The sequence below is a fragment of the Trachemys scripta genome, chromosome 6 (assembly GCF_013100865.1).
Source record: "Trachemys scripta elegans isolate TJP31775 chromosome 6, CAS_Tse_1.0, whole genome shotgun sequence".
Classification (NCBI taxonomy): Eukaryota; Metazoa; Chordata; order Testudines; family Emydidae; genus Trachemys; species Trachemys scripta.
The window spans coordinates 32,828,818-32,879,289 of record NC_048303.1 but is presented as its reverse complement, the minus strand read 5'-3'; the positions used below and the strand labels follow the sequence as shown (position 1 = coordinate 32,879,289).

The 50,472-nt window shown below is 41.9% G+C and overlaps 2 protein-coding genes across 7 annotated transcripts in view; one reads left to right on the top strand and one right to left on the bottom strand.

Annotated features, from left to right (window-relative positions):
- The first annotated feature begins 12,565 nt into the window (after nt 1–12,565).
- On the top strand, nt 12,566–37,092 carry MIER3 (MIER family member 3). 4 transcript variants are annotated; one of them, XR_004646198.1, is made up of 14 exons: nt 12,566–12,633; nt 13,506–13,530; nt 16,345–16,490; nt 18,576–18,710; nt 20,099–20,219; nt 21,085–21,170; nt 21,385–21,457; nt 23,983–24,134; nt 24,624–24,705; nt 30,182–30,276; nt 31,538–31,665; nt 31,827–31,972; nt 32,081–32,921; nt 37,056–37,092. XR_004646198.1 is itself a non-coding variant. In XM_034774219.1 (13 exons), the coding sequence occupies exons 1-13, from the start codon at nt 12,625–12,627 to the stop codon at nt 32,536–32,538; spliced, it is 1,653 nt and encodes a 550-aa protein (XP_034630110.1). In that variant the 5' UTR covers nt 12,566–12,624; the 3' UTR covers nt 32,539–35,957. The 4 variants fall into 4 exon arrangements, 3 of the variants coding, with proteins under 3 accessions (XP_034630110.1, XP_034630109.1, XP_034630112.1); XM_034774219.1 differs by lacking the exon at nt 37,056–37,092 and having other exon boundaries at nt 30,185–30,276; nt 32,081–35,957; XM_034774218.1 differs by lacking the exon at nt 37,056–37,092 and having other exon boundaries at nt 32,081–35,957.
- Nucleotides 37,093–44,863: 7,771 nt separating this feature from the next.
- Nucleotides 44,864–50,472, bottom strand: part of SETD9 (SET domain containing 9) — an 18,384-nt gene continuing 12,775 nt past the window's right edge. For all 3 annotated transcript variants that reach the window (XM_034774347.1, XM_034774349.1, XM_034774348.1), the window contains exon 6: nt 44,864–45,221. In XM_034774347.1, coding sequence (XP_034630238.1) covers nt 45,134–45,221 — 88 coding nt within the window. In that variant the 3' untranslated portion in view covers nt 44,864–45,133. The remainder of the gene's footprint in view (nt 45,222–50,472) is intronic.

Here is a 50,472-nt window from a genome sequence, read left to right as displayed (position 1 = left end):
AGAAAGGTGCACGATGCACGCATCTTTCGGAACCCTGGCCTGTTCAGGAAGCTGCAGGCAGGGACATTCTTCCTGGACCAGAAGATCTTTGATGGGGAAGTCAAAATGCCCATTGTGATCGTGGGAGACCTCGCCGGCGCCTAACTCTGAATGCCGTGGCTTATGAAGCCATACATGGGGCACCTTGACAGCAGCAAGGAGCAGTTCAACAACAGGCTGAACAAGTGCAGAATGACTGTTGGGTGTGCTTTTGGCCATTTAAAAGCCCGCTGGCGCTGCCTCTATGGGAAGCTGGATCTGGCCCATGACAATATTCCTATGCTTATAGCCACGTGCAGTATGCCTCATAATATTTGTGAAGGGAAGGGTGAAAGCTTCACTCAGGGCTGGACCCCAGAGGCTCAGAGCCTGGGGGCTGAGTTCGAACAGCCAGAGACCAGGGCTATTAGAGGGGCACAGTATGGGGCCATAAGGATCAGGGATGGCTTGAGGCAGCAATTTGAAGCTGAAAGCCACTAATATTTGTTGCTATGCTCAGGAGTGCAGTGTTTGTAATGCTTGGAGGTGATTGGTGCAGAAGATGAAGTATGGGGGTTTAACATAATTGTCTGTTGCTTTGCAGGGCTCTTTTTGCTTTCAGTTAATAGAATAAAGATTGCTTTCAAACCAACACAATTATTTTATTAATAAACAAAAAACAAAAACAAAAACCCACCATCAGCAGTGAGGGAGGATGGGGGAAGGAAAGGTCCCAGGAGGAGGTGTGGTCCCCAGACAGCTAAAGATTTGTGTATGTCCAGAGATCATATCTAACCTTCTCCTTTGGAGTACAATGCAGTGGGTACTGTACTTCAGCAGGGCTAAATTGCAGAGGGATGGGTGTTGAGTGCAGTGGGTAGTGGGAGTCCACAGTGCTGGACTGTGAGTGGGGAGGAGTGGAATGCTGCGGATATAGACTGGAGCCAGGAAGTTAATAAGAGTGTGTTGGCGATGTCTGGGGGGAGCATGGGAAAAAGTTTTGTGACAGCGGCTGCAGGGGAGGGCAAGCATGGAGCTGCTCAGTTTACAGAGCTAGTATCACCTGGAGCGTGTCTGCTTGGTGCTCCATAACCTTTAAGAGCTTCTCCGTGGCTTCATTCTGGCATGCCACATTCTCCTTTCGGTCCCACTTCTTACTGTCCCACCATTCCTTCAATTCCCGTTTCTCAGCGGCGGAGTACATCATAACATCACGCAGAAAGTCCTCCTTAGTTCTAATTGGCCACTTTCTAATTCTGTGCAGTTGTTCAGCTGCTGATAAACAGGGAGGCTGGGCTCCCAAGGTCCTCTCTGTGAAGTTTAAACACAACATTTTACAGAAGCAGTATTGTTTGCAACACAGAGAACACTGATTCATTAATTTAAAAACACACCCATTACTCACACACCTATCACTAGCTGGCTGACCCCAGCTAAACACACAAGCCACAAGACCCCCAAAAATGATGAGTAGCCACAGGGGCAGGGGAAATCACTCTTCCCGGACCCTGCTGTACACTGGGCATGTGGCTTAGTCTTGTGGAGAGCCAGCACTATAGCAGGGCCTGATAATCATTCCTGTCCCCACATTTTCCACAGGCTGTGTTCATTATGGAAGATATCTCGCTGCTGAGGGTGAGCAAGGAATCAAGGGAGGGTCTTATCCATGACTGCAGCTTCCATCCTGGCCCCTATGTGGCTTGCCTGTGTGCAGCAATGTTTCCCCTCCTCACCCCCGTGAGGGCACAGTGGCGCAGGAAAGTTACCGTTAATGGGGCATGAAACAAAGCAGCTCTGCAGAAGAACCTGCGGCAGCGGATTACCCAGTATCTCCATGAGAGTTTCCTGGAGATCTCTGAGGGAGATTCCTGTGAAGTGAGGGAGTCAATCAACAGCCTGTTCTACCATTCAGACTAGGCATGCAGTGGGAGACACGCCTGCTTTCTGCAACTCTCCTGCCCCCAACAACTCGCTTCAGCAATTCCCAAAATCAAATCCACATACAAGGGGCCTCCTCTCCTGTTTGCACTTCGCCAACATCTGACAGCTGTGACTGGCTAGCCTCCTCCTGGCTGCATACATCTCTGACCTCCGAGTCATCATCTGCCTCTGGGTCCTCCTCCCCCTCCACATCCTTGTCCAAGATTTCCTCCTCCTGGCTCGGTCCACTCTCAACTGGCACACGACCCACCAAAGTATCCGCAGTGGCCTTTGCAGTGGAGGTGGGGTCGCCACCGAGTATCGTGTCCAGCTCTTTGTAGAACCAGCAGCTCGTGGGCGCAGCACCGGAGTGGTGGTTTGCCTCCCGCGCCTTGTGGTAGGCATTCCACAGCTCCTTCACTTTGACCCTGCACTGCAACGTGTCCCAATCATGGCCTCTTTCTATCATGCATCATGAAATCTGTCCATAGGTATCATAATTCCTATGGCTGGAGCACAGCTGGGACTGGATAGCCTCCTCTCCCCAAATGCTGATGAGGTCCAGCAGTTCGGCATTGCTCCAAGTAGGGGATCGCCTGTTGCGTGGAGCAGGCATGGCCACCTGGAAAGATGCGCTGGGATCACTGCACGCATCACCGAGCAAACAGGAAGGGGACTTTTAAAATTCCAAAGGAATTTATGGGGTGGAGATGACGGTTGGTCACCTGACAGCAGGGCAGTAGAGTTCAAACCGATGACCAGAGATGCGAGAACAGGCATTGTGGGACACCTCCTGGAGGCCAATTGCAGCGCTATAATCGAGCACTGTGTCTACACTGGCACCGCAGCACTGTAAACCTGGTGCAGAAAGCTGTACGCCGCTCGTTGGAGTAGTTTTTTTAAAGCACTACAACTGCGCAGTTTCTGCACACTAAGTGGCTTGGCACCTCATGAGTTACACTGCAGAAAGCTGCTTTACTGTGCAGAAATTTGCCAGTGTAGACAAGGCCTAAGATACAATAGTAGGGTAATACATATATGTTATTATTTCTTGGGCCAGGAAGAAAGGACTATGGGCCAAATCCTGCAACTCTTACATGAGTAGTTCCTTGATATCAAAGGATCTACTTACACAACTAGAGCAGGATTTGGCTCTGTTAAAAAATGACCAATGTCATTTAAATCAAAGGGAAAGTAGCCACTAATGGCTTGATTTCAAAGAGGCTGAGCACCTGTAATTCCCATAGGCGTCAGTACATATGTGAGTGCTTAGAAGAAAACAAAACAAAAACAGACCATAAGTATTGCACCTACAACAATTGCATGTCAATTGCACCTGCAGTTGAACTTGGGTATTTACACCTCCAACTACCTGGTTGCAAGTGCAAATTTTAAGAGGTGGAAATACCCGGACTTTCACCCACAATTCAACTAAAAATACACCACTAAGTACTAATTTTTCCTTTCCTATTAAAGTGGCCATTGTTAGGAGTAGGAGGCTCAGAAACACTAGCTTAGTTTAAAACAAACTTTATGTTGAAATACACTTAATTCATTTTGATTGAAAAGTGCTGCTTTCTATGCAAGCTATACGGCTAGGTGAAGTGGGTGCCCTATAAATGTACCATGAATGAGTGATGCCTAAATCATTTACTCTGCTGCAGGATAAGCTCATTTAGTGAACCTTCCCTAAGTTACTGTACATCAAAGATAAAAAAAACCCAAACAAACAAAAATAGGGCAAGTTCTGGAGCCCTTATTCTTGATGTTCCTATTAAAGGAAATGAGACTACTTATGTAAGCAAGATCATTGTGCTTAATTCCTGTGTTGTTGTTCCAATTAGGGAACTGCAATGACCATAATGAATAGGAGAAAAGGTGGGTGAGGTAATATCTTTTATTGGACCAACTTTTGTTGGTGAGAGAGACAAGCTTTTGAGCTTACACAACTCTTCTTCAGGTCTGGGACAAACACAAACACTGCCTAGAAAAATGAATATGCTATTTGAAATTTCAGGAAGAGAACCATCTTTTTTTTTTTAAAGTGTTCCTAATAACAAACAGTAATTTACTAGCTCATGATCTATTTGTGCCTATCCTACCCTAATTAAGCTCTACTTCCAATGTATAATGGAATTTTTGTATTTTCCATAAGTTAGAGAGAGAAACTGACTGGGTTGCTAACTCAGGGCACATGAAGTTTACAGTAAATTGTTTAGCTAGCTGATGGACTCTCATACATAAATGCTTTAACAAGAACTCCTCCTATACTAGCAAATGTTCATTTCATAATCTCTTTATTTATTCTTTAGCATTCATTTTAAATTTTGTTTACCTTATTTTACAACTAGGTACATTTTGAAACATTTTACATATAAGCAAGAAGCAAAACGTATCTTTGAAAAGTTTCAGGATATTCAGTATATCGTCAGTTTAGAAACTTCCAAGATTTTCTTTCATTTCTCGTATCTCTAGTTATTGTGGTGGCTTCCTTTGGGAAACCAGCTCAAATAAGTGTCATTATTAAACCAGTGACATTCATTTTTGTATCAGTGTTAGAACCCTTGGTATTATTGCACATATAGTATGCTTTGGAAAACACTCACAGTTCTGACAGTCTCTGAGCTTTGTTCTACAACCCTAAAAAGAACTGGACGGTTAAGGCTGATGCAATAGCCTAAACTCAGCATTTTCTTGATTTTATTGCCCCATATCTCACTTAGAAAGATGCTGTTTCATCACTTAGGGCCAGTATGACCCATCTAAAAATGTTTGCAAAGGGGTCCAAGAATACCTGCTTGTGTTGCAACTAGCTCCCTACTTAAACTCCAAACAAAGGATTAAATCCACTCTCCCCACATAAAGCTCAAGTGTTTAGGGGCTATGCGGGTGTAATGAAGAGACTGGAAGGAGTGAAATCATCCCAGCCTTCCCTTTTTCCGTGGCTGCTATTTTAATCTATGGACTGAAAGGGCAACCAGAGCCTCTCCACAGCTGTTGCTTGGGATGCTGTAATCCTGAATTCCACAATAAACACCAGAAGAAAACAAATCAATGGACACCAAAGGCAGAGGACAAAACCAGGAGTGAAAGAAGTATTATTTTCTCTTTATTTTCTCCCTGAGGCCTAGGCAACATCTAAACCGGCAGGCGATCTACCTATTTCACTCAGGGATGTCAGAGAGACATAGTTAAACCTTACCTAATCTCCAGTGTAGACTTCTTCCATCAGCCTAGCTACTGCCTCGCAAGGGGGTTGATTTGCTACAGTGACAGGAAAACCCCTTCCATCATTGTAGTGAATGTCTACACCAGGGGTCAGCAACCTTTCAGAAGTGGTGTGCTGAGTCTTCATTTATTCCCTCTAATTTAAAGTTTGGCGTGCCAGTAATACATTTTAACTTTTTTAGAAGGTCTCTTTCTATAAGTCTATAATATATAACTAAACTATTGTTGTATGTAAAGTAAATACAGTTTTTAAAATATTTAAGAAGCTTCATTTAAAATTAAATTAAAATGCAGAGCCCCCCAGACTGGTGGCCAGGACCCGGGCAGTGTGAGTGCCACTGAAAATCAGCTCATATGCCGCCTTCGGCATGCGTGCCATAGGTTGCCTACCCCTAGTCTACACTGAAGCTGGAGGGTAGACGTCTCCTGAGAGTCCTCTGTCAGAGCCTAATGAAGCCCTCTGGGCTTGTTCCCCAGTGCAGTAGCAGTCCCTTTGGTCAGAGAAGGCATGCCACAGAGCCTGCTCAGATCGGGGGGAGGGGTGGTATTAGCCCACCCTTCTTGTGTGAAGCCTATTCTGGAGGCAAGGACCTTAATTCCAGTCCCACTAGAGCACATGGACTTCCCCTTATGTTTGGCAGGGGTTACCTGGTCCTTGCCCTCAAGGGGTCTGGAACCCCCTTTGTCTGTTGAGGGATAGGTAGGGGAACCCAGGCCACCTACTCCCCTGGGTTCCAGCTCAGGGCCCATAAGCCAGGCAGGTAGAATCAGTCCTCAACAATTCTCCTGCTATACCCTGAGCTCCTTCTTGCCTCCGTTGGTTCTGCAGGCTTTTGCAGTCTGTAGTGCTGGTCTTTCCTGCTTTGGGCTGTTGTCACTCTAGGGCAGCATCTCACCAGCTTACAGGTAGGATCATTTTTCCCTAGCTTGCTTGCTCCTCTCGCAGTCATCCCACCACTCCGCTTCTGAGCTCTTTTATTTTCTCCCACCTGCTGTGGGGCTACCAATCAGTGCTGGCCAGCAATTGTTGCATTAATGCTTTGGTTGCCAGTTCTGCATGAGTTCTATATACTCCATGATAGGCCAAGTATCAGGGGATAGCCGTGTTAGTCTGTATCTACAAAAAACAACAAGGAGTCTGGTGGCACCTTAAAGACTAACAGATTTATTTGGGCATAAGTGAGGTTTTTACCCACGAAAGCTTATGCCCAAATAAATCTGTTAGTCTTTAAGGTGCCACCAGACTCCTTGTTGTTTTCATGATAGGCCAGTTATCCCCCACTTTACAAGCTCCCAAGCCTTTCCACTGCATGTTAGCCCAGAGGACATGGTGCAGGGCTAAAGCTGTGGTGGATCCCAATGGGAAACCAGCTCAACATAAGTGCCATTATAATATCAGCGATGCACTCTAAATAATAATGAACCAAATCCCAAAAGGAGAGGGTCACTGAGAAAACACTCACTGCAAAGTCTGATTCCCTGTGAGAGAGGAAACAGGTAGTTGATAAGTTGAAACGCAAATTGGATAACTCCTAGCTACAGCACCCAAATAAAAAGAAACCAATTAATTTTTTTGTTTACAGATTACTTCCGGTAATACAGTAGAACCTCATAGTTACAAAAGCCTCGGGAATGGAAGTGGTTTGTAACTCTTTCAAAAGTTTACAACTGAACATTGACTTAATACAGCTTTGAAACTTTACTATGCAGAAGAAAATGCTGCTTTTAACCAATTTAATTTAAATGAAACAAGCACAGAAACAGTTTCCTAACTTTGTCAATTTTTTAAAACTTTCCTTAAATGTAAACTGTTGGTTTTTTTTTAAACGCAGAATTGTACTATACTTGCTTCTGTTATTTATTTTGGTCTCTGCTGCTGCCTGAGTGCATACTTCTAGTTCCAAACATGGAAGATACAAGCCCCTTAAAGTTTACATCAAAGAGAAAAAAAGGACTCTCCACAAAACTTTGAAAAATGTGATATTTGTCAAGAAAAATCAGAAGAATGCAAAAAAAAATGGTCAAAAGTTATCAGCTCTGGACAGAATTCCATGATGCTGGCAGCAGAAGCAAGGAGAAATAAATTGTACTGGTAGCTACTGGATGAGTTTTCTAATTTAGATGATGTACCACCAATACTCTATCAGAGGGGTTGCTTTCAGAAATACACAAGCAAATCATATTTGGTACATGTCAGATTTGTATTGAACCCAGGAAAGAAAATGGACTCCGAATCTGATCAGAGAACATCACATTCACCTGCTTCTGTAGCTACCACAGCAAGCACAACCTCTAGTCCTGGTCCTGTTGCACTGTTTGCTTGAGAAAAAACACACAAGAAAGATAAGAAACTTCATATAATAGAAACATTTGAGAGAGCAACCAATCTAATGGAGGTAGCACTTCAAAGAGCAGATGATGACACATTGCATAGAATATCTGTGAAAGACTTGATTGCTAAGTATCAGAGGGGTAGCCATATTAGTCTGAATCTGTAAAAAGCAACAGAGGATCCTGTGGCACCTTTAAGACTAACAGAAGTATTGGGAGCATAAGCTTTCATGGGTAAGAACCTCACTTCTTCAGATGCAATCTGTTGATTGCTAAGGATACAGTTTATCACTCAACAAGCCTTTCTACTTGAGAAAAACAAATCTCTCAAACCAAAATCTTCTAGTTACACTGCAACAGTCACCTTAGGATACTGCATTTTATCAGCTGATTGAAGAGACAGACAATGTTATGTACAACAAGAAGGCTCTTCTGTCAAAACTGTGACAACGATATAAAGCCCTACTTCCCTGAGACATAGAAACTGCAAGCTATTCCATTAGTAAATTACAGGCAAGATCAGAAAAACACTATGGATCTGCAATTTCATTCCATGCATAGCATGGACTAAGCAAGTCTACCTTTGTTCTATGTAGTGCAATAAAAATAGTTGATACTATCTAAGCTGCTAGTTTCTGAAGCAGGAAGTTAAGTCATCCAAATGTTTTCTGGATGTTCTTCTCACGAATGAGCCGGATGAACAGCTTTCAAATAAATAAGTGGTTTTGTATAATGCTGCTTCAATACAGGTCTGAAATAGCCAAAATGAAAGCCTCAGAATGTTATCCAAAGCCAGGTGATCATAGTTTAAAGAGGTCAGCTATTTTTGTGCCCCATTGATGCAGGAGTTTGTCCTTTAATTGATAAAGAAGCATGTAATTCAGCCAGCAATGAGCATCATCTTTCAGGAGACATTCAGTGAAGGTGCCTCTGAGTTGCAGAGGGCATAGTATTTAACAATTCCAAAATTATCACACTACTGCACATAAGCCTTCCTGCACGCCTATGCCATGAATTTCGGTCTTGCAATTTAACTGACATACTACACCTTCATGGATTCTGCATCAATTATGATGAGCTGAGAGGGTTCATTACTAGTGCTGCAAAAACTGAAGTAGAAAGACTCCGGGGATGAGTGTTCATTCCAAATGGAATTATACTACTTCAAGCTCATAGAAATCCCATCCATGAAGGGGATGATAATATAGACATCAGTATATAGACCACTGGTGGAAAGAATACATTTAATTCAATGGCTAGAATAGTATTTCAAGAAAAGTCTGAAGATATTTCTTCTGATGGTGGACTATCACTGAAGCATGGGAAAGAAAGGTCATTTACTCACCCCAGGCAATCAGAGTCTCTTACTCAGTGTTCAGCATTTGAAAAACTTAGAACACATCTAGAACCAACTTGCCATGAAAAAGTACTTGAGAAAATAAACTCATCTACATATGAACGCTGTTTGAGATCTCCCCTGGTGTCTTTTAAGACTACTACAACATGAGGTATTACCAATACCAAATGATGTCCACACTCAGGTGATTCCATTTTGGTTGATTTCAACCACAAGCTTGCAACTAAGAACTCCTCCAAAGCAATTGCATATGCATCTATTTGGATGCCAAATCAGTTGACAGGGTCACAGTCTATGCTATAATCCTGAAATGTAAGGAAAAGTCAGCAGCTCTAGGACCCCAGCATGTGGTTCAGACCATGGATTGGCGGCTGTATGGGGTGGAGGTGATGTGTGGGGCATGTGGTGCCTCCCCCACCCAGATTGCTCAATCAAATGGTGTGGCTGGGTGTCCTCCCTGCAGAGCAGTTGAGCCGGGGAGCAGAGCTACAGGAGGGACCCCCGCTTTAACTCTTCCAGGAGAGGCAGCTAGGAGCTGCACAGAGGGGCTGCTGCTTTCCAGGAGGGGAGGGGTTGCAAGGCGGGGGGCATAACTTCAGCTGTTCCAGGGTTGTGCCTCCCCACTCTCAGCAGGCATGAGTTGTCTTTCGGTCACTGTACAGAGAGCTGCTCCCCCATCTGCCCAACCCTTGTGCATCCAGAACCCCCATATCCAGATGCCCCCAGTGAGCCTCAACCCCCCCGCACCCAAACTCCCCACCACATCAAGACTCACCTCCTGCATCCTGAGTCCCCTTGCATCCACCACCTCCCCCCTGCTGAGCCTCACCTCACCTCCTCCTGCATTGGGTCCCCCACCCTACACTCAGACCATCCCCATTGAGTCCCCCGCACTCAAATCCGCACCCCCAATGAGCCCCACACTCCCTGTCCCAGACCACCCTGACAAGCCCCCCCATACCCAGATCCCAATCCCACTGAGCCCCAACTAGCTTCACCTCCTACCCAACAAGCCCCACTCCCCCAGCACCCGAACCCCCTTACCAAGTCCTATCTCCCCCCTGCTAAGTCCAGATCCCCCTGCTAAGCCCCAACCACCTTCACCTGGACCCCTCTGCAGAGGCCCATTGCCCCTGCATCTGAAACACCCCAATGAACCCCTGTGCATCCAGATCCCTTCCACACCTGGATGCCCCACAGAGCTGCCCACACCCAGATTGCCCCACACAGAATCCTCTCACCCCACACCTGGATTCCCCCCATACTAAGCCCCTCCACAGTTGGATGTTGCCAGGCTACACCTGTTGGCCCACACCTGGTGCATCTGGCATGGAGGGACAGGGCCCCAGGGTGTTTCTGGGGCAGGCCTGGCCCTTGTGCTGTGTCATGGTCGGATGCAGCCTCACTACTGAGTCTGTGTCCCCGGAAAGGGGAGGGGAAGGCTGCAGGATGATCTCCCACCTCCATGCAGCCTGTGGCCTCTACTCCTCATTGCCATGCTGGAGCTGCCACATTTATTTATCGACAAAACTAGCAGAATTTTAAAATTGTGTGCAGAATTTTTATTTTTTTGGTGCAGAATCCCCCAGGAATAGAGCAGGGAGGAGGTACTCAGGTAATTCCAGCATTTGTCTGGAAAACATTGGCTGATACTCAAAAGGTGTTTGAGTTTGCAAACATCATTAAAGAGCTTAATGATGCTGTAACTCAGCATATGTTACCACTACTGGAGACATTTCAAATATGGGGGTAGGTTTCAGCGGGGTAGATGTGTTAGTCTGTATCAGTAAAAACAACGAGGAGTCTTTGTGGCACCTTAGAGACTAACAAATTTATTTGGGCATAATCTTATTTATAAGCTTATTTTATTTGTTGCATCTGATGAAGTGGGTTATATCCCACGAAAGCTTATGCCCAAATACATTTGTTAGTCTCTAAGGCTTGGTCTACACTAAACCCCCAAATCGAACTAAGGTACGCAACTTCAGCTACGTGAATAACGTAGCTGAAGTCGACATACCTTAGTTCGAACTTACCCCCGTCCAGACCCGGCAGGCAGGCTCCCCCGTCGACTCCGCGTACTCCTCGCGGCGAGCAGGATTACCGGAGTCGACGGGGAGCACTTCTGAGTTCGATTTATCGCGTCCAGACTAGACGCGATAAATCGAACCCAGAAGTTCGATTGCCTGCCGCCGAACCAGCGCGGTAAGTATAGACAAGCCCAAAGGTGCCACAAGGACTCCAAATATGGGGGTATGTCCCGTCTCCTACATTCAAGTTCTGGGATCATTTTCTCCAGGTTATGTAGATACTACTTCTAAATGTCTGTGCAAAGTGAGAGGATGATTGGAAACCACACACACATACACACTCTTCCTACTTCTTTACTACAAACAGGACCAACTAAACCATGTAGATACCAGTCTACATTCTTGACATGTTAAATCTCCCTGGAAAAGTACACAGTGCCTTTGAATCTGGGGAATTTGCTGATGATAATGATGTTGACTAAAAATGTCACCAGCGCTATTACATTTCAATGACACCTATATACATTTATTATTAGATTTCATTGTACTCTTTAGATTGTTGTTGTGATGCTTTGAGGTCACAAAAAATCCAATTTTATGTCTTGAAATGATGCATGGAGTCATTACGTTAATAGGAAGGAATACAAGTTGAAAGTGGTCATTTTAATGTGTTGATAGTGTCATTATTTCTTTTTCTATGGTAGTGGCATCACTTTACAGCTCCACATCATATCTCATCTTTAAGTAGACTTAATACACTTTCAAATGATGTATGACGTGCGTGTGTGTAGAGAGGGTACATTAAGTCGACCAAATTGGTGGTGTTTTCCACTCACCTATATGCATCTCCCCCCCCCCCCCCCCCCAAGCACATGAGCAGCACTCATTAGTGTTTGTGCTTTACCCAGGAAAAGTGTAAAGGAGACCTCTCTCAATGGATCACACAGTGGAAGACAGGAGGTCCGTTCTCTTCTCCTGATGGGAGAGGAGTGCCTGGGCAGCTTTCCTGCATATTGTGGATGGAAAATGCCTTTTCTGAATGGGCTATCAGGGGATCTGGACAGCCCTCTGTATTGTGGGGTGAAAAGCGTTCTCTCAGGAGGGTCCCCTGAGCAGCCCCCTTGTGGGATGGACAGCGCTCAGCACCCTCTCAGGATGAGATACAGGTTACTGTGCAGCGCTCCTGTATTGTGGAATGCACTCTTGGGATGGGGTAGAAGTCTGGACAGCCCTCTGTGTTGTGAGGTGGGCAGCACCCAGCACTCTCTGGGGATGGGGCAGGGGAGTCCCAGGACAGCCGCCTGGGTTGTGGGGTGGGGAGCACCCAGCACTCTCTGGGGATGGGGCAGGGGAGTCCCAGGACAGCCGCCTGGGTTGTGGGGTGGGGAGCACCCAGCACCCTCTGGGGATGGGGCAGGGGAGTCCCAGGACAGCCGCCTGGGTTGTGGGGTGGGGAGCACCCAGCACCCTCTGGGGATGGGACGGGGCGGTCCCGGGGCAGCTCCCTGTGTTGGGTTGTGTTGCGTTGTGGGGAGCGCCCAGCGCCCTCTGTGGCGGGGTGAGGGCAGACTCTGGAGAGGACAGGAGGAGGGTGCCTGGGGGCTGCCCTCGGCTCTGCGCCGCCTCCCCTCTCCCTCCCTGGCCGTCTGTGGCTCCAGCTCTGGCTCCGGCTGCCATTGGCTTAGCGGCCCCATCCGGGCACTTGGCGCAGCGCTACTGCTCAGCCCGAGCGGTCCCAATATGGCGGAGGTGAGCGGGGAAAGCGGGCAGGGGCGCTGGGGTCCGGCCGGCTCGCTGCGGGGCCTCGCTGTGGGGAGGCTGCTCGCGCTGGTCCTGCCGGCCCGGTAACCTTCCTCCGGAGAGTGGAGGCCGGCAGCGGGACTCCGGGGGCGGCATGGGGTCTGGCGGAGCCGTCCGCACCGGGGCAGCGGGAGCCTGCGCGACTAGGCCGCGGCCGCTCGCTCTGCGGAGCGGGGTGCCGGGTCCCAGCCCCGGGGCGGCGGACAGGCCCCGGGCACGGCCGGGGCGGGCTGGTTTCCTGGCCGGAGCCCTGGGGGGCGCGCAGAGGGGCCCAGCGGCTAGCGAGAGGCGTAGGGGGAATTGGCCGGTGGAAGGAGGAGAGAGACCCGGACTGGGGTGCGCGGAGGAGGCGGCGGCGGTCGGTCTGGCTCCCTCCGTCACTCCCTGCCCCTGTCACCTCCCGGCCGGGCCGGGAGAGCTGGGGTGGCTGGACGGGGCTCTGTCTCCGGGGCCTCTCAGGAGACCGGGCCGGGGAGAGGGAAGAGAGGCGATGTGGCGGAGGAGAGCCAGCAAGCGAGAGACTGGGGCAGCGGGGATTGGGATGGAGGGGCAGGACGGAGGGGACGGGAGAAAAGCGCTGAGAAGGAGAAATGAGGCGTCTACCCTAGGGGGATGGGGAGAGACAGGAGATAGAGGGGAGGAGGAAGAAGAAAACTGGGGGAAGGACAGAGAGACTCCTTCACAGAGAGTGATGCGGGGAGACAGGCAACTTGAAATGATTGAGAAACCTACCTGTTATTCTAGCTGTAGGATTCCTTCCCTGATTTCTAGTTGCAGCGCATCCATCTAACATCTCTTCCTCGTTCTCCTTTATGTTCCAGGCTTCCTTTGGAAGTTCGAGCCCAGGTTTGTCCTGTTTACTTAATTCTATGGTCCCAACGGCTGGGTAGCATTTGGTAGGGGCTGGGTTGCAGGTGCTTCTGTGAAAGACCCACCACAAACTTTTTCTACTTCTTTACAAAGTTCCCCCTCCTCCCCCCCCCAGTTAGTTCACTTTAAATGTTTTATTTCCATGTCTCCAGTTTGCTGCCTAATAACAGATGGAGTGTGCCCTAGAACAGTTCTCTCACCAAATTTGTAGTCTCAACTAATTGCCCAATAATTTATCCTTGTGTAACTGGATTTTTTTTCTTAACTTTTGGAAGTCAATTTCTTAATAAAAATATGTAGACTTAAGAGAATGACCACTTCACTGATAACCCTTAACTACAGGCTTCTAAAATTCTGATACTAGTTATTAACAAGTTTCAAACACTTTTCAGTTATTACTTAGTCTTTCTTCTTAACCTTAATATTAAGTATTATTATTTATCCCCCATTTAAGGCCTCAATCCTGAACAAGTGTATAAACATTTAACTTTACACATGCAGTTATTCCCACTGACTTTAATAGGACTGTTCATGTGTAAGATTAAGTTCATGCATAAGTGTTTTTAGGATTGGGACCTTATTTTGCTTTTGTTCCTGAGCAATCATCATTCTCCAGATGAGCTCAAATAGTAATTTATCTTTGATAACAAAAACTAGTCTTTACAATTTAATTGGCTACATTTTAACTACATTTGTTAAACTTATTAATTTAAAATAAAATGTTTACATATCTGAATAAAAATACTTTGTCAGATCATTGAATATTCCAAGTTAGTTAAGTAAATGGTATATTTTTGTTTAAAGACTGTAAATGGAATACACTTTCCACTTTAGTTATACAAACAAATGTAAAACAACGTAGTGCAGTAATTAGCAAGTGTAGTTTTCAGAATACATAATGTACAGCATCTTATATTTGAAATTATTATTTAACAATTATGTATCTGGATACTTCTTTAGAAGCTGTGGGAGCAGTGTCTAAATAATGTAACTAAAAAATTCAACATGTAAATGTAGTTATCATAATTAAAAGGATATTATCAACTAGTTTTAGGCTCTGTAGATTTTGAGAGTTCTACAAGACCTAATACAAATTGTCAAGTTTTAATGGATGCTTTTTTTTTTAAATATAAAAGGAACAACTTTTGGTTTGAAATGTTTCCCTGCAGTGTTGTGAACTCAAACAATATTGTTCTAGTGAGAACTGGAAAATGAAATTGAGTGTTTGTTTTATTTCTGGATAATGAAAATAATGTTGAAAAAGAAAGTAATGTTTAAATCTAGAAAGTGAACAAGAAATGAAATGCTTTAAAAATCTTAAGTGTTAGCAATAAAGGGAAGGATCTTTTAAAGATTAGTATTATGAGACTTTGCCTTTGAACCCAGAAGTATGGTGTGTGTTTTTTTTATGAAACCTAGGACCAATATGGATGTTTCAATGAAATTTAAAATCAAAACTGCATATGGAAATCAGTTCCTACCAAAAATATTTCTGGGCACTTTCTGCGATCTAAAAGTTACAACATAGTGCTAGTGCAAAAGAACCGGAAAGTGAAACTGAATGGAAAAGAAAGTGTATTTGGCTACTCTGTCTATCCTAGCTGAAAGAATGCAATAAGTAAATAGAATAGTGAACAGTTAAATTTTTAAGTTCTTTCTTTCTTTCTTTCTTTCTTTCAGTAATCTGTGATATTGAATGTAGTCTTGTGGTGTAGAATACTTATTTTTTAAAAAATGTTTTAAATCTAATGGCTTCCTTTCTAATATTGTCATAAAAATGTATTTAAATTAGAAAATGCAAGGCAACAGAATTGTGAAAAAAAAAAAGACTGTAGGTAGCCACTTAGATAATGTAGCAATTTCTGTTGGGCCAGATAGTTGCCACTTACATTATATTCCAAAGAAATTAATAAATGAATGTAGTCTGTTTCTTGTTCTGTATCTTTCGTGTATCTTATTTGAGAATTAGAACTCCAGTGGAGTTTGTTCCTCCATTCTGAATAAACTACATAGAATGCAATTGAATTTTAATGAAACATCTCATTCCTGGGACTAAATTCTTCTGACATAGGTGCTCAATTCTTATTTTGCTATTAGAAGAAAGTTGATTCATCAGAACAGCTTTGAAGCTAGGCTGGCTATTCTATTCAGTGAAAAGATATGCTAGTCTCTTGTCAAAGACAGGCTCCACAAGCGACATATTGCTTCTAGTTACAGCATCAAATCTAAGACCTTGTGTCAGAACTATATTTTACATTGTTATGCTCGTTTTGGACATGTTTTTTAAGAATCTCATGGTTCTTATCTTATACACAATAAAATGTGTAGATATGACTAGACTTTCTGAAAATGACCTAATTTGATCACTTTCAACGTAATCTCTTTAGATCACCAAGTGGCTCAAATTGCAGAGCACAAAATTGCACCTACAGTTTACAGGTACAAAAATGGAGGCCCAGTTAAAGCCACTTTAAAACTTGTTTCTTACTCTATACACTTCTACCCCGATATGACGCTGTCCCCGAGAGCCAAAAAAATCTTACCATGTTATAGGTGAAACCGCATTATATCGAACTTGCTTTGATCCGCCGGAGCGCGCAGCCCTGTCCCCCTGGAGTGCTGCTTTACCACGTTATATCCAAACTTGTGTTATATCGGGTCACGTTATATCGTGGTAAAGGTGTATCTAGAGAATATTGACCTTTCATTTAAAAGAATGCACACAATCTTATTTTGATTATAGTATGGCTTTGCATATTGGTAAAGTGTTTCATATTGTTTTTCTTGTAGTTGGTTCTTTATCTTCTGAGGATCATGATTTTGACCCTACTGCTGAAATGTTGGTACATGACTATGATGATGAGAGAACTCTTGAAGAGGAGGAAATGATGGAGGAGGGCAAAAACTTCAACTCTGAAATTGAAGATTTAGAAAAGGTAGGAGAAGGGCTTTTACCTTCTTTTCCTAATGATACAGCTACACTGTACTTACTTTAGTAAATACAAAGGACAGTCTACCTTCTCTTTCATTTATCTTGTTTAAGTAAATTCCATAGAAACAATAGTAAATGCCTTTGCAGCCAATATAAAATAGTCAGATTTAGCTATTGGATATATGTGGGTGGATCTTCAGTTGGAAGTTACCACAGAACTCAGTTGATCAGTTCCAAAGATTTCAGAGCTGTGTTAATTTAAAGTACTTCCCTTCTAATTAATATGACAATAGTACTTTTGCTTTGGAAGAGAAATTACTCACCCATGGAACACGTTTGTCTTGTGTTTATAGTATTTGATACCATTGTATCAGTTCTTGTTTTTATTAAGTGGGAAATATATTAAAATCATACACCACAAAAAGTATTTAATGAGGACTAGCTTCACTTCAAATCAGAATATTGATTAAGCACAGTATGAACTATTTTATCATGGCCATAATTTCATTCTTACCATCAATTGCTTTATTCCATAGCCTTGTTTAAGTATGATGGGCCAAATTAATGGTGGTTCTGAGGCAGAAAATGGGTGTAAGTGAGTTTAGCTTGCATCAATTTGCCATTCTGTAAATGTGCAAAATAACTTGGCCCCCTCCTGCTTTATTTTACACTCTTCTGTTAGTTGCTTTTCCTGTTACACCCCATCTTCATCCTTGTCTGTGTGTCACCCATTTTGCACATCCACTGAATGCCAAATTGGTGATAGTTATACTGCTGTTTGCTGAGCTGCTTATAGCACCATTCACATAGCTGCAGAATTTGGTCCAGAGATTTCCAGGGAGATGCACCTGGTAACACCAGATCTGAAATTGGCTGTATATGTTTAATAGTGTAAGTTTGTATTTGCTGTATGTGGGACAACACTGCACATTGGTAGGCTTCCATACCACCAATTCTGCCCTTTAGAAATTACCAATTTTTGTTGTAGGTTTCATGCATGCAGTTGTAAATCAGAAAAAACATGGTTTTAAAAACTACACTTGGTAAACTATTACTCCACAAAATTACCTATTTGATGCTATTTTGGAAGAGAGAGAATCAGTGCCAATAAATTAAAGGATATATTGTTTTAGGTCACAATCCTGCAAAGATTTAAGCACGTGTTTAACTGTAATCACTGTGAGAAGTCTTTGCTGGGGCCCTTAGATGATTACAAGAAAAAAAAATCACTTAATCAGAATGTGAGTTCAACAAGGATTTTAAAACAATGTTTATAAATACTTGAAAATATTTTCAAGTATCTCCGTTGATATGAATCAGGCAACTGACTAATGCCTGGGAATTGCCACATTATTAATTGCAATAGGAAATACAGCCTGATGACATGTAACAAGACGGGATTATCAAAAGCTGCTGGTATGCAGTTGCCCTCCCCAGTTCTTCCTCAGCTTACCCTCTTTGTTAGTCTCCCTATTTTCTCCTCCTCCTTACTTCCCCAAAGCAAAAAAACTGGGAAGTCAGTATAAAAAGTATTTTTGGGGGTGGGTAGAAGCAAAAACTAACAATTGCTGTGAAAATCTGTTGCTGGCTTCTTTTTGTGTCTCTGGCTGCAGCTGTGATTATAACATCTTGCTACGTTGTAAGTCTTCAAGTTGATAATATGGTTGCTTCCTGCTTCACTATTTCATATTTTTTTTAATATATCTGTTATCCTAAAGAAATGTTAGTCAATCATACTTTACACTGGATCAAATGATTAGAAACTGTTTTTATATTCAGTTAATATTTACTTCTAAGCCTTCTCTTGTATATATCCAGTAAATAATTTTCAGAGAAATTTGAAACAGATTTTGAAAGTGCCTTAAATACGTGATTATGAGCCAAATTCAGCTGTGTGTTAAAAAAATTTGAAATACGTATTCAGTTTTTTTCTAAAACTATTCTTGTCTTTGGAATTGGAGAGTTATAATCCTTTTAAATTCACTATTAAACTATTTCAAAATTAATCTTGTCACTTTATGCTTGTATAACAATATGTAGTATTTGACAATATTAAAATGTTAAATATTTTTAACTGTTCTTATATTAGGAAGGAAGCATGCCTTTAGAAGATTTACTGGCTTTCTATGGCTATGAACCTACAATTCCAGTTATAGCAGGTTCCAGTGCAGATAGCTCCCCAAGTGAACTTGCGGATGAACTTCCAGATATGACTCTGGACAAAGTAAGTCAAGTTTAAAGCTAGGAACCTGTGTGATCTTTGTCTTTCTCTTGGTAATACAAAGGTTATTGACACCTATTAGTCTGAATGCAAAGTATCCACACTAGTCTTCTTAATGGACATTTAGAATCTGACTCTGATTTTACTTATTTACAGTACATTTGTAAATGAGGCACAATTTCATTAAAGTTATTGATGCTACATGAGTATAAAAGAAAGTAGAAGTTCTTGAGTCATTTGTAATGTTAAAGACTTATAGTTTTATTTTGTTTAATATCACTTTTTAAAAAGTTAAATTTGGAACTTTCAGTAGTGTGTGTGTGTGAAGCTGGGGACTAATATTTATGACTTCAACTATATATACAGTGTATCAAAATTTCTGTGGATATATAGTTAATTTGAAAACTTGCTCCTGAATACTTTGGAGTGTTTCCTTCAACTGGATAAGAAAAGTATTAGATTTGTGGAGGTGAGAGAGAAACTGTCATTTATGCAGAGACTGGGTGTATTATGCAACTGGTATAAAACCTGAAACTTCAGTGTTTTAAATTGTGACCCTTGGAGATGGTTTTCTCAGTTCTCCTGAACATTTAAACTGACTGCTGTGCATTTTAGAGTCCAATTAGGATGCACATTTCAGTGTTACCGTGTGGTTACAAAAAATGTGGTCTGGATTGTTACCTGATGCATATCCACATGCAGTTCTTCCTCTCCAACTTCTCTGTGTGGAAGAGGGAGGCTCAGACGCATCTACAAACTCTGTAGAAGTTGCTGTTCACTGTTAAGGAGACTGAGTGGGGCAGGACAACAGGAGTCACATCATCCTTTGTGCAGTCCTGCAGAGAACCCTAAGAAAAAGAAATATGGGTCTGGGCTGTATTAATTCTTCCAGAGAGTTCTGGGGGACGACCTGGTTAGTGATCAGTTCCTGGTAGTGCAGCTCCAGTGGAGCTGTGATGCTAGGACTAGGGGAAACTCCAGATGGGCCAAGTTGATGCACAGCCACAGGGTCTCCAAAGATCCCTAGGCTGCTTCAGGTTTGGGGGCAATCCCCAGTGGGCTTTTTCACTGAGGGCAACTCCGTCCCAACCCCCTCTCCCACCTCCCAAGGGTTTTAATGATGTCAGGATGAAGAACCTCAGAGTCAGCTCTGGAGTGAGTGGTAAAAAACCACTTTCACACTGGTTTTGGTTTCTATACTTCAAAAATCTTAGGAATGTAATTCTGATTTTTTTGTGTTTAAGTTTTTGGGGAGTGCAGAAGAATAGAATAATTTTTGGTTAAAAGTTAAATAATGTATTTGCTAATAGAACCTCAAACTTGCTAGTTCCAAAGGCTCACCAACCTATACTTAGTCCTAATTCTTTGATTTTCTTTCTTGAATGATACAGGAGGAAATAGCTAAAGACCTCTTGTCAGGTGATGATGAAGAAACACAGTCTTCTGCTGATGACTTGACACCATCAGTTACTTCACATGAAGCTACAGACTTCTTTCCTCGACCATTAAGATGTAAGAAAACTAATGCTATAGTAGTGCCAAAACATTCTAAGCGCTGTATAGATATATAGAAAGATTGTCTAGTTACAAAATTAGGGCCCAATCCTGGGAGGTGCTGACACCATTGATTTCACTGGAAGTTGAGGAACACTGGCACTTTGCAGGATGTTCTAAGGGAATCATTTTTTGTTGACATTACTGATGATTCAGCTATAGAATCTGATACTTTTCAACTGAGTTGTGATCACAGAAAATATATGGTGGGTTAATTTCTTGACAAATACCCAGTTATTAATTTGGCTTTTATTTGGAGTGCCCTCTTGTCCGTTTACAGGAAAGGGTAAAGAGGAGCACACAATCAACTTTCTTTTAATCTACTATTCATTATTTTATATCTCTACCATATTTTCTCTCGTACTTCTTTCCAAATTGATAATACTTGTTTAGCTCAATGTCCCTGAAACAGTTGGATAACAGAATTTTAAATGGACAGTGTAGAGAACAATTACCACAGCAAAGTAATCTGAAAGGCAACTGGGAGATAAATTGTAGTACTAGTATCTTCCTGTTGCTGACCTATACTTGCAGTGCCTTTGAGACAAATTATCTTATTTCCTTTGACAGTCAGCTATCCATTTCTAACGCACTCAGTTGCAGATATAGTACCTTCTACTATTTAACTTTTATGCTGCAGTTCCACAGAAAAGCAAATTATTAAGAAGACCATTGACCATTGTCTCTAAATGAAAGCAGATGCTCTTGTTTAGTTTTTTTAAAGTAAAACAAAACAGATGCAATTGTAGTTCTATGTGCAAACTGTAAAATACTGCTAAGTAATACTTTTTTTTGTTTTTGTTTTGTTTTGGTGCATATAAAGCAAACACTACGTATGATGGAGATAAGGAATCGGATGGTGAAGATGTTGAGGCAGACACTGGTAATTCATCTGAAGATTTGAGGAAGGTAACTAAAGTATCAATTACTTCCATATAATAAATCTCAGTGGAATTTTCTTACATAAAAAAAGAATCTGAAATAAAAACAAATTGTATCTAAAACAGTGCTTTAATCCTGGAATCAAATGCATCTTGTATTGACATTTTTAATGCTCATATGTCTTTGAGTGGAAAGTTAAAGTGTGTTTGTGTGATTGTTTTGTTTTGTTTTAAACCTTCAGGAAATAATGGTTGGTTCGCAGTATCAGGCTGAAATACCACCTTACCTGGGCAAGTACAGTGATGATGAAAAGGGTAAGTTCTTCTGTTTTACTTCTACTTGGTTATATAAAAACATTAGACATTACTTAAAAATCACGAGGATCAAAAATTGACTTCAGAAGTTATAACAATAGTAGCCAAGACACAACAGTGCAACTAAATTATCTCCATTGTAATATTTAATTCTAATGAATAACTTTGGGTATAAAATTCTCATAGAAAAGGAGAAATAAGAAAAATCAAATATTAAACCGGAAGGATAATAATACTAGACCAAATCATAAAATGGCTCCAGGAAGAGTTTGTTACCCACAGAAAATGCAAACTGCAATTGAATATGAGGTCAATTATTCAGTGACCTTCAGAAAGAGTATCTTTGCTTCTCTTTTAGAGAGGTCAGGCACTTCAGCCATAATCAAAGAATATTATTGTATTGCCTTTAGAATGGCATAGCTTTGTGGGTTACAAAACTACTGCAGAAAAACATTAAGCAACAAACTCTCTGTTCTAAATAATTTCCTTTTACTGGCCAAGTAGTTTTGGAAAGAGAAATCCTGTGATCATTCTATAAATGTGCTTTTCTTTATTCCATTTGTTGCATGAGTCTGTCTCTATCTAAATTAAGGTAAAAATTAGTTTCAGTAGGAAAAAAGAGTGGATTTATTCAGTTCAGATGAGATTTTTATCTGAATACCTTTCTGCCCCAACTTTCTGGATGGTAAATAGCTGTAGGATTCAGAAAAGGTAAGTATTAAAACTGAAACTTCCTCACTTCCAGATACATCAGGAAATCTTGGAACTGATTGTAGAGTGCATCAATAACTGGATGGTATTAATTTTTTTCTGTACACTTTCAAAATTGTTTTTAATGACCTTTTTACCTGTAAAATTCTATCAGAAAACAAATCTAATCAAACACAAGCCTGTGGGTGCTTTTGGTGGTGTTTCTGATTCCATTATGCCATTTGTCTATAACTCTGTTTTTATTCCTTTCTGGAGTCACTTTTAACAATTTAAAGTTAAATACAATGATAGGGGAATACAGCCTTCTTAAAACAGTTGAATATAGTGCTAAGTAGTTTGGCTGTTTAGAGAAAAAATGACATCTCTCCTTCACCCTATCCTTAGACTTTCCAGAACAGCTGAGAGGTTTATACAGCTGTAATATTACAGTAGTCTTGTTATGGGTTTTTTGTTTTTAATAAAACTCCTGACCTTTCCTAAGATTTCATTTTAGAAATTAAAAGTACATGAAATGTACATCCTTGGTAACAGTGACAAAAGCAGCGGTGATTCTGGTGGCTTGGGCTTTGTGTTCCCTGGGACAGCTCTAAATTCAGTCTTGTAACGTTACTGTTTGTGAAAGCATCTTCTATTCTTGGGCAGTAACAGTATCTTATAAGGTGAAAAGGGTTGTTTTTTTAATTCCTCCTCATTGTAGGAGGTGCAGATCTTCCTCACTCTTTTGGCCTGTACCAGCCTTTGATTCCTTTGACTGCCATGGATCAGATAATTTATCTAATTTTGCATTGTCTGCAGACTGTATGACATGTTAAATGTAATGTCAAAAATGTCTGTTCGTAATACTAAATATTTTAATAGCAGGGATTGAAATTTGAATGTTTGCTGCTAACGATAATTAATGTTCAAGTCCTGTCTCGTGTTTGTTGATATACATACAAGATATTTATAAAAGCCACTTACTTGCATATTAGATTTTTTTCCAGTGTGATTTGACAAAGATGTATAAATGCACAACCCAAACTCATTACAGAACATGTATGTCCCTTACTCTAGTAGTTGATGACTATTTGAGCCAGAAATCCCAGTATTAGCATCAAGATCAGCACGTCTAATAATATATAGCAACAAGTTTTTTTGAAGACAGTGACTGCTTAGTCACTTGCTTTTTTCCAGCATGGAAAGTGTTTGAACTGACTGAGGAATAAATGTAGTGCTAGAATTCATATTTTTTACTGCTCATTTATTGGTTTATTCTTTTTTACTGTTTTCAAGGATTGTGTGCAACTCTAAGCAAACAGAGATGTGACTGTATTCACTAGTTTATAAAACACCCAACTTTGTCATATATAAATATGCATAAATTTATTGATTTGAATTCTCTAGTGGCCAGTAGATTTTTCTTTTTTCTTTTTTCTTTTTTTTGGACAGGTCCTTGTCCTTAGAATTCAGTCCCTTCCTTCCTTGTTCCAATATAGCCTGAATCTGTTCACCTTTGTGGCACAGTGCAAGGCATATCTCTTCAGTGAGGTATATGGAAAGGGGTATTATTTGTGCATGTGACATGATGCTATCAATATGTTTGATTTGATTACCTCTAGCTACTTTCTTGTTTTCTATCTTTGGGGAAGCTGCTAATTTCTTATGTCATAGTTCTAAAACATTTGTGCCAGAAACTAAGGTATATAAATTCAGTGGGGCCATATAAATTTACATCTGCTGATATTTGGTCTACAGTATGAAAAACACCAGGATAGGTGTGCATGCTCTCACTCACACAACCTTGTTTGTATCTCAATGGATTTTCCTCTTAACAGTGTATGAAAATGATGATCAGTTACTTTGGAGACCTGAGGTTGTTTCAGAGATTAAGGTTAAAGAATACCTTTTTGAGACCTCGTTAAGAACTGGAAATGAAAAAAATATTGGAAGAATTCCTGAAGGAATACACACACGGGACAATGAACAAGTATGTTTTATATCCTATCCATTTGTGACACATTGCCTTGGAACTAGTGTGCATTCTCTTTATGCGTATGTGCAACAGGTAACAAAATAGTCAAACATTTCTTTTCCACAGGAAGTGCAAAGTAAGACTCTGATCCTGCCAGTACTTAATTAAGCACGTGAATAAGGATTGGCAGGATTGGAGTCTATAGTATCAATGTTTGTGATGCAGCATGTGTATATGATTATGTTCTTAACAAACAGTTCTCAGTATAACTCACATCAAGCTTTAGATATCCACTTGTATTTTCTTGTGAAACCTTATTTTAAGTGGTATAGTAAGTGGTACGTAACTTTGTTTAAATTGTTTATTTTGTTTATGAAATTTTAATGTAAAAATTAATTGACTGATATGCAATTTGATCATTGAAGCTAGACACAGTGCCTTAAACTGCTTAGCTACAAACTTTAAATGACTTGTTTTAAACAAAAATATTTCCTTAATTTCTAGGCACTCTATGAACTACTCAAATGTAACCATAATATAAAAGAAGCAATTGAGAGGTATTGCTCAAATGGAAAGGCATCTCAAGGTAAGAGATTTCTGAAATAGTAGGGAATACTTTAAGACTCGCTTCAAAGTTATAATGTACAGAAATACTGAGACCAGGTTCTCAGCCCTAGGTCATCACCCTTTTCACCACCTGAATGGAACAAAGTGGATGTAACATGACTGTAGCTGGCCAGTTGGGAATTTCTACTGGAGGAGTTCACAGCGGGTGCAAAGATGGCAGAGCCAGTTCCTACTCCACCAACAGTTTCACTCTTCCCTACTCTGATGGGGGTAGGGAGGAAGTGGAGCACAGCAACACTTTGCTCCCCTCTGGCATTTCTCAGCAGGTTTATAGACCTGCTGAGATCAGAGCCAGCTATCGTAAGTTAGAGCAGACTACAGGCTACTCTAACTCATGCCAAGGCTGCTTGAGAATCAAGAAACCATAGTTGGCTCTGTGATGTGGCCCCACCCTTTCCTGTACTGAACCCTGAATGTATTTCATCAGCACAAGATAGCTCCACTATGTAGTAGGATAGGTTGGTTTGTGTTTTCCACCTCTTGTCCCCAGCCTTTATGCTTTCCTTAAAAGTTAGTAGAGCTGATCCATACAGATAACAGGGGCGTCGGTCTTTCACTCCCTGTAGTTCCCTTTAATCCTATGCACAGATGAAAGCAAAGGCAAACTTGGGGCTTGGTACTGCAGAAACATCTTCTGTATAGTGCTAATCTCGTTCAACTGCCATAGACTTAAAAAGAAGTTGAAAGCACTCAATACCATGCAGGGTTGAGCCCTAAAGCAGGCTGTGGAAATGCAGAAAAGTGAAGTTAAAGTGATTTCGTTTTTAAAAAGACCCATTATAAGCAGTCCTGCTTCCTTAAAGTTTCAGATGAGGATGTTTTTGCCATTCCACAGACCAACCTTCAGGAGGTAGTCCCTGAAGTCAGCTAAGGCTTTGGGACAGTTTCAAAAAAGCATTCTGATGACCCTAGCAAATATGGTATCCTTGCCAAGTTACATATTACAGCTCTAGTGCCTAATCTTGTAATGTGGCACGTTTGTTGTCCCACTAATTGTATTTGCTCTTACTATGTATTGTGCACTATATCATTTGAAATGAACAATTATTCCATCATTTATTTCAGTGAGACTTTTTAGCTAATAAGCATAATGTGAGAAATATGTAAAGAGTGTCGTAAGGATAAAATAGTTGTTACATCATGTGACAAAAGTATTCTGTGCATTACAGGCATTTTCACTAAATATTGTTTCTGCATAAACTCCTATTAATTGGAATGCTTGCAGCCTAGATTTCAGTGAGGCTTTGCAAAGTAAGACTAAAACCCAATAATGTGAAAACATGCTGCATGGTAAGAAAGTTACACTTGTGGCAGCAGTTTGCGATCAGAGGACAGTGTTCAGTCCATGGAACCAGGGTGGATTTGATTTAAATCAATTTGATTTTAAATCACTAGTCAGGAAGACTCGATTTAATCATGGATTTCTGCATAAAAGTGCATTCTTGTTGGTTGTTATAACCTTAATACATATTCTTCACAACTCTGAGATAGATGTAGGTTTCATTTTTAGGAGGTACACACTATACATTTTTAAAGTGATGTTCCTTTCATCGTCTTCAACACAGCTTCCTCCTGAGAAGGAATACTTCTCATGATGTTTCATTCGGGCAACCAGGCCTTGCATTTCTTTGTTGCACTCTTTTTTGCATTTTGCACGCATGCCTGTCTTACCCACAGGTAGAGTAACGTCATTAAAATATTCCCAAACTGGGTCTCTTTTATGGCCTGCTGCCATTATAGGTTTTCCATTCTAGTGAGAGAATGGTATGGTAGATCTCAAATCAATAAAGGCTACACTCAGAAAGACCTCAAGACTTCTGGAATATCCTGCTCAAATAGTTTCACTTTTGTTTCTACTGCTTGTCCCTCCCTTTTCACATTTATCTCCAGACTACTTCTCCTTGTCCAGATCCCCAACAATCTTCTATTCATTGAACTTTTTGAAACTTTGCACTTTTAGAGGGAGGTATTGACTCTGTGTACAGAAATTTGCAGATGGAGAATAGGGTTGAGGTCTGTTATTTCTCACCTCTATATATGATATTTAATTATTTAAAAACATTTGTGCTGTTAACAAGCATGTTATCTCTGGAGACGCAAATCCACAGTTTGAGAACCGCAAAACGAAGCATCTCTGATGGTATCTTCTAGACCAGGGGCGGGCAAACTTTTTGGCCTAAGGGCCGCATCGGGTTTCCAAAATTGTATGGAGGGCCGGTTAGTGGAGGCTGCGCCTCCCCAAACAGCCAGGCGTGGCCCGGCCCCACCCCCTATCCGACCCCTCCTCCTTCTCGACCCCTGATGGTCCCCCGGGACTCCTGCCCCATCCGACCCCCACTGTCCCCTGACTGCCCCCCCCCCCAGGACCCCCGCCCCCATTTAACACCCCTGTTCCCCGCCCTCTGACCACCCCGACCCCTATCCACACCCCTGACCACCATCCCGAACTCCCCTGCCCTCTATCCAACCCCCCCATTCCCTGCCCCCTTACCATGCTGCCTGGAGCATCAGTGGCTGGCGATGTTACAGCCGCACTGCCCATGGCGCCAGGACAGGCAGCCGTGCCGCCCGGCTGGAGCCAGCCACGCCGCCGTGCAGCACAGAGCACCGGGTCAGGCCGGGCTCTGCAGCTCGCAGTCCCACCGCCCAGAGCATTGCGCCGGCTGCGGGGCAGGGGCTGGGAGCTAGCTTCCCCAGGGCAGGAGCTCAGGGGCCGGGCAGGAGGGTCCCGCGGGCCGTAGTTTGCCCACCTCTTTTCTAGACTGAGCACTGAGTCCCATTGGGTAGATAGAAAGATTAACCTAAATAATCTATACAGAAGCCCTGGAACCCCATAAGATTGGGTCCCTAATCCATGAACTATTGGAACTCATTTACAAAACTTTTCTTAAACATTACATGAATATATTGTCTCATACTATAGAATTCGAATTTATAATTCTTATTCCATAATGAGATATCTTTCAGCTATAATGTATCTTAATTAAAACTATCTTTAGACAGGTTTTTTCCTCAATTAATTTTATCAAACAAATCCAATTTTAAATAAAAAAAAAACAGATTTTTTTTTTTAATCATTGATTTTTATCCACCCTGCATGAAACTCTCCCAGGTCCTATAATGGGAATTTCAACCTACTTTATTGGGCTTGCTGGCAGGTTAAAGTTTCAGTGGCAGGTGGCAGTCAGGACATTCTCAGTGGAATGCCTGCACCCCTGGAATCTACTCCCTGCATTGTTCTGCCAGAATCCTGTTTTGGTGAGCTGCAGGACACGGTGTAAGAGTTCATTGATTGGTCAACTTTTTGAATAACTTAAGATTTCACTTAATAGGGAATTCTTGTTTTGGCAAAGAGATCATTTGTGTTGCCTGTAAGCTGAAAGGCTCTTGTTTTACTGTGTAACTGAATGATACAAAAAGGACATTAAAAACAATAAGCAGTAATTACTACTATAACTGAGACTACCTCATAATAAATGTACAGATATGTGGTTTGCCTGCTACTATCTTGTTCCTTGATGAGGTAAATACATATCTCCTCTTTCAGTATACTTCAACGTGAAACAAAATCAAAACAAATTGTGACATAACAGGGAATGTCTGCTATTATATAGTGGTTTGAATTTTGGGAGAATGGAGGTGAGAACCCAGGAATGTGATGATGGCAAACTATGTACTAAATACTAAGTAACAATAATATCAAACTTTGAAAAAGCAAGGGTAGTGGAGGCTAAAATGATCCTTATATAGAGTTTGAGCCACATGATCTTAAACTGTGTATTATAGTACTAGGTTGAGGTGCACAATAAAGAAAGATCTGAAACCCCATGGAAAACAGGTTTTTCCTTTGATCTGTGTGCGTGTGTTGAAAATGAACACTAACTTGCATTGTTACCAATTTGTAAAAAGAACTACAAGTTTTTTACAGAATTAAATGTATGGAAAAGCAGTTTCTCCTTTGCCTATTTTCCAAGGTCTGTGGTTCTTTGTACCCCTGCAAGAATAGACACCTTTGAAATCAGTGCAGAAAAATACTTTGCTTCACATGCTGGTGATGTTTTCAAACCTTGGCAGATTTGGGCCCAGATCCACAAAGCAACATAGGCATTGCAACACATAATATTTAGGCACCTTGCCACCCATTGGAATGCACAGCCCCAAGTTAGGTGCCCAGGCTCCCTGTACAATGCATGGGGTGAATTAGGTGGCTAAGAATGGGATCCACAAAAGCTAGCCCACTGAGTTGGAAGTCATCTAAACTAGCCAATAGGAAATGCTGAGGAGTGAGGCCTAAGCCTCTCAGGTAGTTAGGCACCTATCTCTGCTTGGTGTCTCAGCTGTGAACCCCTTCCTGGAGTTAGATGCCTAAGTGGTGGTTTTTTGTTTGTTTTCTGCAAGAAATCCAGGAGATGGCAGTGGCCTCCCTTATAACTTCTCACTCAGTAGTTCAGGTGCTCCGGAGGAATATGGGAAACGCAGGTTCAGTTCCCCACCAAACCCTGCAAGTCATGTGGAGAATGTATTTGAACTTGGATAAGCCACCTCTCAGGTGTATGCGCTAATCACTGAACTATGGATTTTCTCTGGTCTGATGTCTATTTAATTATTTATACACAATGGAACAGCTTCAATGGGACAGATTGAGAGAGACCCATACCTGAATATCCCACAGTCAGCGGTTAGGGCAGTCACACCTAAGAGGTGGAAAATCCAAGTGGGGGAAATGACATTAAGCAGAGGGGTAATTGAACCTGTGTCTTCACATCTGAGGTGAGTGCCCTGATCACTGGGCTAAAGGTTATAAGGCTGGCCACCTCCATCCCCCCCCCTAGCAATTTTGTCTGGGTTTAGGCATGCTCTGAAAATGCCTACTGGATTGGGCCCTGCAGGTGAGAAGATCCTCCTTGGATTTAGGTGTGAGATTGGTGCTTAGACTGAGGCAGCTGTGTGCATGCTCTCTGGCAGAAACTTAGGTGCCTAGGGAACTTTAATGGTGGAAACTCCTGGCACCTAAGGATTTTAGATGCCTCCACGGTCAGGCAGCAGCTAAGAGTTTTGGGGATCTTGGTGGTGCCTAAATGATGGATTTAGGTACTTAAAGGAGCAGTTAGATGCCCAAGCCCTTTTGTGCACCTGGCCCTGGATGACTACAAATAAAATATAATAATAATAAATGAAACTCTAACAGTCCTTTATCATTCAGTGAACAGAGTAGTGTATCCAAAGTTGATGATTAGCAGATTCAGTTTTCTAACCAACAGTATAATTAGAGGCTTCAGTGTATTAAGAATAAAACAAATTCTAAAGAATTTATCAGTTGCTCTTCAAAGTGCATTTGGATTTTCATGAATGTTATCAGTACAAATATTTGTAACTCAGTTTCTGATGGAAATTATCTGAAAATAAGTGCTGTTCTTATTTTGGGAATCCTCTAGAAGAGATGACCGCTTGGACAGAAGAAGAATGCAGAAACTTTGAACATGCACTTCTGATTTACGGGAAAGATTTTCATCTCATACAGAAAAATAAGGTAAGTGTTATGTACTTAAATTGGATGTAGAGAATGGTAGTTTAGTCACTTAAAATCTATAAAAGCAACTAATTTAACAGAAGCATTGCCTACAGTGAAATATGAGGCAATGTATTAGAGCTGATTTGTCATTTGCACGCTAACTTTACCACAAACGACATTCAACAGTCAACATTTTCAAGATCAGTCAACCTATTAGTCTCTGAAATAGTGTTGTATTCACATTGCATTCATTTATGCATTTGTAATATAATTTTGTTGTGTTATACTCTATGCTGCTCTGGCTTTGCACTGCCCTGGATTCATTCTCTGAGTCTAGACCAGGCAAAATAATAAAATACCTTAATTAGCTTATCCATCTCATAGCCACCAGGGGCTTGGAGTTCTGCAGCCACACAGGACTCAGCCACTAAGGTGCTAGCAGGAAAGTCGAGTACTGTACAGTTGTCATTCAACAGTAATTCTTTTGACTAAGGAGTGGTGATGTGGACTCACTCAGCAAGGAGACCCATCTACTCCTCAAATGGAAGGATGGACGCTTCTGTAGAGGGATGGAGGGGAAGGAATAATACATGGAATAAGAGCCTAGCTAGACTTAAGGATTGGTACTCTCAGAAACTGACCTGTCTTTATATAAGGGAAACAAGTGTATTTGAAGCCTTAAATTGCACAATGCATGTAGATTCATGGATAATAGGGATTAAATGGATCTTTTGGATCATCTAGACCATCAGGACTACTTCCATTTTAATAGTCTAGTTTTGCACACACCTGTTGTCGGAGCCTGGGCAGTCTCTGCTGACTAACCTTACAAAAAGGAGAATTTCCATAATACCTTACTTATTTTCCCTTTTAGCTTGTTACTCTTCATACTGCTCTTAGCTTTCCTCCCTTTTTTTCTTTGCATATTTTGACTCTTCATAAATGGTTAAGCTGTTATGAACTGCTATTGAGACATTAATTTTTGTCCTGGACACTGTCTCAATGTAAAACTTAATGAAAAAAAAAAAAAACCTGGATTTTCTATAGCTGAGCATATTAAATTGCTTTATTGAGTGGATCTAAAATAGTACATTTTTCAAATTTATATTGTTAGAAGAATCTCTTAATCAGAAATGTAACTTAAGAGAATGTAGGAGAATGGGGAAGATGGAGAGTACTACAAACCTGCCCCCCTTTCCACCTGCCCTTCTTTTTTTTTTTTTTTTTTTTTTTTCTTCTTCTTAAAACAAGCATGTTAATTCTTCCTGCACCATTTTAGGTGAGAACTAGAACAGTTGCTGAATGTGTAGCATTCTACTACATGTGGAAGAAATCAGAACGTTATGATTACTTTGCTCAGCAAACAAGGTTTGGAAAGAAGAGGTACAACCATCATCCAGGGGTCACGTAAGTACAGAGTGCTTGGAATATATCCTTACTGTTGTCAGTTCTGCATCTAGAGTTTTTTCCAACTTTTATCAGGGTGGTGAAATGCTGCAGTGATGTTGGATTAAAGAAATCCATCTTCTAGTCACACACCTGTCTCTAATATAAGGATGTCTTTCTAGGGACTATATGGATCGGTTGGTAGATGAAGCAGAAGCCCTTGGTGGAGCAGTACATTCTTCAGCCTTAACTGCTAACAGCAGAACAGAGCCCATTCCTGATCAACAGCTCAGCATTCTGAACTCTATCACTGCCAATGACTTGACAGGTGAATCAAGAAAAATCAATATTTAAGTTTAAAAGACTGTTTTCTGTTGTAACTGTACCTCAAGAAAGTCTATTTTTATTTAAATTTTGTTCATTTTTTTTTTTCCAGCATTGACCAATAGTGTAGCTACAGTCTGCCACTCTACAGATGTGAACTGCTTGGAAGATGCCTTTTCTCCTCTGGACAGCTTACCCCGAGCACCAGTTAATCATGTGCCTGTTGTAACAGAAGAGTTGCTTACCTTGCCTAATAATGGTGAAAGTGATTGTTTTAATTTATTTGAGACTGGATTTTATCACTCGGAGTTAAACCCAATGAACATGTGCAGTGAAGAGTCAGAGAGACCTGCCAAGAGACTAAAAATGGGGATTGCAGTCCCTGAATCCTTTATGAATGATGTTTCTGTAAATAACTTGGGTGTGGACTTTGAGAACCACACACATCATATTACCAGTGCCAAAATGGCTGTCTCAGTGGCTGACTTCAGCAGTCTATCTGCAAATGAGACAAATGGTTTCATCAGTGCCCACACTCTACACCAACATACTGCCCTTCACTCAGAATGATTCCAGTGGTGAACTGCAAAAACAGTGGGTACTTAATGCAGCAGCAGACTTGATGGGAACTGTCAGGTTTGCTTAGTCTTTCACTGGAAGTTTGAACTTTATGACATCAGTGATGTCTTTGTATGTATAGAACTATATCTTGATTTATCAAGAATAATTTCATTTTTCAATCCATACGTGTGGAAATGTCCTATGATGTTCGGCAGAGTTTGGGATTAAGAGAACTCTGGTGCAGCTTTAAGCTCTGCTTCAATTTTTTTTAAAGCCTGTAGACAGAGGTCACCATCTCAAAACCAGCACAGAAGTTGTGAACTGATTGAAGTGGCTTTTTAGTCTAAGTTACTTTTGCCGTAACAGATGCAGTGGAATAACAATGTTTACAGGTACAGATCCTGATTCCTGCTCAATGTAGCATTTTTTTTTTTTAATAAAGGCAGGGATGGGTTTCTTTAATTTAAACTGCACAAAGAAGGATGTTTTTTAATGGAACCTTCTCTCATGTGATACTAAACTAGGGCACTTCAGTTTACAACACAGCGAGTTCATCTTGGTGGAAGCTAGCACAAGGGACTGTATGAGCAAAGTGTGAAGACATACACTTAGATGCTGTTGCAAAATTATAGGCCATGGCTACCTTACACAGAAGTAATTATACTGCCAGAAGGTTTCTGTGTACTTAAACTTATTGGCTAAACAAATGCATTTTAGAATATTGTATTTTGATGGGGTTTTGTCCACAACTTTTAAGAGTGTAATGTAATAAATAACACCAGTTATTTGTATCAATTTTTTTCTGAGGCAGCTGATGTATAAAGCCACAGTCTGCAAGGTTTAGGATTGACCACTAAATGGTTTACATTTGGGACACACCTTAAATTGTTTGGAGCACTGCAGTTCATTTGAGGGACTATCTAGATTTTTATATAATGCAGTACAACCTTGAAGTATACACTTGAAAACTTCCTTTAGCATGGATTGTGTTTATTTCTTTTGGCAAGTCATTGTCTCAAAATGGCATTTCAATACTTTTCTCAAATGGGAATTGACAGCAGCACAAATGCATCTCATACTCAAAATTGTTTATGCCAATCAATTTTTTGGTGAATATTCAGATGAAATTTTGGGTCACCATAAATTATTCCATTTAATACCCTTTTATTTAAGTTGTGTTACAGATTCCCACAAAACATAGTATTGGTATGTGATATGCTTCCAGAGCATACAACTTTCAGGTTTGTGCTTTTTTTTTTTTCATTTTTGTTTACAAGATTCTGAAGTTTAGCCCAGTACAATTGAATCGCAGTAGACTTTCCCACACACACTCAGATTTTTCTTTGCACTGTCTGTAATGCAGATTAATTGCCACTAATTTGCTTGCATTTTTTAAAATGCTTAAGTTTGACTGCATTGGTAATATTTGTAGTAATTGCTTCAAGGTTATGCTGAGTAATTTAGTAGTAGAGACTTTGGGTAGTATTTGAAAGGGACGAGGGTATTTATTATATATACTGTGAACTGCATTGACATCCTGATTTTTGGATGCAGCGTACTCCCGAGTTTTCTTTACAGCATTGTAATGAAGATTGCTTTGAACTGTTTACGCAATAGCACATTTACCATAAAAATTAGTTTAGCACAGTGGACAAAAGTAGTTAGCGATAATTTGTTATCAATTCTTTAACTTAAACATCTGAAATATGTAATTCTAGTAAGTACACAGTAAATAACGGGTAGCCTTGGCTACAAATGTCAGAGTACAACACAGGGTCAAGTTGTCAGCTTCTTGTTGCTGTGTTTTGTGCTGAACTTTGTACCTTGTTTCTTTTGTTTATGAATCAACACATTTTTATGTAATTTTGTAAAATACTGGCCATATTTTTTCATTGTTATACATTCAAGTTTAACTATGGGTTTACAGTGGCTGGTCTGTATAAAAATCATTACACAAAGATGACTGAATGCTTATACCAGTTGCACTTAAATGAACATGCCCATTCTCATTAGCTGATGCAGTAATATATTCAGTTTATCTATGCATTGCTGGGATCTTAATATAGACAGAGACTTGTCTAAAGTTTGGATTGTCGGCAAGTTGAATGGACACTTTAGTTATTTAATAAAGACTTTTGACCAAAATTCAGAAAATGATATGAGAGAAAAAAGATTTCCGGCTAGTCTAATAGATTTTTAAATTCTAATCTTATTTAGCCTCGTGGCTAGCTAGCTGGTAACGTTTACTTTTAATTCCTTGTTAAAATGAGGCAATAATTTGCAAGATTTGTAAATATGTACATTCTGCATATCTTTTTAGATATCTATTTCAATATTTTCTGACTACTTGTGTATAGTAACATTTTTGTGCATGCTTGATGTGACATTCATAAATTTGTACCACTATGACTTTATCCTTGTAAAATAGCTATTTATTGAATTTTTCTTTTAAAAGCTGGACTTACCTATTTTTCTCTCAGTTTAAACATTTAAATGGAGAACTTGTTACTGTTTATTAAAAGAATTGCGTTTTGAGGGTCAGCATGAAGATAACTGAATTGCAACCATATGAAGAAATTCTATTGCCTTGATTCTTGGATGGTGAAGCACAATTCTTGTAACAAACTGTGATGAATTCTTTGTCCTTTGCCACGTTTTTTTCTTCATATGAACAAACCAAAAATCCATAATGGGCAATTGCAGTGTTGGTAGATGTATCTTTTATGTACAGGGAATCTGAAGAGGATAGCTGATTCATTTAGAAGTGTAACTGGTGCTGTGATTATAGCAATACTTTTACTTTTGTTAGTCATGTCATCTTCTCATGCTAGATTTTTAAATGTTTAGTTTTCCTCTTGTCATGGTCAAACTGCTGAATTTACTTGAAGGATGTACATTACTGTTTGCAGAATACTAAATTGTGTACAATTAGGTCAATGAATTGTGCAATTGTTTCCTGTTTTTAATTTTTAAAACTGAGGGTCAAAAATGTGTGAAAACTTCAGATCCAGTAGAACATAGTAATACTACAGAATTTAACCAAAGTCTCTAGTGCATATTTCAACTTTGAATGTAAACTAATGGATAAACTGACCAACAGGGACACTATTTGCCCAGAATTACAAGCACATTATCTACAAAGGGGAAACTAAATACAGTAATTTATAAAATGACAAGGTTACTATTTTTTTAATGTTTTTCACTTAAGGAAATTACCAATTATTGTTTAAAATAGTATAGGTCTGATTATGGCCCTCTTACGCCACCAGTGATTCCAGCCTTTCCCAGTTTGAAATAAGCACCCTGTGTATAATGACCTAAACCAGTGACAATCGGAACAAGTTTTAGTATCAGATGTTCAAGAGGAAGTCGCTATTGTTGCATTGGTTTTAATATTTGTACATAAACACTGATTTTTTTGAGCATTATTTTGTATTTGTTGTACTTTAATACCTGGTGTACAGTTCCAGAAATAAATGTCTGGAAACCTTTTTTTCTTTTGTAAAATTGCTTTCATGCATCTGCAACACATTATTTATCACTTAGAATATCTCTTAATGTGTGAATGTTTTTTAAGATGTGTAGGACACTCACTTTGATAGTATGGCAATGTCTGATCTAGTTACTATATAGGGAAGAGAGATTCTTTGGACGTCTGTTGTAACAGAAAGGCAAAAACAGTGTTAGGTTTCACTTTATCTACTCACTGTGGCGTCGGAACAGCACGTTTTGGAGTATTCAATAGTGGTATCAATAAAATAGCACTTCTCAACTGCAGACCATTTTAAGAAGCCTTACCTTCTCCTTGTGGGGAATGGGAATGAGTCCTATGTACGGTATATGGAAACTAAGTCGGAGCTAAAGTGACTTGCCCAAAACCATATGAGGAGGGTTAAACCAAATTAGAATTTTTAATTCTTGGCTTCCAGTGGTCAGACCATGCCTTCTCTTAAGCAAGTGTGTTTGAGCCATTAATTTGCAACTGAATGTCTTTAATATCTTTGAGATGATCAAATCTAGGAGTAACACCATGATGCTGAACTTAATGTTGCTATGCTCAGCATTACAGCACCTAACCTCTGGGTAGCCTGCTGCCTGGTGGAATCCTCAAGCCCAAGGTTGAGTGCCAGGCTCCCCACACACTGCATGGGGAGAGCTAAGTGCCTAAGGTCTTGGCTACACTTGAGAGTTACAGCGCAATAAAGCCACCCACAGCACTGTAACTCACTCCCCGTCCACGCTGGCAAAGCACGTACAGCACTGTATCTCCGTGGCTACAGTGCTGCTTGTACTCCACCTCCCCGAGAGGAATAGAGAGTATTGCGCTGCCGCTGCAGCGCCAGTGTGGCTGCCTAATGCGCTCTGATTGGCCTCCAGAAGTATTCGGCAGTATCCCACAATGCCTGTTCTAGCCACTCTGCTCATCAGTTCGAACTCTACTGCCCTGGCCTCAGGTGACTAACGGTCAGACCCGCCCTTTATATTCCCCAGGAATTTTAAAAATCCCCTTCCTGTTTGCTCACCAGGTGTGGAGTGCTATCAGTGAATCTTTCCAGGTGACCATGCTTCCACGTGCAAAACGAGCCCCAGCATGGAGCAATGGCGAGTTGCTGGACCTCATCAGTGTTTGGGGGGAGGAAGCTGTCCAGTCCCAGCTGCACTCCAGCCAGAGGAATTACGATACCTTCGGGCAGATATCAAGGGCCATGATGGAAAGGGGCCATGACCGGGATGCACTGCACTGCAGGATTAAAGTGAAGGAGCTGCGGAATGTCTACCACAAAGCCCACGAGGCAAACTGCCGCTCCGGTGCTCCCCCTCAATCTGCCGATTCTACAAAGAGCTGGACACGATACTTGGGGGGTGACCCCACCTCCACTCCGAGCACCACCATGGACACTTCAGAGCGGGGGGAGGAGGAGGAAAGCAGGAGTGAGGGTGCTGGGGTGGAGGTAGACACCCCGGAATCCTTGGAGCCATGCAGCCAGGAGCTCTTCTCAAGCCAGAAGGAAGGTAGCCAGTTGCAGCGGCCGGTACTTGGTGGAGGACAAACAGAAGAGCAGGTTCCCGGTAAGCAGCTTTTATTTTCGGAAAGGAAATTTTTCGGGAGAGGAGTGTTAGGGCTGCATACATGTCTAGATGGGGAATAGTGCATTGATGTGGTCTATCACATTGTGGTAATCTGCCTCGGTAATCTCATCCAGAACGTGGGCAATGTGCTTGCGCGGGTTTATTGGGAGAGCCACCGTGGTCCTTGTCCCAGTCAGGCTAATGTTTCCGCGCCACTGTGGCGCGAGTGGCGGGGGGACCATTGCTGCACACAGGCAAGCTGCATATGGGCCAGGGCGGAAGCCGGATTGCAGTAGAAGACCCTCCCTTGCTTCCTAGGTCACCCACAGCAGCGAGATATCTTCCAGGATAAACTCCTGTGGAAAATGTTGGGACTGTGTTCAATGTAGGTGCCCCCTGCAGCTGTTGGCTCTCCCCAGGGCACAGAAACCCAGAAGACAGTACAGCCCTGAAACAATCAGTCCCCCTTACTCACCAGTTTGGGGCTCCCGTGGGTTATGTGCGCTCTCTTTGGGACAGGAAAATTATGCTATTGTGTAGACTGTGCGCGCCCTCCTTAAGTGCAGGGGAATCATTACTCTGGTATAAACAATGCTGCCTCTGTTAAGTATTGCATTTTGCCTTTACAGATGCAACTTTGAGATCTCAGCCGTCCATGTTCTCACCGGCTGAGAGACTGCAAAAACTCCGGAAGAGACCGCGAAAATGCAAAGAAGATGTGATGCATCAGTCTCTTACAGAGAATCAAAAAGCGCAGGAGTAGAGGGAGAGTAAACGCAGGATCCGCAAGGAAAACGCAGCGCACCGGAAGCAAAGCACGGAGCAGCTGATAAGCATCATGGGGCGCCAAGCGGACTCTATCCAGGCGCTTGTAGGCATGCAGGCAGAGCACTACCACGCCCGCCCGCCCCTGCAGTCCTTGTCCCAAAACTTTCCCTTGTGCCCCCATGTCACCTCCAACCCACTTTCCCCAATATCCAGGTTCTTACCACCACCAGCTGCCTCCAACACCTTTATCTTCACCAACCAGCCCTGAGAACTACGACCCTTACCTTCTGCACTCAACCCCCATCACTGTGCAGTATAGCCATCCTGAAGTGCAGTACTTATTACACAGCACTCCAGACAGGACATATGCAAATCTGTGATTGTACCGTTCCCCACCCCACCCCACCCCCTTGCCCTTTCTGATTCCCAAAAAGTTGTGTTTCTTTCAATAAATGAATTTTCTTTTCAATAAATGGATTTTTTGGCTTTGAAAACATTCTTTATTATTGCATAAAGTAAAAGATACCTTAGCCCAGGAAAGAAACAGGCACTGCAAATCAGCTTAGCAAACACAGATTCCTACTAACATTGTAACCACTACACTTCACTCCCGTGCAGGGCACTAGACGTTACTGCTGGTTTTCAGCCTCAAATTGCTCCCTCAAGGCATCCCTAATCCTTGCAGCCCTGTGCTGGGCCCCTCTAAGAGCCCTGCTCTCTGGCTGTGCAAAGTCAGCCTGCAAGTGTTGAACATCGCAGGTCCATGCCTGACTGAATCTTTCACCCTTCCCTTCACAAATATTATGGAGGGCACAGCACGCGGATATAACCGCGGGGATGCTGTTTTCGGCCAAGTCCAGCTTCCCATACAGAGATCGCCAGCGCCCCTTTAAATGGCCAAAAGCACACTCCACAGTCATTTGGCACCGGCTCAGCCTGTAGTTGAACCATTCCTTGCTGCTGTCACGGCTCCCTGTGTAGGGTTTCATGAGCCACGGCGTTAACGGGTAAGTGGGGTCTCCAAGGATCACAATGGACATTTCAACTTCCCCTACTGTGATCTTCTGCTCTGGGAAAAAAGTACCGGCTTGCAGCTTCCTGAACAGGCCCGTGTTCCAAAAGATGCGTGCATCATGCACCTTTCTGGGCCAGCCTGCGTTAATGTCAATGAAACACCCACAAGTGCCTGGAGAACCATAGAGAAATACCCCTTCCGATTAATGTACTCGGATGCTAGGTGGGGTGGTGCCAGAATAGGAATATGCATCCCAGCTATCGCCCCTCCACAGTTAGGGAAACCCATTTGTGCAAAGCCATCCACAATGTCCTGCACGTTACCCAGAGTCATGGTTCTTCTTAGCAGGATGCGATTAATGGCCTTGCAAACTTGCATCAACACGATTCCAACGGTTGACTTTCCCACTCCAAATTGGTTCGCGACTGATCGGTAGCTGTCTGGCTAGCTTCCAGACTGCAATAGCCACCCGCTTCTCCACCGGCAGGGCAGCTCTCAATCTCGTGTCCTTGCGCTGCAAGGTGGGGGCGAGCGCCTCACACAGTCCCATGAAAGTGACTTTTCTCATCCGGAAGTTCTGCAGCCACTGCTCATCATCCCAGACTTGCATGACGATGTGATCCCACCACTCAGTGCTTGTTTCCCGAGCCCCAAAGCGGCATTCCAGGGTGCTGAGCATGTCCATGAATGCCACAAGCAATTTCATGTCGTACGCATTACGCGACTCGCTATCGTCGGACTCCTCACTGTCACTTTGGATCTTAAGGAATAGCTCAACTGCCAAACTGTGATGTGCTGGCGAGACTCGTCAGCATACTCCTCAGCAGTTCGGGCTCCATTTCCCACAGACCGAAATGGAACCCAGATCGCGCTGCACAGAAACCGTTGGAAGATGGCGCCAAATGTGGACAGAAACACAGGGACTGCTGGGATGCAAAGCGATGCATCACGGGGCGTTGGGACAGAACCCAGAATGCCCAGCACCCCTCGCCCCCTTCCCACAACCCATGGTGCCAGAATGGGAAGAGGTGCTCTGTGGGATAGCTGCCCATAATGCACCACTCCCAATACCGCTGCAAGTGCCGCAAATGTGGCCACGCCAGTGCGCTTGCAGCTGCCTGTGTGGACAGACTGCAGCGCTTTCCCTACTCACCTGTACGAAGACAGGTTTAACTCACAGCGCTGTACAGCTGCAAGTGTAGCCATACCCGAAGAAAAGGATCCTTAGAAGGCAGCAAGCTCAGCAGGGAGCAGCCTACAGTAGCCAGAAGTGAAAAGCAGAGGAAAGGTGGGGAGAGGAGAGTGGCTTAGGCACCTGACTGGTGTACCTCACTGATAGGCCAGAGAGAGGTGCCTCCCTCCATTCAGGATTCTCAGGCATCCATCTTCAGCTGGAGTAAGGCACATAAGGCACATCACCTGCCTAGGTAGTCCATGCCCTAGCAGCTGTAAGCTCCCTTCCCCTTTCTCATATTTAATAACTTTCTCACACTCTCCCTATTTTTCCCTGTGTTCCTGGCTATCTTTTGAGAGTGCTGGGTTCTGCTCCCCCCACCCCAACCTCTTGGAGGCCTGCAGCAGCATCCAACAGATATCAGGTCCTAGACTTGCTCAGAGTAAATCTACAGGATCAGGCCTGGCTGGCAAGATAGACCCTGCTTGGTGTGAGAATGTCACTGTGGGACCTCTGGGACTTTGGCATATGCGAGGGCTCTGAGCAGCTCGTTAACTGCGGGATGGCATCAGTGTTTAAGCAGCTTTGTGAATGCCAACTGGCAGAAACATATGACCTGTGGTGTTAGGTAGCAGCTGAGTGGCAGTTTTGAGAATGTCTGAGGCTAAATAGTAGATCTAGGTGCCTTAAGAGTTAGGGCACTAGAGTACCTTTGAGGATCTGAGTCTCTGCTTCCCCTCACGGGCATGCTTATGATAGTTTCTCAGTGGCAGCTTTCTCTGTCTAATAAACACCCACAGCTTGCCAAACCAGCCCCTAGTTGCTGCATTTGCAGTCAGGGAAGCCATCAGCCCACACAGTTTAGCTTCTGATCAGGCCTTGCCCTGCAGCTCATTATTTTAAGGGGTGGAGTCTACTGTTTCCAGTTATCGCACTACACAAAGTGACTTAATTATCCCTCCTTTTAGCCTGAAAGAGGGTCCATCAGAGGAAATGTAAGTGCAGCTGCTTCCTAAACTTACTGTTCGATGGATGAAAAGAGGATCTTTTTGCTTTGCCCCCTTTGACTCTTATGCTGGTCTGGTCTGAAAGAATAGAGGACTTCCTCTTTCAGTTGCTTCCATTCTTTTATGTAAGCTGAATAAATGAGTAGACACTACACATTCTTTTGTATATTGCTATATAATTTCTGAGACAGTAATTACAAAACTAAGCAACTAGACTACACAACTCCCTGATGGAATGAGTTATACTGTAAAGGTTGAATGAGAAACCACTATTTAGAGTATGCAAGACAGCGACCCTTTGTTGCTAAGAATCAAGCTAATATCTATTTTAACCACAAACTTAAATACCAATCAGGGTGCATACAATTAATTATGCTTACAGCGATCAGAAACCAAGCAGGATACACCTAGAAATGGAAAGGCAGTAATAAAGGAATTAAGAGGAAGTGAAGTGTTATAAGAAACAATGGTCAAAACTAAAATTATAGCTGCATATTTGATGTGTCCAAAAAGCATCCTATAAGAATCAAAATGGAAGACTTGTAAAGAAATAAAATTGGTTGTAAAGTTTGCCAGACTCTTTCCCCTAGGTTACCACCCAATTTGTAATCTATCACATAACAAATCTTACTTCTTAAATCAGATCTAAGACAGCAATCACTTCATGTCTGTCTTCAACAGGAAGTGCATCTATATGACAAACCATTATGGCAGAGTAGATACACTTTATTATTGTATAACAAATTCTGCTCAGGATATGGAAAAGATTTTAACTAGTCAAATTGATGTTCCTAATTAAGATTTTGGAATGTCATTGAAAGGTCAATTACTCACACTGGCTTGGAAGTATTAGATCTTTGTATGGGTAATTTGAAACTAAGTGCTTAAAGAATTTCTAAAGAATTGTATTTACTCAATGTAATTCATGATGCTTGTTAGGCATTGGTCCTAAATATATTATTTGTATCCTGGCACTAATACATTATTTTTATTTGTGTGTTAGGAGCTGACTAACAGCCTGCTATTTGGGAAGAGGACCTTACTGAACAAGGATGAGTAATTTAAAATGGTCTTACATTTTTAGTCTTTGCACTACTTATCCTTTCCCTACACTACTAGTAATGTACAAGGACTTAGAATTAATTAGCACAAGAATGCTCCAATTTTTGAGGGACTTCCAATTAAAATTAACCAGTCATCTTCACAGATTATACATCCAACACAGAAATTGTTTATTGTATTATTCATAGATTCCAAAGCCCAAAGAAAATATGGTGATCATCTAGTCTGACCTCCTGTATAACACAGCCTAAGAACATCCCCAAAATAATTCTTAGAGCAGATCTTTTAGAAAATCATCCCTTCTTGCTTTAAAAATTGTCAGTGATGGAGAATTCTCCAACAATCCTTGGTAAATTGTTCCAATGGTTAATTAGTCTATCAAAAATGTACACCTTATGTCCATTCTGAATTTGTATAGCTTCAACTTCCAGCCATTGGATTATGTTTTTAGAAATCTGATTTGTTGTCATGCTGGTAATTAAGTTACTAACAATTCTTCTCATCTACTCCATTAGCCTTTAAACAGCAGCATTTACTGAAACACTGATTAAGATTTTATAAAATAAGGGCCTGTTTCTTTTGTGTAGCTAAGTAACAGAAAGCTAAATGCACAAGTTTTATGATTGTCATTTCGTGTCCTCCCACTTTACTGCATTGTTCTTGTATCTTTCTCCATCCCCTCATGTCTGCTTAACCTCAATACCACCACCAGCACCTGCTCAGCTTCTCACCACCTTGATTTACCTCCTGGGTGTGTCTGGTAGCTCACAGCTGTATCCTGCTGCTGGTTATGCTCTCCTAAGCATAGTTTTTGGTTCTCTCCTGCTACCAGCAGGGAGATATTTGCTGCCAATGCCAGATCTAGTCCAGGTTCTTATGAGGCCTCTTGCTTCCTCTTACATAGAAGCAGGCCCTAAGAAGGCTGTTTAGCTGGTTTCTCATTTTCAGCAGCATTAACAAGGAGGAGCCAGCCCCATGTGTTCTGCTCACACTCTGCAGAATGCAGCTGAGGGCCTGCAGTCCTAAATTACCTTATAACATTCAGAGCAAGTAGTGCTGGAATAAGGAAGCCATTCTGAGTAAAACACCAGTAAATGTGACCTCCATAGTTTTAAGATGAGTATACTTCAAATGATAATTTCTTAACACTATTACCATACAAGTAGGATTATGACAATTAATGGCTTTGGGTTGCACTGATGCTTGGAGATTAAACATAGATAAGGCCTAGTTCTTCTAAAATGCCAAGACTAGTAATTTCCATATGGCTGTAAACTTCACTTTGTGCCAAACACACAAGAAGATACAATAGCCACAGAGTCTGAGAGCTGCACTGTCTTCTTGGGGGTGAAAGAGAAGGCACTGGTTACTGTCCTTGCATCCAGGCTCTTCTGCAGAGGTCAACCAGCTTTGTTGCTTGCTCTGATCTCTTGAGGAGATGGCCTTGCACTTAGCAATCTTCTGCTAAAACTAGGCCCCTCTAAAGCAATTCATGATTCAGTCTCAGATGAGGTGAGAAGATCAAATGGCAAAGAAGGGAAGCGGGTTCCAGGTTGGCCCCTGAAGAGGAGACTGGACACTGGTGAGAATAGCAGACCACTCTGCTTCCTGTTTAACATTAGCACTGTGAAGGGAAATGGCATGTACTGGAACCAGGGCTGTGTTCTGACCCTACCCACAAAACAAAACGGGAGGTTTGCTTGCAGCTTTGGAATAAAGGCTGGGGGAATCAGACATTGCTTCACCAGACCTCAAGGCTGAAACATTCTCTAGAGTTTATGAAAATAAAATTTTCAAATAGTGCTTCAAAGAAATTATGTTGGGGAATGATCACGTTAGCAAAAATATTAGACACTTGCTTTCAAAAAGACACTTCAGTGGCATAAGTTTAGTTAAACTGTAGTTGAAAATAGTCTTTCAAAACACCATGTGAAACGGCACACCTCAGAAATGTGTAGGGAAAGCTGCTGCTATAAAAAATAAGGGGGGGCCGTAAGAGTGGAACTTATTTTTCAAATATAATGTTCCATTAATATGATCTAATTGCACCTGCAATTATGAAAAATTGTGGTGTGCGGAGGATCCCCTTAGAAACACAATTGAAGCAGACACACTTTACTGAAAGGAGATGTTTTGTATAAATTATGTCCATTATAGCAAGAACAGCAGAATGGGTTAGAGGTTTAAAATGGATCACAGTGATGTGCATAGAGACAAAACAGAAGATGAAATAGCATATTCAGAAACTAGATTTTAATTTAATGAGCTATTGTACAGTTAGCTGAAAACCAATTAAACTAGCAGTATCATTAGCATCGGTAAACTTAATGATGTAAACAGCTGCAAACCTCCACAATTGTATCAAAATTGAAATAATATTTACATGAAAATACAGCTTTGTAGCCCATTTTGAATTGGAAAGCACAGCTCTCCATTACACAGATGCCAAGTGTACACACAATAAATATCTTAATGGCAAAGAATTCTTTAATCCATGGTTTCACTGATTCAGTTGACAATGGTGTAGTAATTAGAAAAAAGCTCTTCTCCTTGCTTAATCTCTCTGAGAGCGACAAGAACCACACACCTCAAGGGGCTGCAAAACAAGAGAAGTAAAAAGGGGCATTTCACAATTTTTTAAACTGATCATGGTAAGATGCTAAGACTGGTTATGGCTATATTAATTCTAGTTCACACAGAAGAACTGGAAGTCCTTTGTTACGGTATAAATATAGCTGTCAAATGATAGGCTATACTTGTGTCCAATTTCAATCTTTAATCAAAGAAAAGCACAGAAAACATTTACATGTAAATACTGTTACAAAGTAGACAGGAAAAGATACTAAAGCAGACAGGGCAGGGGCTATGGCAAGGATGATCAAGCACAAGGGCATTGTTCTACACACACCTACCACCAATTGCAGATAAACCTACACTCAGGCAAGCCACCCCTGGAGAGGAGACCAGTCAGCTGAAGTCCTTGTCCTACCAGGTCATATGACTAGAGTGGTAGCTTTCCCACAAACCTTAGTTTATGGATCAAAAGCTGCTGTTGTGTTTAACATCGTGTCAGCTGGACATGGTGAACCCTAGGCTGAATCACAACTAGCTGGCACAATATTAAATGTGAGAGTCCTGTCTATGCTAAGTGCCAAGTAGTATTACTGTCATGTACGCTATCTCAACTCTTCAAGGGCTGTAAACAGGGGAGTGGGAGTTCTGTTGGAGGAGAAGGTATGTGTAGCTATTTGTATGTGTATGTGTAGAGGCTGGTAGGGGCAGTGTGCTGCGAGAGAAGCGGAGTCCTGATTAGGGGGCGGGGCTTCTCTGACTAGGGGTCCTATAAAGGTAGTCAGGCAGCGGCCCAGATGCCAGCAAACAGGGGAGTTTGCAAGGGAAGGGAAGGAAGGGGGGGGAAAGAGACTAAGAGGCAGGCAGAGGAACAGACAGGCTAGTGAAGGGAGTGTGTGGTGTTCTGGCAGTGTTTTGGTGCTCGTGGGGGGTTTGTTTTGGTTTGTGTTTCCCGGACTAACAGGACTTAGTTGAGAAGGCTATGACAGATACAGAGGCAGCAGTGATAGTGACCCAAGCAGTGGAAGACACAATGAAGATGACTGAATGTGGAAGCTGCGGCATGTACATGATCCTGGAAGGGGTCCCTGAAAAGAGTTTTGTCTTCATGAAGTGCCGCTTGATAGAGCTGATGGAAGAAAAGATCCGAGGATTGGAGATGCAGGTGGAAACTCTGAGTTTAGAAAGGGGTTCGAGCAAATGATGGAGCAAAGACATGAGGAGGCTGAAGGGAAAAGCTCAGACTTGCAGATGGAAGCAGGACCAAAGAACTCTTAGGGGAGACTGCTAGGTGAGGAAAGTGAATAGTGGAAGCATGTGACTAAGAGAACCAGGCAGAGGTAAAGACAGGCTAGGTGAAGGAGAAACAGAGCTCAGGAACAGGTTTGAAGACCTGAAAAATGAAGAAGGGGTTCAGCAGGTCGTCGCTGAAGGTGAGAGGGCAAGGAAGAAGAGAAGAGCAGCTAGCCCTATAGGAAGAGGGAAAGAGTCAATGGAGATAACACCAAATATGAGCCCCAGGAGGATATGGGATGGGTTGCAGAGGATTGCAAGGGAGAATAGGAATCAAGAGGACTTGCAGCCACAGGGAACAGGGGATAGACTGGAGAATCGCACCATCACTAGGAAAAGGCAGGTCTACGTGATTGGGGACTCCTTACTGAGAAGGATAGACAGGCCTGTAACCAAAGCTGATCCGGAGAACAGAAGGGTGTGCTGTCTGCCGGGTGCTAAGATACGGGATGTGGACCTGAGGTTGAAGAGGATTCTAATGGAAGCGGGAAAGAATCCACTGCTTGTCCTTCATGTGGGAACAAATAATACAGCTAGATTCTTGCTGGAACATATCAAGGGAGATTATGCCAGGCTGGGGAAGATGGTTAAGGAAATTGAGGCTCAGGTGATCTTCAGTGGGATTCTGCCTGTTCCTAGAAAAGGGCAACAAAGGTGTGACAAGATTATGACCATCAACAAGTGGCTCAGGCAGTGGTGCTATAAGGAGGGCTTTGTGATGTATGGCCACTGGGAGGCCAGAGGACTGAGGACTATTGTCTCGGGATGGACTTCACCTGAGTAGGGAGGGAAATAGATTTCTAGGTTGGAGGCTGGCACAACTAATTAAGAGAACTTTAAACTAGGAATTTGAGGGAGATGGTTGGACGATGTCCAGGTAATCTCCACGCCAGATTTTAACATTGAGAGGGAAGAAAACGAAGTAAGAAAGGATACAGCCGTGGGAAGGAGAATGGACATAAGGAGGAAGGGTAGTGTAGATACCAGTCTAATAGTGATACTGGTGGTAGAATGTCTGTGCCTAATCGGGTAAAGAATGTGAGCAAAGCCAAACAAACAACAAAAATTAAGATGTTTGTAGACCAATGCGAGGAGCCTAAGTAACAAAATGGAGGAACTAGAGTTACTGGTGCAGAAAGTGAAACCAGATGATACAGGGATAACCGAAACATGGTGGAATAATAGTCATGACTGGAGTACAGGTATTGAAGGGTATGTGCTGTTTAGGAAAGACAGAAATAAAAGCAAAGGTGGTGTAGCAGCATTGTATATCAATGATGAGGTAAACTGTAAAGAAATACGAAGTGATGGAATGGATAAGACAGAGTCTGTCTGGGCAAAAATCATATTGGGGAAGAAAGCTACTAGAGCCTCCCATGGGATAGTGCTTGGGGTGTGCTACAGACCACTGGGATCTGATTTAGATATGGATAGAGACCTCATTAATGAAGTAAATACTAATGGGAATTGTGTGATCATGGGAGACTAATTTCCCAGATACAGACTGGAGGACAAGTGCTAGTAATAATAGGGCTCAGATTTTCCTGGATGTGATAGCTGATGGATTCCTTCACCAAGTAGTTGCTGAACCAACAAGAGGGGATGCCATTTTAGATTTGATTTTGGTGAGGACCTCATAGAAGAAATGGTTGTAGGGGACAACTTTGGTTCGAGTGATCATGAGCTAATTCAGTTCAATCTAAATGGAAGGATAAACAAAAATAGATCTGTGACTAGGGTTTTTTATTTCAAAAGGGCTAACTTTAAAAAATTAAGGAAATTAGTTAGGGAAGTGGATTGGACTGAAGAACTTGTGGATCTAAAGGCAGAGGCGGCCTGGAATTACTTCAAGTCAAGGTTGCAGAAACTATTAGAAGCCTGCATCCCAAGAAAGGGGAAAAAATTCATAGGCTGGAATTGTAGACCAAGCTGGATAAGCAAGCATCTCAGAGAGGTGATTAAGAAAAAGCAGAAAGCCTACAAGGAGTGGAAGATGGGAGGGGTCAGCAAGGAAATGTACCTTATTGAGGTCAGAACACGTAGGGACAAAATGAGAAAGGCCAAATGCCAAGTAGAGTTAGACCTTGCAAAGGGAATTAAAGCCAATAGTAAAAGATTCTATAGCCATATAAATAAGAAAACAAAGAAAGAAGTGGGACCGCTAAACACTGAGAATGGAGTGGAGGTTAAGGATAATCTAGGCATGGCCCAATATCTAAACAAATACTTTGCCTCAGTCTTTAATGAGAATCTTAGGAATAATGGTAGGATGACAAATGGGAATGAGGATATGGAGGTAGATATTACCACATCCAAGGTAGAAGCCAAACTCGAACAGCTTAATGGGACTAAATAGGTGGGGGGGCAGATAATTTTCATCCAAGAATATTAAAGGAACTGGCACATGAAATTCCAAGCCCATTATCAAGAATTTTTAATGAATCTGTAAACTCAGGGGTTGTACCGTATGACTGGATAAGTGCTAACATAGTCCCTATTTTTAAGAAAGGAAAAAAATTAACTACAGGCCTGTTAATTTGACATCTATAGTATGCAAGGTCTTGGAAAGAATTTTGAAGGAGAAAGTAGTTGACAGTGAGGTCAATGCTAATTGGGACAAAATACAACATGGTTTTACAAAAGGTAGATCGTGCCAAACCAACCTGATCTTCTTCTTTGAGAAGGTAACAGATCTTTTAAACAAAGGAAACGCAGTGGATCTAATTTACCTCGATTTCAGTAAGGCATTTGATACGGTTCCACATGGGGAATTATTAGCTAAATTGGAAAAGATGGGGATCAATATGAAAACTGAAAGGTGGATAATGAAATGGTTAAAGGCGAGACTACAACCGGTCATACTGAAAGGTGAACTGTTAGGCTAGATGGAGGTTACTAGTGGAGTTTCTCAGGGATCGGTTTTGGGACCAATCTTATTTAGTCTTTTTATTACTGACCCTGGCACAAAATGTGCAAATAAAGTTTGCGGATGACACGAAACTGGGAGGTATTGCCAATACAGAGAAGGACCGGGATATCATACAGGAAGATCTGGATGACCTTGTAAACTGGAGTAATAGTAATAGGATGAAATTTAATAGTGAAAAGTGCAAGGTCATGCATTTAGGAATTAATAACAAGAATTTTTGTTATAAGCTGGAGACTCATCATTTAGAAGTAACAGAGGAGGAGGAGAAGGATCTCGGAGTATTGGTTGATCACAGGAGGACTATGAGTCACCAATGTGACATGGCTGGAAAAAAGCTAATGCGGTCTTGGGATGCATCAGGCGAGGTATTTCCAGTAGAGATAAGGAGATATTAGTACCGTTATACAAGGCACTGGTGAGACCTCATCTGGAATNATTTAGAAGTAACAGAGGAGGAGAAGGACCTCGGAGTATTGGTTGATCACAGGAGGACTATGAGTCACCAATGTGACATGGCTGGAAAAAAAGTTAATGCGGTCTTGGGATGCATCAGGCGAGGTATTTCCAGTAGAGATAAGGAGGTATTAGTACCGTTATACAAGGCACTGGTAAGACCTCATCTGGAATACTGTGTGCAGTTCTGGTCTCCCATGTTTAAGAAGGATGAATTAAACTGGAACAGGTACAGAGAAGGGCTACTAGGATGAGACAAGGAATGGAAAACCTGTCTTATGAAAGGAGACTCAAAGAGCTCGGCTTCTTTAGCCTAACCAAAAGAAGGCTGAGGGGAGATAGGACTGCTCTCTATAAATATATCAGAGGGATAAATACCAGGGAGGGAGAGGAATTATTTAAGCTCAGTACCAATGTGGACACAAGAACAAATGGATATAAACTGGCCATCAGGAAGGTTAGACTTGAAATTAGACGAAGGTTTCTAACCATCAGAGGAGTGAAGTTCTGGAACAGCCTTCCAAGGGGAGCAGTGGGGGCAAAAGACATATCTGGCTTCAAGACTAAGCTTGATAAGTTTATGGAGGGGATGGTATGATGG

Coding starts and splice junctions, on each gene's coding strand:
- MIER3 (XM_034774218.1), top strand. Junction 16,491..18,575: donor AAATTGAAGATTTAGAAAAG/GTAGGAGAAGGG, acceptor TTCTTATATTAG/GAAGGAAGCATGCCTTTAGA. Junction 31,666..31,826: donor AACCATCATCCAGGGGTCAC/GTAAGTACAGAG, acceptor ATGTCTTTCTAG/GGACTATATGGATCGGTTGG.